This window comes from Pituophis catenifer, unplaced genomic scaffold (assembly GCF_029215685.1).
Source record: "Pituophis catenifer annectens isolate HBS135680 unplaced genomic scaffold, rPitCat1.0.hap2 SCAF_6, whole genome shotgun sequence".
In the NCBI taxonomy this organism is placed as follows: Eukaryota; Metazoa; Chordata; class Lepidosauria; order Squamata; family Colubridae; genus Pituophis; species Pituophis catenifer.
Window position 1 is genome coordinate 43,542,977 of NW_027256886.1, and position 59,005 is coordinate 43,601,981.

Here is a 59,005-nt window from a genome sequence, read left to right on the forward strand (position 1 = left end):
CCTGGTCTAGCATAAATTGATGGCTACCCATGACTTCCAAGGTGATGCCCATTCAGAGGATCCACTCCAGGCACTTTTGGATCTGGGTAGTTTGTGGTGGGTACTTGATTTTCCCAAAGATGTGATGTGTGAGTCTACCAAGTGCCTGTTTTGCTACTCTCAACATAGGCAACAAGCCCTCATGAGCCCTCAGTGAAACCGCTTCTAAGCAGCTGCTGTTGGTCTTATCTTTGGTGGCTGATGGGTTTTGGATTGCCAGCAGGAGTTGAGGCAGCAGTGCCCAGAGAGTACATGGAGGAGTATCAAGAATGAAATTGAGCACAATTATGTGCCCAGATTTGAGCCTGCCCCACAAATATAAGAGAATAAAGCATTCCTACTTCTCTCTTGTTACATTGGCATGTTGTCATCCAGAAGCTCTTTGCAGAATGGTTAATTCCCTTTGGAGAAGGAGCCAGTTGCAAGAGTGAATGTGGTGACCAGTCAGCATAACGTTTTGCCATAGGTTTGTTCAGATTCTCTTGACTGCTTTGGTATTGTCTAGCGATTTGATTGGAATGTCTTGTCAGGTTAACTGGGATTCTCTACATGCTCTCCACGATACCCTCTGTTAACTATGGTCTGTCCCTCTGTCCCTCACAGCTGCTTCAGCTATTTATTTATATCAATGTAGACTCCAATTGATTCTGGGCAATACAACAAATATGTAATGCAAAAAGAGACATAGCAATAAACAAAGTCAACAATGTGTACCATACACCTAACAAGGGGATCCAATCACCCTAGTTCAAAGCTTGGGAGCACAGCCAAGTCATTAAGGCCTGCCAGAATGCCACCAGGATGGAAGCCCTCTAGATCTCAAGAGGAACCACATTCTGGAATGCAGGTGCCATGACAGAAGACATGATCCTGAGGTTCCAATATGGTTAATGAAGGCCCCCATTGGTTGATCAAAGGAACATGTAGTACATTAACTTTGCTGGATTGAATCTGCTGGGTCGATACCTTAGTCCCTCCAGTAACAAGCACATTGAATTGCACCTAGAAACAAACGTAACCAGTGCAGCTTGGAAAGCATGGGTGCCACTGCCACATGGCCATACTGAGGATAGTTAAGAGTGCGTGGGCCTTATTCCCTGGATCTGGAAGATTACCAATGCCTCCTTACCAGAATGGGTGCCGCTGGGAGCCATAAAGAGACTCTGATATATTCCCTCCTTAAGAGGCCCTTTTTGGAATTTTGCATTTTCCAGTTGGTTTTATTTTCGGTTTTTAGATATTATTCCATTGCAAATTTTAATGTTCGTAATCTGCCAAGAGTTCTGTAGAATTGTGGCAGGGTATAAATGAAATGATGAATGAACCCCGTTCAGCACAATTATTTAATAAAAATACAGACAATGCACTTCAAAACTCTTGACTACTGTGTCTTGCAGTCTCCTTCCCCATTATTAGCAGCTTTGATCTTCTTTAGTTCTTTTTGCAGTTCCTCTTCTGCAGCTAGTATTTCTGTTGGCTTTTGATACTATAGGAAAGAAAATAGCCTGAATCTCTGTTAGAGCAAACAGAAATGCTATTAACAAAGTGCCTCATTTGCAAAATTGAAAAAAAGAAGCGAAATCATTGGTATGTCATGCTCTCAGATTCATCTTTTTCAGCCATTTAAGATATAAAACCTAGAACATAAGGCTGTATCACAAACATATTCACTGTAATACAAATTTTTAGTTCACACATTGAAATCTGCCTTATTGTATTTTTTTCTGCTACAGAGTGAAATGTCCAATGGCAGAGTGTGCACTTGAACTTTTCCAATTGTTCATTGGATACCTCCCTGTTCTCTGAAGAAAGTATAAGTATTACAAATAAAAAAGACAATTATTTCAGGTTAGAAAGAAAAATGCTTATTATTGATTTATTGAGTTATTTTTAAGACTTTGAAGCAGAAATAGTAGTGTGAGGTTTTTTTTTTTTTTATCATAAGCCTTATTGGTATAATTTTTAATTCTTAACTTTCATCCAAAGGCAATTTTCCTCCATGTGTGTTACCTCAACTTTTATACAGTTGGTCCTTAACTTACGACCACAATGGAACCCAAAATTTCCATTGCAAAGAAAGCCAGTTGTTAAGTGAGCTGTGTCCCATCTTATGACCTTTTCTGTCACAGTTGTTAAGCAAATCACTACAGATATTAAGTGAATTAGGTTTTCCCCTTTGACTTTGCTTGTTGGAAGCCAGCTGGGAAGGTTACAAATGGTGATCACATGACCTCGGGACAGTGCAGCTGTCATAAATACATGCCAGTTGTCAAGCCCCTGAATTTTGATCATGTGACCATGGGGATTCTGCAACCGTTGTAAGTATGAAACCCAGTCATAAGCCACTTCTTTCAGTGCTATTGTAATTTTGAGAAGTCATTAAATGAATGGTTGTAAGTTGAAGACTATCTGTAAAGGCAAAAGAGGACTGAAAACAGTAATATGCTAACGGTGTCAGATTAGCTTTATGAGAACTTACTGTGATGATCAATGTATTGTTGGCATGAGTAAAACTCAAAGCTGTGCTGTCCAAAGGAAGTTGGAATCTGTCCAAATCAGGAATAGTGAATTTCTTGTAGTATCTGAAAGTAAATATGGACATGAAATAAAGACTATTCATTTCTTCACTTGTGGAAGATAAAGAATACCAAAATTATGTTTTTATATGAAAGAAATTTCAGGATTGTTCCAAGAGTTAGAAGCTGAGTATCTTTCATTCAAGGCTACAAGATTCCACTAAGAATTATTTTTATTATAGTAAAATACATAAATAAACTAATTGAGTTATATTTAAAAATCTGACTGAACATAGGTCACTATTAATTTTGATCAGAAGGTTTTGTTTTTAAATGCAGCCATATACTAAAAACTACAGTAGCAAGGATCAATCATCCTTTCTTAGAAAAGAGAGGAAGGAAGGAAGGAAGCAGTGGCAACCATTTCCAAAAATCTTGCCAAGAAAACTAATCCAGTCATCAGGAATTAACCCTGACTTAAAGGCACAAAAAATGGGCTTCCCAAACTCTGGGATACTTACTAAACAAATCATTATCATAAGGATAAGTGTTAGATAGGCTACCTTAACAGTTTGAATGTTACTTTAGTTTTGATCACCTTGATTATGCATAGTGCCTACATTCTCATATTTATCAGGCACTTAAAGTGATCCATCTTCTGCTATTTTCAATTTAATTTAAGATGGAAGGCCAATATGCTTTCTCCCCACGAAGCATGACTGCCATTTAGTTCCTTTGTGAGCTGGAACTCATCCTTTATGAATTATACTCCATAATTGATGCATGTTTGGTGCCCCAAAATGAACAGGATGTCAAACCTATGAGCAAACCTTTTCAATTAAGTTAGTTTTGTTCAGAGGTTGATTGGTTGAACTAGTGCTACACAAACCACAAACCCTTTATTTTCCAAGTCCTGCTGAAAATGCACACAAAGACCAACCAGCCAGGGCTAACTTTGCCTGCTAAAGAAGAATGTTACCCCAGGGCTTGGAGGCTTTTGCTTATATTTGGGAAAGGTGGCAGACATGGATAATAATGGAGATGTCAAAGGTTAAACAGCAAAGATTAGATGAACACAAAGGACAAGTTAAGGAAGTGTTAAGTTCTTACTGATTGAGACAATAAAAAAGCAACTCCCCAAAGTAGTCCAGTGTTTCAAAGAGCCTATGAAGTCCACACTGAGAACACCAACTTTATCCCCCCCCCCCTCAACCAATAGGGCTGAGGCAGTGGGAAAAATACCTGGTCTGAGCTCCAAGTAAAATCTGTGAAAGATCAAAGGAAAATAGATCTGCTGTTTTGCCTCTTCCAGCATAATGTTAACTGCTACCTTGTCCTGCAATAATTGAATCTGCTGTAGCCAAGGAGGCTTTGCTTGTTTGTTTGGAAGTCTGCTTTAATGGATTTGTTTTACAGCAAGAAGACTGAATCAAATCCCACTTCAGCAGCCTTTTGCTGTGGCTAGAGGGGGCATTGTTGAATGAGTAGAAGTAGGTGGCAATATTTTCTTTTTAAGATCCTTTGGGGAGCTATCTTCTCTTCCACATTTACCATTGCAGAGGAGCCATTAAGTAATTCCAGGTTTCTTTTGTTATATCTCCTGGGAAAAGCTACATCTGCTAAAATTCTAATTGTCATAAGCATTACGCCATTGTCCTCCCTTTTCCTAAAGCCAGGGTAAACAGCTTTCTCAGGATTGTAGGCCCCATCTTGCTTTTCCTACCAGCTGAAGATGGCATCAGAGGAAGGGGCAGAGCCACATTTTCAACCTATACTTTATTTGTATCCTGAATCGCTGACTCTCACCCTAAAATCCTACTGCTTTAATATGACAGTAAATGGCTGAATTTAAGTGATACAATTTTGGATGAGTTTGAGAGGAATTTAAAAGTGGGATATTTTTGGTGATTTGTTACCTAGAATTTCCGTTCTATTTTCATCTTTATCCTTAAGGGAAAAATAGAGACAAATGTTGCTAAAAATTAGTAATTTTGATAACCATTTTAGTAATATATCTTAGGAGCTGGGGGAAGTACATGCAGCTTCCCATTCCTGCCATAAAGGACTAACTAGAATTTCTCACATGATCAAGTCACAAGCACTAATGGGAACTGAACATTATGTAATATGGGGATTGGGAACCTGTGGGCTGGTCCCAGGTGGAAGTGGGAAGAGGTTGCCTCAGATACATCAGCAGTCCCGCACAGGGAGGGAAAAAAATAATATTGTTAGACATGTCTGGAAAAAAGAGAACATGTCCAGCAGTTTAGCAATAGGTAGAAATCTCCAAGTTCTCATGTAGACTTCATAAAATCCCAGTTTCGATAAAACAATAGAATAATTTATGATATTAAAATGCAGACATACATGCACTGCTTCTGTTGTTTTAGCAAAAAGGACAAGTATCTGAATGGAAGTTATTTTATCTTCTGCCTTCCTCACAATAAAGAACATGCTACAATGAATAATGGTACCTAATAGGAAAATCACAAAAGTCTACATAATCCAAGTTCTATAAAGAACCTAGCAGTTTTGTGGTGGAGCAATTTTTGTTGTAACGCAAAATAAATGAAAAATGTGTATTCCTCTAATAGAAGCCAATTCCACTTCCTGAAGCTAATAATTGAAATGTTTTATTAAAGACCTCAAATTACTGAAAGGCATGAAATACTCTTTGAGACATTAACTTTGTTCCACATCTGGGTGCTAGGTTAGTTTTTCTTGTTACAACACTTGCATTACAAATAGAACTCGGGGGCTTGATTTTAGCTAGTAATGATTTCTTCCTCTGTTTTTGACTGGATATTTAGGTGACAATTTTCTTTCTGACTTCCAAAATGTCAGTAAACTGCACCAAAAGTAGCATTTTTAGCTACACCTTATGCAGATATCCATTGTTAATGGTTTAGCCTGTGAATTCAGCCAATTATTTAGCTTTCCAGAGTTGCCTTATCAGTAAGAGGGAAAGCATATAAATTTAATAAATATATTTCCATTTAACCAATAAATCATAGTTAAACCATGGCTAAGATAAATATGTGATTGAACAAAGTCTTTTGTTCTACCACCGACCAGCCAGAACAAATCATGTAAAAGCTGTTTGTTGCAGTATTAATCCAACTTTTCCTGGTTTCTTTGGTAGACAGAATAATTGAATTTTACTTTAGAATTTTTACTCAATCATGTCTGGAATTTCCAACAAGCAAAGCAAGCAAATGTAAAATGTCAGTGCTAATTAAGGTATCCATTCCCCACCCCCCAAAAAACTATATAATGGCTTGTATTTTATATGTTAGGAACAATAGCATCATTGCTTCTGAACGGTCCAAAACATATTGGACTGTCTAAAATACACTGGGCTACTAAACAGTAAATGATCTGTTATTGGATCTGCTAAGTGGTTAATACGGTATCTTCTTTTTAGTATTAGCTGACAGCCTCAAGGGAGATATGAAAGAAATGAGTTTATCTTATTCTTTGCCTATCAGCAACTAATTTAGAGCTACTTATTACTATACCCTGAGTTTTTATTTAAATATATCTAACATTTGTCATAAATTTGTTTAGTTCTTTTTAAAAGGCATCTTATTAGTAAACGCAGTCTATGTCATAACAGTAAAATTTATGCTTGTGTATATGCAAGAGAACTCTTAATCTACTACAAGTCAAAATCATAGATGATCCTGATTTAAAATGAGACTCTGCAGAAGGCCGAGCATATTTAAGGATTGCTCAAATCAGCAAATACTAAATAATATTCCTACCTATCAAGAGGAAATCCACTGAACTTCAGGAACCTGATTCTGTACCTGCCACTTCCAGTGAGATAAAAAGATGCTAAGTAGAATGACCCATAAGGTTAATGTAGTCTGGCCTTTATTGTGAAATGTTTGACAAGTCCTGACCATGTCTCTAGTTTTTTATTGTCATTGATTAATTATACTCTTTGCCCTCAGAAGAACTTTAGCCTAACATAAATGGTTAAATAGAAAATAGAAGTTCTTGCCAACAGCACCACCTCTGGGTAAATATTAGGGATTGCATAAAAATGGAAAGAGTAGGAAAAACAAATGCTCTTTGTTCCAGGACTATACTATAGCTTGATTCATACATAAAATTAAGACATATCAATGTTTTATTTAGCATTGCATTCAAACCTATCTATTAGGGATATGTGCAAAATACAATACAATGGCTTGTTCAAAAATAATACTCTTCATAGTGTTATGTGTGAATACTACAAAAAGCTCAGATTATGCGTTGTTGGTTTGTCAATTGAAAATGCACTGACGATGTCTCCTCAAATGATGACAAAACGTTCGCAACCAAATTGCCAAGCTCAGAGCTCAAATCAACACCCCAGCTACCAAACTGAGCTACTAATATTCAAGTACATGTCAGCTCAGATTATTTTGCTAAAACAATATAACTGTTCTAACAATACAACTGTTAGGAAAAGAAAAATTCAGAATATTACAATAGAAAACTAACATCATTTCCACATCCTACAAGCTATCCGCAAATACACCCAAATTTATCCCACCATGTTTACTGACTTCTTATTTGTGGTGTGAACCACACAGCAACGCTGATCCTTTTCTACTGAAACACTGTAGACATCCTTAGGATATGGCAGGTTTCGGATCCGCCACTGGAAACTGCTTTTGGTGTCTTTTCGCATAAAGACAGGCTAAAGAAAAGAGAAATGGAATTCAGCCCAGTGTTGTTCAGTTCAACTAGACAGCAGCTGTAATAACTGTACTACAACAATATGAATAGGAATTGCCAAAATTATGTGTGCAAGTGTTGGATTCTTACCATTTCATAAAAGACTGCAATCAAGCAAAAATCCATTCAATAAATAATTACATTCAAGACACAGAACACCCTTCATACAAATATATGGGATAATTCAGATATTCATACATACATGAAACATATATACTTCAACTGGATACTGAATGAAATGGAATTATTTTGTTCCAGATAGAAGGGAGTGTACAAGGAGAAAGAGACCAAGAACCCACAATCTATGGGTTGATATACATACACATTTGACAAAACCATGAGAATTAGGTGATGGCATAAGGGATAGCACACTTTGGCAGCAGAGTAATGGCACAAGGGAAAAAACTGCCCCTGTATCTAGGCATGCAAAACCATCCTGAGGGAAGGAGCTGAAATGGTTTGTGTCCAGGATGTAAGAGGTCTGCAGATATTTTCTCAGCCCTCCTGATCCGCGCAATATACAGGTCTTCTATAGAAAGCAGGCTGGTTGCAATTATTCTTTCTGCAGTCTTGACTATGCGTTGGACTCTGTTCCTGTCCTGTTTGGTTGCTGTACCACACCAGATAGTTATAGATTCAATAATTCCTCTGTAAAACTGCATCAGCAGCTCCCGGGCAGTCTGAATTTTCTAAGTTTATGCAGGAAGAACATTTGAAAGAGATCCTAACTTTAATGCAGAATCATAATACAGAGCATAAACCTTTTATAAAAATATTATTTAGCTCTTGGCATTTTTGGCTAAATTATAATCTGTGTCATGGAATAAATTGTCAGTGGAATTAAGCACGCCTCTTCATTACAATTTAGGAAAGAGCTGAAAACATATTTACTACCCAAGGGCTTACAATGTAACTGTTTTAGCTGATGTGTTTTATATGTGTTATGCTTTATACATGTTTTTATAAATGCTTTATTGTACTTTGGAAGCTACCCAAATTGCCCAGAGCCATAAAAAGATTGGAGAGCATTTACATTCCCTAAAGCAATCAATATACCACACTAGTGTTTCTCAAACTCAGCAACTTTAAGATGTGTGGACTTCAACTCCCAGAATTCCCCAGCCACACATTTTTAAATTGCTGAGGTTGAGAAACATGACACTACACTATATCTGGAAGCACACATGATTTAATGAATGGCTACCAATGTAGTTCTAAAGCAGAGTTATCCAACCTTTTTGGCTTTGGGGCCCAGCAGGGTGGGAGGGCATGTTCCACCCGAGCGGCAGGCAAGCGCACAGCTCCATTTGTGTGAGCAGCGGGTACGTGCGCCCGCCGCTTGTGCAAATGGAGCATGCACACGGTTGCCTGCTGCTTTTAACTAGCTCAAATACACCTAGTGACCTTCCATGACTAAGAATGGCCTTGAACATGAGGCTCTCATAAAGGAGCCATATTAAACTTTTCATATTTACAAAAATGTCTTCATGAAATGTTAATTCAGCTCTTTTTGACCATAGTGAACTTTCAATTGTAATTCCTCTATTTAAATTACACTGAAATTTAAAGTATGGTTGCTATCTCTTAGTTCAATTTTTGTCATAAGAATGTTGTGAGGAAAAATCCGAAGAAGCAAATGCTTCATAAGTTGAGTTGAACTCCTTGTAGGAATGGCATGATAACACATTTAACAAATAAACCTTTACAGATCGGAAAAAGACAGAGACAAAGTAGAAAGGAAGAGCATAATGGACATTTTTACTGTTATGGATTATTCATGCAGAAAGAAAACCTTACATACTATTTTCTAAATGAAAAAAAAATCAAGGTAGAAAAATTGGATAAAGTATATTTTCTCTAATATCAAATGCTGAGATACAAATATTGTATTTACATTGGTATTGCTCTCCTTTATGAACTCGCGATCCAGTGCTCCTGCTGCAAGCAATGTGGGTTCTCCGACTTCAACCTCCCAATTGCCATGTGCACCCAGGGCATTCTTCTCTCTCCATTTTCTTACTGCATAGAAAGGACAAGGTTAAAGAAAAAAAATGAGATCTTTATTTTTTCAGGAAAAAAGTCCCAAATAGGATATTAAGAAATTAGCAGCTGATTGCTATATAACAAATTAAGTCAAATACTTTTGAATTCCATTTATTTTTAATTATGCCTCTTTCCTTTTGCAGAAACAGAATACTGGTGGGTTCTTGGCTTGTGATCATTCATTTAGTGGCCATTCAAACTTGCAATAGTATTGAGTAAGGGGGACTTATATGACCTCAGAGTTTCAGCTGTTTGCAGCATCCTCACAGTCACATGATCACGATATGGGTATTCAGTACCCAGATCATGATTCCAATATTGCACTGAGCTGCAGTCACATGATCATACTTTCCAACACTCCCTGTTGGTTTTCCATAAGCAAAATCAATGAAGAAATTGGCAGGAAATCAGAAATTGTGGTCACATGCGATCCTTGCTTAACTTCCTAATGGTCCTCACTTATCAACAACAATGTGAACTGCTAGGGCTCTCATTGATAAGCAATGCTATCCCATGATGTCACATTTTATCACCATGTCACTTAGCAGCAGTAGTTCTGGTCCAATTGCTGTTGTAACCCAAGGACTACTTGTAGACTTTTTTTTACATATTAATAACATGAACATGTGTTAAAAGAGCATTTAAAACTGCTGGCTTTGAGCTTCAGATTATGCAATTTACTAGCTTTATCCTGATGATTGTGCAGCATTTCAGATCCAAAAGCAAAAGATTGCTTCAGAACACATAGCATCAATCACACTTCCTCAGTCCAACCCACCTCACAGAGTTGTTGTAATGGGAAAAGTAGGAGGAGGGAGGAGTATTACATAATATGTTTGCCAACTTGAGTTATTTATTTAAAAAATAACAAAGGTGGGATAAAAATAAATAAATCAGTATGCAACTTGTTAAATCACATGAAACTTTTCCCTGCGATTCTGCCATAGTTAAATGGGGCAATTGCACTATTCTGGGAAAAGACAAAGTTGTTCAGGCATCGTAGACAGGTGTTATACAAGCACACCAATGCATTCCAAAACACTTTTTTTCTTCAAATCTGAAAAATTGCATAGCTTTAGTCACATAGAGCCCAGAGAGCCAAATCATCTGGGAAGTGAGGCTAACTGATCTGGGTTTTAGTCCTATAGATACCAACACACATTGATACTTTCCAGTTCAATTCATGCTCAAGACACTGGTTTTGGAAATGCTACTGCACAGTGTCAAAAACAGTTTAAAAGCAAACAACTTGATTAGTATAACTTGTCCAAAACAAGGGGCAGTTGGAATTTCCTCTCCAACTCCTGGATAACAACAAACCTGTTATTACAGTTATATTACGGGTAACCCTAACTTAACTACCATAAGTAGACTGGAGTAGACTCCATCGTTAAGCAACATGGTCATTAAGTGAAACACCTGACTGCTCAGCTTCGCTATGGCAGTTAAAGCAATCTCAGTTGCTTTTGTTCAATGAATCGCATGCGGTCATTAGAAGAGGACCCACCCATATCCAAGCACTTCTTGGAAGAAGGTAAGGGACTGTCTCCACTTAATTTCCCCATCCCCATTCCCCTATCTTCTACCCATCTTTGCCCTGTGGGTCATTCACCTATCTGCTGCTACCAGCTGCCCTTGCCATTTGGCTTGCTTGCTGCTGCGCTGCACAGCATTACTAGCTAGGGTCTTCTTTTGTGCTAGTGCATCCATGTCCTTCTTTCACACCAGTAAGGAGGATGCCCAAATAAAGCCCTGGCCATCACACAAAAGAAAGCCCTGGCTGGTGTGAGAAAGAAAGACCTGGCCAGCATGCGAAAGAACAGTGCAAAAGAAAGACTTAGTTCGTAGTGGTGCATAGTGCCACAGCACAACGCACATCCACCTGTTCTGTTGCTCTCATCCACTGACCTGCGGGGTGTTTTCATGGCACCTCCCCTGCATGTGATGAGCCCAGCAGACGGAGGCAGAAAAAGATGATGACAAAAGTCAGCTGGGGATGGGAGTAGGGCAGCAGGAGACTGGTCATAAATGCAGGCAGGCTGAATTTTGTTCATGTGACCACAGCGGCACTGATCACCAGAACTTCAAAGACTGGTCGTAAGTCCTTTTGTTCCACGCTATTGTAACTTAGAATAGTTGCTGAACAAATGGTTGTTAAGCAAGACTACTTATATACCCCTGGGACAGAAGGGTACAAGAATTTAAAGTTTGATTTCACTATAAATAGAGCCGGCATTTGATCTATAGCAGGTGGTCAAATTCTCTTTAAAAAATCCTATCACAGCATTGTGCCCTTGACTCCCTGCTTGCATGCGTTTGTACAGTTTTGTCAAGAGAAGCATGATAAAGCCATGCAGTCACAGGAGTAATACCAATACAATGAGTGGATTAATTCTTAGTTTCACCATATACTGTAATATAACTGAGACATCAATGTTTAGGGTTAATGCTGTGGATAGGAAAACAGATAAGGACATGTAGCCTAGCCCTGTAATCTCAGAGACAAGGCCAAACATTACTTTCATTGCCCTTTCCTAGTATGGATCTCTTTCATTGTAAAGTTCATCACTTTACTGACCTGCAGAATGTGCAAGACTATTAAAGGCAAAACCTGTATTTTGAATCTACCTGGACTATTTGCATTTCTAATCTTTAACTAGAAGTAAGAAAAATTGGTTGGCTTACCATGTAACTGGTGTGTTTTCAGGTCATACTCTTCTGCCATCTCCTTTCCATCCTCAAACAAGTAATGGATTTTTCGTTTACCTAGAGAGACCACAGGATAGGTGGACCTAAAAAGGAGAAACAGGAGGAAATCCCACCCCACAGACTCAATATATGTCTCCCCATTTGGCCACAGTGACTTTTAGAGACTCACAGCTCTCCATCCATACTCCTCCTCTACTAAACGCAAGTTTTGATGGAAATAAGCACCCATGTTAACGGGTTGATTCCCGCATGTTCCCCACAGTGGTGAATGCAGTTCAGTTAGAAATAAAACAGACTCGGGAATTTTTTCCATTACTTCTTTAACAAAAGCAAACTTTAAAGAGATTTTTAAGTTGGATCTTCATGCTATCTATCCCTATTAGGTCTCCCCGGGGTTGGCGCACCCAAAAGCGAAGGCAATACGAGACTACAGCCTCCTCGCTCCTTGGAGACCGGAACTGCACGGCTTCTCCCACCTTAGAAAGCTCCCCAACTTCACCCGCTGCCCATTGGCCCGTGACCGGCGGGTCATTTCCCCAGATCGCCACTATCCCAGTTACCCCCGCCATCCCGTTACCATCGGCGAGCAGGGCGGTCTTGCGAGCCGCACGCAACCGCTCCAGCCAGCCAGTCGCAGCCATATTGCGGCTCGGCTAGGCACGTTACCAAGGCAACGCCTCCTGGACTTCCGGCCCTTCGGCCCTGACACGGAAGGAAATGCCGCGCGCGGGTCACTCTTGCGTCACAGCAATACCGTTGGTAAGGGATCGTTCCCCTCCTCGGTATCGTTCTCCTCGGCCTCTCTTTGGACGTTGCGTAAGGGCTCCCCCCCCTTCTCCAGCCAGAGGGGCAACGAAGGTGGATGGGTGGTTTTAAAGCAGGGCGGCGCGGCGTCCCTCAGTCGCCTTGGAAGAGCGGCAGTGGGCTAGAGAAGCGCCACGGTGTTTTGGCCACGGCTGTCAGGAGCCTTTGGCTCGATCTCACCCGGCCTCCCAAATTCAGAATCTCTTAAGCGGGTGGTCTCTGGACTGCGGTGAGCCGGGCTCGATTAGAGCAGCGCTCCGAAGTGATGCAAAAAAGTTGCCTCTCTTAGTCTCTCCACTCTCTCTAGGGCGGAGTCCCACAATCTGCGTTGATTTCAAGAGCTATAGTCCTTACCTGGCATCTCTTGTAAACCAAAGTTTATGGGAAGGGCATCTGAGTAACGCTAAATTGGGCAAGACTCTCCTGGGTGTACGCATGAGAGATTTACTTGTAGACACTTTTATTTTAAATCAACTTAAGGTGCAGTGCTGATACCTTTTGTTTCAGTTCCTGATCAAATTGTCCATTACTTTTAATAAAAGTCTGTGCCATTTGGTTTAAAACGTAACTATCATAATTCTTAAAAGTAACAATATCGATATTATTATTATATTTAGCTGCTATACTTTTCGTCGGCAGTTTTGTCAGAGAGTTTGATCACAGTTTCCTGGCTAGAGATTGCAGAATGCCAAAGTCCCAACAAATTCAGATTCTCCAGTAAAGTATTTTCCAACTCTTGGAGTGGTCTCTTAATAGCATCCTTTTAATGAAAGAAATTGAACATTGAATCTGGGATAGAAGAACCGTAGCTTATAGTGTTTGAGCACATGCTTTGTGTTCAGCAAATCTTAGGTTCCCTCTCTGTGGTCTTTACTTCTACCAGGGAAACTTAGCCCAACAGTGTTGATACTACTGGACTAGTGATCTGTCTCGTAGGTTCTAAATCCATAAAACATTTCCCAGCTTAATACCTATATTTATGGATCATAAGTACCATACTGTCCTTGCTCCTCCTAATTTTAGGACTCTGTTCATCTAAAGTAAGACCAGCCAGATGTTTCAAGGAAAGTTTCAATTTTTTTTTTTAATTTGATTTATATGCCGCCCTTCTCCGGAGACTCAGGGCGGCTTACAATGCGTTAAGCAATAAGAACTGTTTCATATATGATACCGTTCTGAAACCAGGAAAACAATATATAGTTTATTATTTGTAATGTGGATATGATATACATTATAATATATTTTACAATTTTACTCTCAAGTAAAAAAAAAATTCTATATGCTATACCAAGGAGATCTTGTAAAATCCCATGGTTTTCTGTAGCACTCATATGACATTCAACATTGATTTTCCATCCCAGACCTATTCTCTCTGTTTCCAATTGTCTCCCTAAACCAAATGTATCTGCTTATCTTCTCTAACCTTCAGCAAAATAACATTCCCAGTAGTGCTAAAAAATATAAACTGACAGCGGCAAATAGATATAAGGAAATAGTTATATATAGTTACCAAGTACATAAATTATGAAATGCTAATTTTACCGATCTTCAAATGTATTAGATTAGGCACGATGAAAAGGGCCATTTCTGTGACTGACTGAGTGGGATATGTACTAGAACTGTTAATCTGTTCTAAAATGATGGAACATTGACAAAAGGATACCTATTAAGAATTACCTGTCATTAGAATATATTGTTATTTTACTTTTCCTTCCTCCATTTTCAGCAAATCTGCATTCTCCTGTTAGGGAAGGAGACATCTATAGTTCATGGAACCTCAAGGAATTGTCAAAGCTTTCCGCAAACGAAAGAAGTTGAGAGATGAGGTACACACTGCACCTTTAAAGATTTGGAAAGAAGAAACCAACAATCAGCAAGGTGTATTTTTTTCTTTCTGACTTTAGTCATGTGAAGTTCTCATGGTGTGGCTTGCATTACTGTTAATTCTTTCAGAGAAATGACTTAATCCTTAAAAAGTTCAATCGCTAAGATGCAGTAATATAACAACATGAATATATGTGTTATAAAACACTAACTTTCGTTATATTTCATTAAGTGATCAGATTTTCTTCACTCTGAAAAGATTTGTAACCTAACCCTATCTTGCTGATCATCTTTCTCTGTGGTATTTTTACCAGGGTGGTTGGAGCCAATCATAGCTTATGTGTTGCAAGCAGGAATTGGCCAGGCCAGGGCTGAGATCTTCTGTAAGCAGATCATCCACAATGGAGGACACATCTGCAGCCAGTTCTCCCCAGATGTGACACATGTAATAGTAGATGAAGACATGGATTTTGATCGGGCTTTTCGGCTCCTCAAACTCAAAAAATTACCTCAGGAATTGCAACTAGTTAAGGCATCATGGCTGAGTTCTTGTATTACAGCACAGCAGATCTTGGACACTACTGACTATAGACTCATTGTCCCAGACAAGTAGGTCTCTTTCTTAAATACTTTATCCAGTTTGAATGGGGAAGGTTTATGCAAAACTGATAATCCATCTTCAAAATGTAATAGAAAAAAGAACTTCATTCGATATTTTTAGTGTAACCATTGGCCAAATATCCTATATTTTGATAAGGTGACTGAGAAAGTGGTGGCTTTGATGATTTGGATGCTGATTTTCTGAAGTGATTTTACTGGATATGTTATCTGGGAAATGACACTGAACCTATTTTGGTTACTGTAGTAGATGAGCTAAGAAAGTAGTCTCCGACTTACAGCAGTTCGTTTAGTGACAATTTGAACTTACAATGGAACTTACAATTTTTTTTTTCACATTTACAACCATTGCAGCATCCCCATGGTCACATGATCAAAATTCAGATGCCTAGCAAGTGACTCATATTTATGATAGTTGCAATATCCAGGGAAAAGGAAAGTCAATGGGGAAGCCAGATTCACTTAACAACTGCAGTGATTCATTTAATAACTGTGGCAAGAAAGGTCATAAAATGGGGAAAAACTCACTTAACAAATGTCTCACTTAGCAACAAAAAATTTGGGCTCAATTGTGGCCATAAGTCAAGAACTACCTACGTATGGGTGGAATGTAATTGCTATTTCTCTTGGACTTCTCGGTAGCTTCTATAGCATTGATCATGGCATCCTTCAGGTCAATGGGTTATATGGTAATGTTGAGCCTTGAGTGCACTGTTTTGCAGTGATTCCAATTCTTCCTCTTAGAATTATCCCAGAAGATGATGTAGGAACATTGCTTCTCAAATGTAGATCATTCACATATAGTGCTCCATGGGATTCTGTCTTCTCCTCTGTTGTTTAACATCTACACGAAAGCAGTCAGGGAGTTTAAAAAAATTAAGCTGAAGTGGATATTTCAACAAGACAGCTGTCCAAAACATGCTCTGAATCAAATATGTCTTTCTTATTAAGTACATATTTGATTTGTCTGTTGATTTGTTTGAAATGGGCTCCATATTCCACAAAGGTGAATATTATTGAATATGTGTGAGGAATCTCAAACATATACCATGTGCAAGGAGATGAAGAATATTTCTGAACTAGAAGACACTAGAATTAAAAGCAAAAATGGGAGAAAAATTCTTCAGTCTATCCTTATTAGGGCAGCTGTAATTTTTGCCAAAGGAGATGATATAAAATATTGAAAGAAAGGACACCTATTTTTTTCCCTTTGGCCATATTCACTGTTTCTTCATTTTGAATCTATAAGTAACTTCACATAAATAATAAGTAAACATTCACATTTTCAGAAAAATATGTTTGACTTCTGTTACTTTATGAATTCATTGGCATTTTTTAATTTGACAGCAATGCCTATTTTTTTTCACTGAATTGTACCAATGTATGGTTGCAATGATGAACAGTGTGACATAGTTGAAAGAGAGGCCAATGGTATGTATAGGAGGCCAAAAAATACAGCAGAAACCTTAGAATTGGTTCTGTATAATTACAAATACCTAGTGGTGTGACTAATAGAATGTAAGTACATATGATCATCTTTTCATTCCAGTATGTGCCTGTTTAATATAAAACATTTGGAAATCAGAATAGACTCTTCACTAAAGCAAGTTTTGAAAAAAAATCACGTCTTTTGGAAGAATATATGTCAAATGAATTTCCTAGCCCTTTTTCATATTGTTCTTCATCTGCCTTTAGTTGATAAGAGAAATGCCTCAAATGCAATTATTTGTTGTTTATTAATTCTTGGCAGATATCTGGATGAGACAGGCTTTTCAGTGGAACACCCACCGTTACTGAATGAGGATAAGATTCACCCCAAAGCAGAGAACACAGTTACGGAACTGAAAGAAGAAACAAACACTGAGATCATGTCTTTCTGTGATACTGTACAGGTAGTCTTTGATTTACGACCAGTTGTGTAATAATAGTTTGACGTTAGGACGGCTTTGGAAAGGGTGCTTTAAAGCACTTCTGACTCTTGTAAAATGTTGTATGCCTCCCTTGCAGTCCCACAATCCTAATCTGGGTGCTGGGCAACCTATTTATATTTATGATCGGTTACCAAGTGCGCAGCAATTTTGTGATTACCATTTGCAATCTTCTACTGGTATCAGCTCTTCAGACATGGGGCCGTAGGAAAAAATCACAGAGCTAAAATCCTTTTCTTCCTGCCCCTCTGTGCCTGCAGAGTGCCCTAGTGCTAAAATCCTTCTCTCCCTGCCTCTTCACTTGTTTCCTGGGAATCTGTTCATTTAACTATGTATTGTGCAATTGCTTAATGACTGCACTGTGAGTGCCAAGATTGCGGTCATTAAGTGAATTTGTTGTGTAGAGCATTTCACGTAACAACCACTTCATTCGGTGGCTGAAATTCTGGCCCCAATTTTGGTCATTAAATGAAGGCTTTCTGTAAATTTCTAGGATCAACAGGAAGCTGCACAGGTGAGCCTGATTATACATTTTTAGGCTAAGCCAGGGATTTTCTGTTAAAGTTAGCCAGTGCCAAACTCTAATCTAAGGTTATCTTACTATTAGTGATCATGAAAACAAATCTCTTAATTTATACTTTTTTTAAAATCCAAAAGGTTTTTTTTATTTATATATTTTAAAATTTAAATATTTAAAAAAACAAACTTAGTAAAAATCAAAGTATCCTTAGTAAACCTAGGCTCATAAAACATCTCTTTTATTTACGTTTGTTTTTCAGAAAACTTACAGGGCAATAGAGTAAAACAATATGCAGTAAATTATTTCTGTTATCATGCAACCCTCTGTTCAAAGTATGTTGATGTACATTCTGCCTTTATTTTTTTTTTCTTTACATTATTTATTTATTTATGAAATTTATTTGCCACCCATCTTGTATCCAATGACTTTGGGTAGCTTACAACATAATTTCATATATTATCTGGACTCCACTGAATAAAAAGTAAAAACTATTGTCCAATATTTTTCTATTCTGAGCTTCCTAGTAGGGGACCCAAGATATCTTATATGGAATGTTGGTGCCTTCTTATGGCTATAGAATGTAGAGATGGCAAATACCAGTAACTGTATAACTTGGAACAAAATATTCATTATTACTTTTTACCATATTTTAAACATAGAACACTTTTACTGTGACTATCAATTGTATTTTGGTCATCCCAGATATTTTGCCATCTGTACTTCCTAATTCTTGATCACCATTACTAGGAACATAAATTGTTGATATGAAACTGCTAGTTCAATTGATATTTGCTTTGACTCTGGGTTTCTGTGATTATTTCTCATGGGTCTTAATTCTGCTCTGTATTTTATTTTTATTTCTTTAATATAATTTTTATTGAAGAAATTTTAACAAGATAAAAGCAATACAAATATTACAAAAGAAACAAAGAAAATGAAGAATTGTGCCCCATACTTTACAATGTCTATATATTGTTGCAGAATGAGCTCATATTCTGTGATTGGATAAATGATCACTCAATTTCATTGCTCCCTCTTCTGCTTGTTCTGTGTATCTCAAAGAGGACATTAGATGATGAAGAAATTGAAGAGGACAAAGCTGTTGTCACTCTGGAAGAACTGAAAGCGCTAAAGTCAGGCCAAGACCTGAACATTTTGTCAGAAAGCTCGTCAGCGTGCCGTTCCCCTGGCAAGTGGGTTTGTGCTCAATCTTCTGAGAGCAAGAAAATTAATCATAATCAGTGCATTACAGAGAAGCTGGAAGTGCTGGCTAAAGCCTACTCTGTCCAAGGAGACAAGTGGAGGGGTCTAAGTTACATGAAAGCTATTAATGCACTCAAGAGTTATCATAAGCCTGTCACATCTTATCAGGTAAATGAGACAATGTACTAAGCATGTCTGTTTTTCTGTTGTATATTTACTTATTCCAAGGTATCTGTACTTTTCTGTCTTAGTATTTTTTTCTGCAGGAAAAGTTCCAATTTGTGTTCTTTTTAATGTTATATAGACAGGTAATTTCAAACAGCTGTGGCCTGCATCCTACTTACATATCCCTATTATTTCATCCTGCTGTTTGGAAAGTATTTTACTAATTCTACAATGTTTGCAGAATCTTTTATCAAGATTATGCTGAACTTCTGATCTTTTGAAAAAAGTGCAGAGAAAAGCTGAAGCTGCCTTGAGATTCAGACAAAAGATCTGTAGGCCAAAAGTAAAAGAGACAAGGGGGTGTTTGTAACACTTACATAGTTTTCTAAATGCTAATAGTGTTTTTTTTTTAGGATGGTGGACTGTATTAGAAAGTTGGGTGTGCACTTGGGATAATGAAACACAACATACCTAAAATACTCAAAGTAAATCAGTGTTTGAGCTTTGCTTTGAACTACTTGCTGTTTCATTATTCTCCTTTCAGGAAGCCTGTAAGATTACTGGAATTGGAAAACAGATGGCAGAAAAGATCGTAGAAATCCTGGAGAGTGGGCACCTTCGAAAACTAGACCACATCAGAGACAATGTCTCAGTGCTAGAACTATTTTCCAATATATGGGGAGCAGGAGTAAAGACTAGCCAGATGTGGTACCAGCAGGTAATTCTCTATCCTCTATATAGCAATAATTCTGTGGTCATTGCCTTCTGTTTGTTCATGTTATATCTTTGCTGCAAGGCATATGAGTTTATATTAGTATTGCTACTTTTTTAGTTATGATTTATTCAGTGGGGGGCTTCCTCTGGAGATTTTATACTGTCTACATAACGCTAGTATCCTCTCTTCCTACCTTATAGTGTGTATAAAGATATAATGTGTTAACTTTATTTGTATCAATCTTTTTCCTTTATTACCAATAGCAACAGTTTACGTATTAACTGTCTTACCTTGCAAAAGGGTCAAATTCATACTGAACCACTATGGTGTTTTCCAGTAGCAACTCCATGAGTGTGTGTGTGTGTGTGTGTGTGTGTGTGTGTGTGTGTGTGTGTGTTTTGAATGAATGAATGCTCACATGTTTTGAGCTTCTGTTCATGAAAAAAATGTATGTGATTTGCAGGGAGAAATCAGGACAATATTACAAACAGCACATCGTGTGTTGTCATTCCTGTTACACCACATCAGTGGTGGGTTCTCGGTTCTATGATATCACTTATTAAGGATTACTGAAAACAAAATCTGTTACGTGTTCTGCGCAGGGTTTTCGCACTCTGGATGACATCCGCACTAGGGCCTCTCTCACCAGCCAGCAAGTTATCGGCCTTAAATATTACGAGGACTTCTTGGAACGCATGCCACGGCAAGAAGCTGCTGAAATTGAACAGACTGTGAGTACCTTGTTGAAACTAGAGCAGGATGTTGACAGAAGATCATAGGCAATTTTTCACCAGATTTTAATCATAAGGCTATTCTGTCTTGGTTTTATTGATGACTCTTATTTTTTCCACTTGGCAGTTTGCCAAATAAAACATTTCCAAAGGGATATCATATTGGAGGTTTTATGTATTTAAACACTAACATATTTTCTATGTTGATTCCACCCATCTTCCAAACTTATTACTGGCATACTTATTTTTGGATGTTTGGGCATCCCCCCCCCCCTTTTACTATTTGAAATGCTAAAACTGGGAGTCACCTTGTCCTGCAAAGAGCCAAGATACAACAGCAGGTATATATGCCTTAGATCAAGGGGTGAATGAAGGGGCACTTCATTATGTAGAGTGTAGAGAGTAAGGAAGATAACTTTGATGAAAATATCAAGAACTATTACCAAGGCAAAATGAGGAGATTTTTTTTTAATCCAAAGAAACAAGATAACATTTGGAAGTGACTCAGGCAGGCACCTCATTGATTCATAGGAAAGTACAAAGGGAAAGGATGTACAACCCAGACTTTCAAGGCTCTGTTATTATAGCTAAGCTTAGTAAAAGTAGTTTTAGTCTACCTGTGGAGTTGATTTCCCAGTCTCATCTTTATGTACCATCTAAGTCTTTATGACCTCATGTTCTTCACAACTGGAAAGCACTTTTTTTTTCCTTCTCTCAAATAGCACAAGCTGAAGAAGACTGGCTTAGCTTACTTCCTTTTATATACTAGCCATCCAAGCCATGACTCTTAATGAAACCTCCTATTTGATGCAGTGTTCTCTCTCCATATTTGCTCAAAAACAAAAGAACATGGCTCTAATCACATCCAAACTTCTGCCTATCAGAAATCAATTTCCCTTTTTAGGCATATTTATTGCAAAAATTGAAGATTTCCTTTTTCCAAAGTTGGAGTTCCTTACAATTGATTGAGAAAGAAATTCAAACCTCCTTCCACATTGATATATTATTATTTCTATGCTCTGCAAACCTTTGTACCTGACTTAAAATCAATCTAGTTTACCAACATCATTTCTGCTTTAATTTTCACTAATAAAGCCTTGATAAATTCCCAATATGTTGTGCCAATCCTTCTCCAAATAAATCTCAGATAACTGGTAGGATGATTGACAAAAATATCTGTGATTTTCCCTTGTTGCTCTCTTGGTAAGGAAAGAGTGCTTTGCACCCCTCTAGCCAAATGTTTTTTCCCCTTTGTTTGTATATGTTTGGGCTGGACCATACCTCAGGTTTATATATTAATGCAGCTCTTTAAATTCAGAGATCTAAGCCACATAAAAAAAACCCTTTTCATTGTTCCTCCTGTACAGTGGAATTGCCATGGCAGCACTGGGCAGCATGACGCTGTCACTCAGTCACAGTGCCTGCCCCTAAAGAATGCATAGTTGCCAGGTAGGGCATCACCCCTTACATAGGATTAAAGTTCTTTGGGGAGCCTCCGCCCTTGGGAATGGGCCTATTGTGGATTTGATGGGAATGGGCCTATTGTGGATTTGATGGAATTACTCTTCTCTTGCCTACCTCGAGGAAGAGACAAGAGAAAGAAGGGATTAGCTGCTGTCTGTCGAAGATCCAAGGTGCAGTATGGGGTTTGCTGCTTTCAAGAAAACTTAATTGGGGATGCAGAGGGGGCAGATCTGCATTAGAAAAGCCATGAAGGTGATTCCAAATGTTGCAGGGCAAAGGTTAATGGGTTTATTCCTCACTAATGAAGGATGATCCTGGAGACTGACAAGGGGCACTCATCCTCTAAACTGATTTCCTCCCCTCCCCCCTACTCCCTATGTTCTGAACCGGTAGCTATGTCTTTGTTTGTTAAAATGGATGATTGGCATCATAATACTGATAATCCTGCATACCGAAATAGCCTTCAAATGATGCTTTAATAAAGACAGTGTAGGAAAGGGGCTGACAGGAACATATCATTGGGCATATGCTTAATGGATTGGGAGTTCCAGTTCTTGATATTTAACTGCAGTTCTGAAAGAACAGTCAGGTTCTTGTACTTAAGATCCCATACATGATACTGAAGTAAGAGGTGCAGGCCTATAGCAGGAGAATCACCCATTCTCAGGAAAGGATAAATTGAATCCTTTTCATTGTGGAGCCTTCTGTGGTTCTATATTTGAAAAAGAACATATTAAATCTAATGGGATTTCCCTTTATTTCCATGATGCTACTTTACTGTTCATTAGAAAATATTTGGGTTATGGTGACACTTACTTTTCAGTTTGTTTTATTTATCATGCATTCAAGCAAATGAGATGCTAGGTCATTGAATTACTGGTAGTCCTTGACTTACAGACAGACTTACTACTGGTCCGTGCACTTATCATCACATGTCCCCACGGTCATGTGATTAAAATTTGGGCACTTGGTGACTGGCATGTATTTTCATTGGTTGCTGTGTCCTGGGGTCACATGATTGCCATTTGTGACCTTCCCAGATAGTTTCCAACAAGCAAAGTTGGAAGAATTGGGAGAATCCAGGTTCCTTTAATACTTGCTTAATGATTGCAGCAAAATTGGCAGTGACTCCATTATTTCATTTATTGAAGCTCCTGTCCCAATTGTGATTGTAAGTTTGAGGATTGAGGCATCCTTGGTAGTCTCTGAGCTTGGTTATTTTCTAGTGATAGCTTGCGATGCTAGGTAGCATTACTATCACTGATGATGTTACCTGGTTTTGGTAATGAAATGTCTGGAAGAAAACAACCAAGCTCAGAGAGCACCAAGGACGCCTCATTTCAACCCTGAGCTACAAATGCTCTCCTTTATAAGTTGAGAATTGCCGATATTACATTAAGTGATACTTGAAAGCAGTTAATTTCTCTGATCTGTCTCTTTAAGGTTAGAGAAGCTGCTCAGTCTATTATACCTGAACTAATGTGTATAGCATGTGGCTCTTTCCGGCGCGGAAAACCCACTTGTGGAGATGTGGATGTATTGGTGACTCATCCTGATGGACACTCCCACCAAGGAGTATTTAACAAACTGCTCAACATTCTTCATAAAAGTGGTATGAGAATATCAACTGGTTCTGTGGTGGGAGTGGGAGTTCAGAATCATATTCCTGAATGTATCCGCCTTGAGAACTATTTAAAGAAAACATAAGTAGGAATACAGAAGAGGCCTAGTTTTGTTGAGTTGATTTTGGCACTTTTTCCTAAAGCTGAATACTATAGACCAGTAATTGCTGTTATACTGGGAAAAGCTTTTCTTTTTCTTTCTTGGACTTTTGGGAATTATGACTGGGCTATGTATTGTTTTCTAAGGTATTTTTTTAACTTGTCCTTCATGTTTGGGGAGCCTGTTCCTTTTCTTTTGCTTTTAGTTAATAGCAAATGATCATGAAAAGGCAGACCAGGTCACTGTGAACAGTGATGTCCTGGTGATGTCCTGTCCTCCAGGAATGTTTCTTCCAATTACATTGATCTGGCAGAACCTGAGACTGATATAAGTAAGAGGGTAGCTCCTAGTGTCAACTTACTTCTCAGTCCTTTGCATTAATATTACAGTATTTGTCTCACGTATTGTGCTTTCCACTCAGGCTTTCTCACGGATGACTTGGTGAATCAGGAAGACAATGAAAGCCAGCAGAAGTACCTTGGAGTCTGCCGTTTGCCAGGCCAAGACAGGCGCCACAGGCGCCTCGACATCATTGTGGTGCCCTACAGAGAGTTTGCCTGTGCTTTGTTGTACTTCACTGGCTCAGCCCACTTCAATCGCTCCATGCGAGCCCTGGCCAAGACTAAAGACATGAGTCTGTCAGAGCATGCCCTCTGCAGCGGTGTAGTGCGAGGATCAGATGGCCTCAAAACTGGATCTGGGATTGTCCTGTCCACACCTACAGAGAAGGATGTGTTTGCTCATCTGGGGTTGCCTTACCGAGAGCCATATGAGAGGGACTGGTAAAGACAAGAAAAGAAGTAGCCCCAGTTAGCTTCAGGGAGATACGGGAACTTGCATGAGGTTTTCAAACATATACTGTATATCCTTTGCTTGTTTTCCTTGAGGCATATTTGCAAAGCAACGGACTTGGTGAGCAGTTTATTGTTTTCTCCAATTGGCTGTGAAAATCCCAAGATTTTTAAAGTCTTTTATTAGTTTTGAAAGATTTCAGTGAGAGGAAAAAAACTATGGACAAATCAACTCATTCAGTGTTCTGCCCCAGCTCCGGATTCTCGAGGATATTCACACACACCAACGGTCCTTATCAAATTTATTAAGTAGCAAGAATAAACCAAAGTCTGGCAAAGGTTGGCAACCAGCCCAGAAAAGAAGATACGATAAGACTTTTCCAAAACTGCTCTGATGATAATTACAAGTTGTTTCTAGCAAGAAATTACTAACTGTGTGCAACTTAAATAGGCTAAGGGAGTGGCCAATTATCCTCAAGCCTTACTCTCAAGGAGACCTCCTCCTCCTGAGTAGCCACTCCTGCTTTTGGCAGCCCTGTGTGCTCGAGCATTGAGGAGAGGCTCCTCCACTTCGCTCTCTCCACTTGAAGGAGCCTCTGGAGGTTCTGAAGGCCCTGGCTGAGTCTCTGCCTCTGGCACCACATCCTCTTCAGCCTCCTTGCTGTCCGACGCAAGGCTGCTGAACCCTACACCAGCCTCCTCGTCGTCAGGATCAGCCACGATCTGCGCAGGCCGCTGGCATGCCACAACATTCAGTTATCAATTTCAAGAATGAGAGACTATGATTGTAAATCATTTTTGCACATTAAAAAAAACAATTAATGTATACTTAGGACAAATAGGAAATGTACTAACTGAAAATTAGTACTAACTAATTTTCAATACATGAATTGCAGGGTTATCCTTACAGTATTTTGGAGATCTATGGGAAATACCACTTCAGAAGACTATATGTACATTGCAGCGTTGCCTGGAGGACTTTGGGCTAATTACACACTCAACCTAATCTACCTCATAGGGCTGTTGTAAGAAAAATAGGCAGGAGCTTAATGTACATCATCTAAAATTGTACAAAATAAAGATGAGATGTAAAGCTAAACATTTTAAAAATGCTGGGGTTGAAGGACAGAGCTTCCTCTTTTTGTCACCAAGTTGCTTTCTTGCAGGCTGCTAGAAATCTGATAATTTTCAGATGCTTGAAACTAGGCAGAGGGTTGCATGAAATTGGGCCAATAATCAAATATGGTTCTGGAGCTGCATTTGATCTATGGAAAGAAAAGGTGATTCATTATTTGCACTACATAATTCATTTCTTATTAATTAACTTATGTTCTGTTTTAAGGAATATATTCAAATAGTAATAATATCATTGAAACAGATTTCTAATTTCTAAAAGAACAATGAAAGAGTATGCAATTTCGACCAAATCTGGAAAATATTATAGGGAAAATATACATGAAACAAACAGCGAAAGTAATTTTGAATGATGATATGACAGACCAATTTGACATAACAAAAGGGGTCAGACAAGGCTGCCCACTCTCCCCTCTACTGTATATCCTATCTTTAGAGATTTTGTTAAAAAAAATTAGGGAGGATCAAGAAATCGAAGGATTAAAAGTGAGACGAGAAGAATACAAGACCCAGGCTTTTGCTGACGATCTTACTTATAGCAGAAGAACCACTAGAAGTAGTACCAACACTCCTTAAGAAAATAGAAGATTATGGAGAGGTGGCTGGTTTAAAGATAAATAGAAATAAATCAAAATTACTAGTTAAAAATCTGACAAAAACACAGGAGATAGATCTGGAGAATAGTACACAAATTGAAGTGACTAATAAAATTAAATATTTAGGCATATGGCTGTCACCAAGAACCTCCTCTATAAAAGAAAATAATTATGATAAACTAATAAAGATAAAAAAAGACCTGGACAATTGGAAAAACCTACAAATCTCATTTATGGGAATAATCTCTACTATCAAAATGAATACACTACCAAAATTATTGTATTTGTTCCAGGTTGCACCAATTAAATTAGAAAAAAAATTATTTGTGAGTCTAAACAAGATTATTTCTAAATTTATATGGCAGGGGAAATGTCCACGAATAAAATTAAAATTACTCCAGGATTCCAAGGAAAGAGGAGGAACAGCACTCCCGGATTGGGAACTCTATTACCAAGCTGCAGGACTAGTATAGGTTAAAGATTGGATGGAGTTGATTAACAGCAGACTATTAACTATTGAAGGACATGACTTACAAATGGGCTGGCATTTCTTTATATGGGATGAAAAGTATAAGTCACACACTTATTTTAAAAGGCATACACTTAGAAATGCTCTATTATTAACTTGGTTAAAAATTAAAAAACAACATTATACAAAAATCCCGATTTGGCTTTTACCCTCAGAAGCACTAAAACATCCAAACCTAACAGAAACCAAAAATGTAATTAGATATAAAGACTTAATTGATCATCAAGGAAAATTGAAACCCAAACAATTGGATACAGAATTTAATAGGGAAATCGATTGGTGGACCTTCTCACAGATACAAGCAAAACATAAGGAATATATAAAAACGTATGAAATATGTAAAGAAAAACAAGAACTAGATAAAATTATATTAGATTCGGGAGAGAAATTAATTAGTAAAATTTACAAATTTTTGTTGAGATACAAGATGGAGGAGGAAATAGTTAAAAAGTACAATGATCAAATGGATGCAAAATTTTAAATACTCAATAGAATTGGAAAGATGGGAAGAATTCTGGCAAATGAATACAAAAACAACATTGGTGGTGGCATACAAGGAGAGCCAGCTAAAGATGTTTTACAGGTGGCATATGTCACCTACAAGATTGGCCAAAATAAACCCGAAAAATAGTTCGGCGTGTTGGAAGTGTAAGAATCCACAAGGCACTTTTTACCATCTATGGTGGACATGCCCGGTGGCTAAGAAATTTTGGTCCAATATTAAGAAATGGCTAGAACAAATCACCAAACTACAAATAGATAAGAAACCCGAAACTTTTCTGTTAGGAATCTTTACAAAATCCTATCCCAAAGAAATAAAATACTTGTTAATACATATTTTAACTGCAGCAAGGATAACAATATGCCAAAAATTGGAAACTAGAAAAAACCCCAATGGAAGAAGAAATAATAGACAAAATCACACAATGTGCTGAAATGGATAGGCTGACAAAAGAGCTAAAGGAAAAAGAAGACACTGAATTTTACAAAGTCTGGAATAAATGGTATCAATGGCATAGGGCTACTATGGAAGAAATGTAACTAGAAGTTAGATAGAATAGAAGTCCAAGTGTACACAAATTACTTCCTTATAGGCGAATAAAATTAGAGAAAAATATAATATACAGATCATTAAAGCAGAAGTCTTAGAAAATAGAAAAGGGAAAAAAGGCACTAAGAAATTATTAAATTAAGATTTAAGGGAATAAGTATAACTATTACTTGAAAGACCATTACGAAACAAACGCTTCAAATGATTGATTATTTATAACTGTTTATTGTATATGTATTTTTATGTCTGTCGTATGTGTTTTATATCTGTTTTAATAAACTTTATAAATTAAAAAAAAAACAGATTTCTGTGTTGCAGAGTACATATTAATCATAAAGATTGATGTGATACCAGATGTTGGAACTTTGATCTCTAGAATTTCCTTGAGGTCAAAGATAGGAGACTAAAAAGTGAAAACATTGCAGCAAGTTAGGTTTTTACTTGTCTGCTTAGGTAAATTTTTAGCATCAAGAAAAATGGCAGAAATTTACAGGTAGTCCTCTTAGCAATCACAATTGGGACTGGCAACTCAGTTGTTAAGCAGTCACCAAGTGAAATGATCTTATTTCAAATTTTCTTTGCTTTGTTGACCTGTGAGGATCGTTGCAAAGTTACTTTTTCATCACTGTCCTAACTTCAAACATTCACTGTACAAGGCAGTCACTATATGTATTTTTCTCTGATTGTTAAATAGGGATAGAAGAACTACTCTTTAGATTAGGTTTCCTAAATTCTCTGACAAATAGACACATTTGTTAATTATAGGTATGTAAATTAACTGAGTGCTGAATCCTTCTCCCAAGAAAGGCTATCCAGACAAACATAGAACTCTGGTTTTTTTAAAGGTATAACCTATAATATGTCTTAAAACTGCCTTCATTGCTTTATGGACTAGAAACTTGCCATTTCCTTTTCCTTTTTCATTTTTAATGGTATTACAGTTCTCCAATATTTCTTTCTTCTTTTCGATTAGATAGAATGGAAACAGCTACATAGATATTATCGTGAGTAAAGACAATGTCATAGTATTTAGCAAACAGCACCATAGAATCAAAGTATTTATTTATCTTGCTGAATATTGTCTATTCTGAGTAACAGTAGTGATCCAAAATCTTGTGTGGCTGTTTTTTTCATCATATGATAGTGGATGAAGGCTGACGACTATCTGAATACAAATAGGCTATTTCATTTAATTGAGACACCTCCCTAGTTTCCAGGGTGGATAAAAATCAATGATTTTTTAAAAAAAATCAAAAAAATCAGATATTTTTTTTATTTAAATCGGATTTTTTTTATTTAAATCATTTTTTTTGATTTTTATTGAATTTATTTTAATAAAAAACTTTTGTGGTAAAAATCTATCGTAAGATTCTTTTCTATTTAAGATACATAAATAATTTAGTTTATTCAGCATGAAATGGAGCTTAGTTATGTAGCACAAGGCTGTATATTCTGCAACACTGGGACTATCGGTGAGTCAACAGCGGGTCAAAGGAGTAGCAGAGATGACAGTTGCTCTTTAAAAATTATGATTTAAATCGAGTTGATTTAAATCAAGTCTTTTTACTAGTGATTTAAATCAAATCCACCCTGCTAGTTTCCATTTTAGCTTGGATTATTTTAGCATGAGCTTGGACTAATTGTCTTTTCCAGTATCTTGCCATTCTGTTTTTATGATATCCAGCCTTTTTACTTTAGAGACTCCTAGAGAATTTCTTTCTTTTTAATTTAATGTTTTGTGATAACTTGATAATTTAATGATAAATGCAGGAGGCAGGGATTATCAACTAAAAGCTGCATGTTGACTATGAGTAAAGTGTGAGGTTTTTGAAAAAAGCAGGTGCAAAGAGGGGAAAGCTTAAAGAATGAGTGTGCAACGTTTTGGCTTGCCTGAGCTGCATTGATTGAAGAGGAATTGTCTTGGGCCATGTATACAATACTAACTGAAGTGCTCTGCTACGAAACTATGTGATCGGGCTTGATAAATTGACACTTAGAGTTTGAAAATTAATGAGTAGTTATGATCGGCCTCTCCTCTCCCCTTCTCTCACTCAGGCTAGCCCCACAGAAGCCTCTCCTCTCCTCTCTTCTCCCTTTTTCTCCATCAGGCTTGCCCCACAGGAGCCTCTCCTCTCTATCCCCTTCTCTCCCTCAAGCTTGTCCCATAGATCCTCTCCTCTCCCACATATGCTGGCCACATAGAAATGTCTCCTATCTTATCCCCTTCTCTCCCTCAGGCTTTCTAGCCCATTCTCTCTATGAGGCTTGCCCCATAGAAGCCTGTCCTATGCTATTCCACTCTCTCCAGAGTTATTTTCACGTTGGGAGGGAGAATAGAATGTCTTAACTAATTAGCATCAGAGTGTTTTATAATAACAGAGGAAATACTAATGCTCTGATGGTCATTTCGAAAAATCCTTTCTTAGTGAACACCTAGAAGCCAAGAGGAACATACGTGGCAAATTTCAAGTTTGTAGGCTTTACGGTTCTGGAGATTTCGTGATTAATGCGTGAGTGGTTTTCGCTTTTATATATATAGATATAATAAATGTATATAAATCACATAATGATAAAACGTTTACAATCTTGTGGGGCCACTTTACTAGCTGTCTAGGCTAGGGCCTCATGTGGCCTGCAGGTTGTGAATTGGATACACCTGACTTAGAGACTTGACAGGTGCATGCTGCCTGGTTTGGCGAAAAGACTGAAAGGTACTTTGTGTTACTTGTAAAATACATCTTATCAAGGTTAACCAAGAAACTCTTGGAAGATGAAAAACAAGAGATTTTATGCCACAGTTGCACTAATTCCAATTACTATTTCTTTGCAACTGGATATTGTACGTGAACCAATTGAGGACTGATGGTACCGATGATAATTGGAAAGGTAGCCTGCTTTTGAAGGGTTTGTTCTCTAAGTTGTAGTGATACTTTTTAGGAGATAACCTCAGTTGAATGTGTTGGTTATTGTGTGACTTGAAAGACAATACTTGACCCACTCAAAGGTAAGACTAGATGATCTTATTGAAGGTAATGATTTTTTTCTCTCTCTACCACCCCTTCTCTCTTGATCTGAGTTCAGAAGGAATAACTCTTGTTCTACCTTTTGTGCTGGTGACAGGGAGCCACAATTCACACCCAGGTACTAACAATAGCTCTAAATCATCAAAGCTTCTAAACTCCCACAGTGAATGATTTTTACAAATAACTGGCATCAGCAGTTGGGCAACCAGGTGGTGAGTCAAATGAAGGGTTGGGGTCCGTGGCCTGCTTATAGCTTTCATAGACTTCAGTAAAGCCTCAGTCCTCAATTTTATGAGGGGTCTCAATTCAACTCTGATGGCTGCAATCCTCTTTTATAATGGATTCTTGTTGGCAAGAGATTTGACCTGGATTCTGTGAGAAAATTCACAGTGCTGGATCACACATAGTTGTCAAGCAATTAGCCACTAGTTGCATTTTCACTGTACCATCAACTTTTTCTCCTTAAGTTGTAAATTCTGCTGTAGAATAGCCCCATTAGTTTTATCCCAAGAAGTATATGTGAGGCCTAGATTTTAGGAATCAGGAGTTCAGATCTTTCACTTAACCATGAAACCCATTGAATAATTTTGGTTAATAACCACACTCTCATTCAAAACACGCAGGGTTGTTATGTGGCTCTTTTAATACTAAGGTATCCTGCCTTGGGCAAGGTAATGTGTATCAATAAAATTTTACATTTTATGTTTGACCTGTTGTGTTCCAAAAGGCTCCATTTTATTTCTTGTGCTGTTGAGTATTTATAGGAAAACCCGAGATGTTTTCCTGAGTTTTGCAGTGAGATGCCATCAGTAAAGTCTCAGCCTCACTGCTCCTTGTCATCTCACTCCAAGGATTTGGCCAATTTTCTGAATTTTTTCACTTCACTGAATCATAAACTGACCAAACAGACTAAATTGGTCCAACTCACTAAGGTTGAGAACACAGACAACCAGGGCTTGTGTAAATGCTGCCACTAGGTCTTTAACTAACCCAGTGAAACATGGCAAAAATGCATCCAAGCACTGGTGGTGAGGAGAGAACCAATGGCTCCATTGGGGAGGAAGAGAGAGGAGCATCTTTTTGTGTCTGGCAACAAGAAGGAAGTTGTTTTACCGGTAGGCTGTTCTGCCCTTGCTTTCACTTATAATCTTTAGAAAGAGAAATCCTTTGACACTTAATTTCCCTAAGCATTTTGTTGGTACAGGTTGTAGTTCAGTCTTTGGCATTGTGGCCCATTAAATTTATAAGGAGAGCCTTACGAATTTTCTTTAGCGGCTAAGCATTAGGCTGGAAACCGGGATATTATGAGTTCTAGTCTCACTTTAGTCATGAAGCCAATTGGGTGCTCTTGGCCAGTCACTCTCTTGCAGCTCTAGGAAGCAGGCAATGGAAAACCACTTCCAACATCTTGACAACAAAACTGCAGGGAGTTGCCTGCAGTTGCCAAGAGTCAACACTATTGAGGCATGTGCATACACACACAGACACACAGACACAGACACAGACACACAGACACACACACACACACACACACACACACACACACAGTGTAGTAAAACAAGATTGGTGTAAGCTGCTTTAGAACTGGAAGTCTATACACCTCAGGCAGTCACTGAAACCTTTTTTTGCAAACATTCTGGTTCCCAAGATCATATTGCTGAAATTCTGTAGCAGTGTCAAGCAAAAACAGCATCCTTTCTCATGAATTTTAAGTGGGGAAAAAAGAAAATTGGGATATTAAGTTTCAGTTGGTTTTTCAGTTAGATTAATTAAACATCCTTTAAAGTGGGAAATCTCCCATCTGTTTTGAGATTGCTTTTAATAATAAAGTAGAACAGAAATTTTATAAAAACTTCCCAAAAGAGAAAAATTGTTCCCTTTCTTTCTTACACTTATTTAGTACACTGACATTAGGTAAGCTGTGATTTAAATATTTCTGACAACAAAATAACACCTAGAAACAATATTGTTAGAATAATATCTTATTGAATAAGTGATTTGGGATTGATTGAGAACCAAGTACAGATCCAAAAATATTCCACATCCTTACCCATGAGATTCAGTTTGAACTGGGAGAATTGAAGTTCAGCACTCCAGCTCTCTAACTAGAAAAGTGTATTCTTTTAAAAATGTTACTAACACACACGAACAAAATAAGAAAAAATGCAACAACTCTTAAATTGGAGGAATGCTTTATATTCTTATCCAGTTCTGATCATGAATGTTCTCTAAAGTGAGGGTGACCTCTTGTGGTCTCTTATGGTATACCATTTTGACCAACCAAAAAAATGCAGTCCACTAATCATAAACTATTTTCTCCCAAGTGGAATCTAGTGGTTATTTTCATTAATGCAATTGTAAAGTTCTACTCTTCTGTAGCAATTTTTTTTATAAGATAATAATTCTGGTAGGAAATGGATAATATTGTTTATCAACTTACAGTAGTGGCCAAAATTGTGGAAACCTTTTGGGAAAAGTGTATTTTTGAGGTTTGGTGGCTAATAACACCACTTTTTTGGGGGAGTTTCAAGATAATCATATTCCACTGCTGGAATGGCCTGGGAATAGCCCAGACCTTAAGCCAATTGAAAATCTATGGAGCCAATGAAAGAAACTTGTTAATCAGAAGCGACCCATCAATAAAACCCAGTTAATAGAAGCAATCATTCAATCTTAGTTTCACATTATAACAGCTGCAGAACTAAAAGACTTGTTTCACTCCTTGGGAAGACGTTGTAAGGCCGTAATTCATGCTAAAGGTTACCCAACTAAGTATATAATTTTTATATGTCTCAATTTTTTCTACGTGTTTCACTTTTCTTTATACTGTAACTGCTATTTTAATAGCAAGTTCTTCATAAAAGTTATTGCATTACATTCTTGATTAAATTATCTTTCCATTGATATATAATGTTATGGTACTACTCAAAAAAAAAAAAGTGGTGTTATTAGCTAGTTTTAGAAAATACTTTTCCCAAAAGGTTTCCACAATTGTGGCCACTACTGTACCTATGTTTACCCTTATTCTCCCTGGATACTGCTTATAAATACTTTAATCAATCTTTGTTCACAATAAATAGGCCTTTCAGTTTTTTCTTGTCTTGTATTCCATTTTACCTCTGAATAATTTCTAAAACGTCTATACCTATTCACAACATAGCTATCGAAGCTCAGTGCTTCATTTCCCCCCCCCCTTTTTTTTTCTTGGTGGCAAAAGCCATGGTCCTTACTGGAGAAGCATATAAAAAATATTTCCAGTGTAGGCTCTAGTTCAGGGGTGTCAAACTCGCGTTGTCATGGCGGTGTCACGTGGCATATCGGGACTTTTTTCCCCTTTGCTAAACTGAGCGGGAGCGGAGCCAGCACATGACACATCTGGTCCGCGGGCCAGAAGTTTGACACCCGTGCTCTAGTAATATAGTTGTCCTGATATACTCACAAATTTTTAGAGGGGATACATTGCTACTTGATTAGAAACAGATGCTATCTGTTTCCACAGATTGTGAATTTTACTGCAAAGTAGGTAGCATTGCAGAAGCTGAGATTTTAAGCAATGAACTCTTGGATTATGTAAAAGGTTCCTGAGGGTCGACTTTTGAAAAGATAAAGATAGTAGGCAGATAAGAATCACAGGGTTTTATGAGGTTGGGCTCTTTGCTTCTGTTCCTCTATGGACAGATAGATATGGAGGAGGATGGCTGGGTAATGTGGCAGGCATGGGCCAATGGTAAATCCAGGAGTTGTGGATGGGTTTGGCTTATAGAGCCTTGGAAATCTCTCCAGCGTCTAGTTTCCACCTACGAGTGGCTCTGAACCATATCCTGCATATCTCAATACCATTATTAAAAGCTTTTCATTGTTAAAAAAAATCCAGTGCGGAAGAGTAGGTAGAAAATTGGGTGGAAGTTCTGCCCATGGCTCACAGATCTTTGGAGTTAACAACAGACTCAAGCTATCGTTTGTAAGGGAGGGAGAGGGGGAGAGACAGAGTGCATTCAGAAATTAAGATAGGTTAAGGAGCTCATTACAAGGACTCTGATGCTGGGCTGTTCTTTTTTTCTGGGAAGCTCCTACTCCTGCTTATAGACTGCAAGTCTGATGATCCTGAAAATTAAAATTCAGCTAAATGTTGCAACAGATTAATGGGAGAGGAAACCAAATGAAATGTGATTTGGGGCTTCCTGGGGTGGATTAACAATTCTCAGGGCTCTTAGCCCTAAAGAACACTGATGCTCTTTTTTCTTTATGTATCCATCAGTAGAATTAACAATATGCTTACGCTCTATTACTCTTACATTAACTGTGTACCTATATGTAGATATAATGTATATGTACACAAATACATATTATAAGGTTGTATCTTCTACATTATTAAGGAAGTATTTCCTCTTCCCTCTCTTTCTGTTTTCTTGCTAGTTACTTCTTCTAAAACCCAGAAGTTCAGTGGCTTCTTTGGGGAATGTTAATATGCGCAGCAGGCATCTCTTATATTATTATGGTTGATTATATAGTCACCATATGTTTAGATTGGATTTGGCATTTTTCTCCTATCAAGTCCTTCCCAAGGGATAGGCAGATGTTTTTATTTATTTAATTTTATTTATTATTTTTGGTTACACAATCAATCAGATGTTTAGATCTGATATTTTTATCCACCTATTGAGTCTTCCCAAAGACCTTGGATAAACAGATGTTTGATGGTGTTAAAGTTTCATAAGAGGATTGTAAGTAAAACTGCCCTTTTCAATTGACTAATGGTGATTTTACCTTTACCAATGGTGCTCAAGTGGTGCTCCAGATGTTTTGGGATTGCACCCAAAATGCCTCTTACTATTGGTACTATCTTTGCTTTCTTTTACTCCAGTCATTCTACTTCGATCTGTAGCTCTTTGTAGTCTGATTTTCTTCAATTCCTTCTCTTTTATTGTGCAACTGCAAATTTTACTATCCAGACTGTTTTTTGTCTTTCTTGTCAAGTCTGAGGTGTTATGAGACAAGTGCTTGTTTGATTTTTTACAGTCCCAGAGTATTTTACCTTCTTTGTTTTCTATTACTTTGTCTATTTTGTGGGCCCATCACTTCTTGCTTGCAGGCAAATAGTATTTCTTGCAGATATTCCAATAATTATTGGTTGCTTCTTTGTCATGCCTTTGTTTGTAGTCAGTCTGTATGATCATCTTGCAGCAGCTAACTAGGTGGTTCAGTGTTTCTTCAGCTTCTTGGCAGTGGTGGTATTTGCTCTCTGTTACTGTTTTATTTCTGGTTTTGTATGCATTTGTTCTAAAGGCTTGGTCTTTTGCAGCCAGAATTAACCCCTCTGCCTATTTCTTCAACCTTCCTGCGCTTAGCCATTGCCAGGTCTTGTTATTATATACTTAGCCTGTAATTTTTTTAAGGTCTGGCCATGTAATACTTTGTCTTCCCATGTCTCTTTTCTGTTCTTCATTTGGTCTTTCCTCTAGGACAATTTGGTCTCTTTGGGACTCAGTAAGCCTTCCTGGTATACTAAGGTCAGTGCATCTTCTTCACTGTCCTTCAGACATTCTTCCAATGATCTATTTTTCCCATGTTGATGGTAAAGGTGGCACATTTGTCTAGTCCAAATTCCATTGCAATATAGACCATATTGACCAACAGTTCCATTTCAAATGGTGTTTTTTTCTTACAGCTTCAGATTGTCCATATAAAGAAGGTGGAAAGCCTGGCAGATGTTTTTGATGTTTGATAACCATGGCCTGGCTTATTTAGTATTGTTGACAGAGGAATGGCAAGTAGTAGTGTGATACTGATACTGAGCCCTATTATTTATAGATACTTGATTATCCAGTCATGTGGCAGGGAATCAAATGTCTCCTTGTAATCAATCTAAATTGCATCCAGATTGGTCTTTCTTTTCTTGCAGTTGTTGATAAGTAGGTAAAGGCTTGTAGTTGTCTGGTGCCACTCCCTTTGCTGGATCAGATAGATTTTACCAGGTGTTAAGCAATCTTCAACCTCACCTTCTTGCATATGTTGTTAAGATGTTTGACAATGAGTGGTTGTAGATCAATTAAATGTTTCAATCAAAAACCATGCAGTTTATCTTCACTTGGTGCTGACCATTTCTTGATTTTCTTTGCCCCTTTCTCCACTATTTTGGCTCTTATTACAAATTGTTTCATTTCAACTTGTTTTTTTTTTAATTCTTATCTGTCTCCTTTATTCAGGCTATATTCTTGCTGTATTTCTTTGGGTTGTGCCAAAACTGTGCCAAGAACTGCACTTCTTCTTCTTTATCAGGTGTTGACTGGTTCACTGCATTGTCTCCATTGATGAATTGGTATAATACATTTCTGATTTGATTGAAATTGCAAAATGTGACACTATCTTTTTGCGATAGTGGCAAATATCTTTTTGGGTATGGCTGTTACTTGCTGCCTTATAATTTTTTTTAAAAAAAAATATTTATATGCCGCCCTTCTCCGGAGACTCAGGGCAGCTTACAAGGCGTTAAGCAATAGCCTTCATACTTTTGTATATTTTATACAAAGTCAGCTTATTTCCCCCACAAACCGGGTCCTCATTTTACCTATCTTAGAAAGGATGGAAGGCTGAGTCACCCTTGAGCCTGGTGAGAACTGAACTCGCAGTAATTGCAGGCAGCTGGCTTCCTTAATCTTCCTTGTTTTTAGGTGATATTTCTTAATCAGGTGTTTTTAGTCTTCTCGTTCTTCAATTTCTTTCCTTTCATCTGTTCTAGCTCGCTTGTACTTGATCTTAACATCCTGATCTTCTTTTCCAACCCTACCTCCCCCCCCCTTCATCCAAGATATTCAATTATAATTGCAGCTATGCTGTACATTAGTTGGTTTGATTCTTGCATTGAGCTGGTGCTTATATTTGATATTACAATATTTGCATTTTCTGCTAGCTGTTTCTTTGGAACAAGCTTCAGTGCAGGCAACTTGTTCTGATGACTTTGTGTTGTTGTTGTTGTTATTATTACCTGCCTTTTTATCTATCTATCTATCTATCTATCTATCTATCTATCTATCTATCTATCTATCTATCTCAAGGTGTATATCTAATATATATCTAATATCCCTGCTGCCTATTTTCCACACCAACAGCCCTGTGAAATGGGTTGGACTGAGAGTGCATGACTGGTCTAAAGTCATCCAATCAGCTTTCCTTACAAAGGGAGGCCTAGAATGCACAACCTCCTTATTTCTAGGCCAGCACCTTCGCCACTACACCAAATTGGCTCTCTAACATAGGCATCCCTTCTTACAACTCTTCCATGTCTTTGCTGTTGTTTGGCCATGGTATTGCCTTTTCCTATTCCTTTATTCACCCAATAAGTCCATCTTGCACTGTATTTTCAGTGGGCTGCAGTTCCCGTCCTCTTCAGCAGGCTTGGCAATTCCCTTTGAATGGAAAAGGAGAGTGGGAATCACAATCCAGGCTTTCCTCGTGTGTGTGGGAAACTGCAGTTCTCCTTCTAGCCAGCTGAAGGCCCTAGAGGGCCAGCCTATCGTTCTTCACAATGCCAAGAAGTATTGGTGGTTCTGTAGCTCTGTTCTGTGTGTGATGACAGTCAGATTTCCAGCAGCAGTAGAAGCCCAGATCATTCTATTTTCAAACAGCACTGTTCACTGTGTATCCAAAGCCAGAGCTTCCCTGTAGCTAAATCCTCTCGCCAGAGCCGGACAGCCATCAATAGTGCTTGGTTAATTAATTTGATGGGAACAGCAGGGAGCGCCGTTTGCACTTAGTGAAGTTCCCAGAAACTTCCAAGCTCATCTCTGTAATTGGCCTCATAAATTTGAGGAAAGAGAGAGCTCAGCAAAGCACACGGGTAGGAGAAGGGGGAGCAGCATGCCGTAGCGGCCTTAGTTAATTTTATTGGAGAAATCCATCTTCCCTTCCCCTGCCGCTTCTTCTCCCTCCTGATTTGCCTAATCATGATAAACTCCCGTTCATATGTGCACCTACTGCACAGCGATTCGCCACCTTAAAATATTGACTCATGAATATTAAGCACCCTCATTAACATGCAAAAACAGCGAATGCTATACCTTCTCTGTATCAGAGCACTTGTAATTAAAAACTGAGCCAGTATGGGGGCCTTTGATACAACAAACCGAGGGTAACTAGGACCACCCCTCCGGGAATAACACATTTCTCACCATGCCGCAGATATTCTCAAAGGCTTCACACAGCCAGGAGCAAAGCCTGAGTCCTTGAAACTGGGGTAATTAAAGGCTACATCCCTTGTGATATTATCGTATCACTGCAGTAGACTACGCATGTACTTTAAAAACTCTATTATGTGCATGAAAGACGTCTTTACAGGACAGTGAGAAAGTCGTTATGCTGTTGCAAGATGGTGCATACCTCACTTTGGAAAACCATGTTTCACCTAATATAACCTATTTTGTCTGGCACCAGGGTGAAACTGTACAAACCTCAGGCTGATCTCTTTCCCTTTTCCTGATAGGACTACTTATAAACATGCACTCTATGGTCATTACCCATCAATCACTGGGATGTATAGGTTTATGGGTTAAGATTAGAGTTGCCAGTTGGCCATTCACATCTTATGTTCCTTTCTCCAGCTACCTATTCCACTAACCTTTCCTTGTTTCTGGAAAAGTAGATGGGAACTAGAGAGCCAGTTATGACACCAGGCCACTTCTCATCTTAGACATAAAGCCAGCTGAGTGACTTTAGGCCAGTCATTCTCTCTCAGCCCTAAGGAGGAGGCAATAGCAAATCACTTCTGAAATACCTCGCCAACAAAACTGAAGGGACTTTTAGAGCCAGGAGTCAACAGTAGCTTGAAGAGACAAAAAACAAAAAAGAAACAAACTATGAGATGATGTTCAAATCCTTTTGCCTTAATTGTGGGATGCATATAAGCAAGTCCAAGTCTTACACAGCTTGCTTGGTCCAACAGTCAGCACAAGAATTTATGAAGAACCTTGCCAAGTTGTTCGCACTGTCTAAGAAGCAGTAACTTGGGAGCTGTGGCTGGAGATTTGTTGTCTTAACAATTAAGGGGACTTGAGATTTTACCCCTGCAACCTTTTTAGCCACTTAACCTGACTTGACCTGGCCAGCAGTGCCCAATAATTTCCCCCTCTCTTTCTTGTCTATCTGTTTTCCATTCTTGGCTCTGACAGCATGCCTACTTTATGATCAATGATTTTTCATTTCTTGGGAAAGTGGCACAATAACAGAGTTTACAGACTCGTTGCCTTGCTAGTCAAGCAAGACAATAACTCAGCATTTTGTCATCACAGGAAATGGGGCTGATGAAGGCTGCTGCAATATTTCTGATGGGTCCCCCGTCTCAAAGCAAATGTGTTACTAGGGTATCGTTCTCCTATTTAGGCCATGGCACAATAATAAAGCTCAGCAGCTTAATGCATTTGCTGACTTTTGTATGATTATGCAGGTTTGTATACGCTCATGTGTGTGAGTGTGTATGGACGCACACACCACTCATGTTTGTATATGGAAGGATAGGCTGCTAGAAACAAAGGGTCTCAATAAAACAATATTCATTTTATTAATTCATTCAAAGTTCGTGGATATCAGCTCTGTCCCATTATTCCACTTTATTTATTGCTGCTTATAAAAGTAACATCAAATCAAAGTGATTGAAAGAGAGATTATCAAACGAAATCCAGTTATTTGATTCCTTGAAACAAATCATGAGTTGAATCAAATATAACTGCTATCTGTTGATTTAGGGCATCTTTCTTAATTTCGTTTGTTCCTGGAAAAAAATAGATTTAGATTTAGGAATATTAAAGAGGAGACTAATTTCTATTGAAACGAAGGTATAATTCCTGGAACTCCAAAAGAGTATGTAGTGTAGATGTTAGTAATCTTTTTATGGTGTTTTATGGCTAGAGATTTCTTTAAGTGAAGTCAAAAAAGTTACCGTTTTTGGTAATTTTTTTTCAATTCTAGTATCATAGAAGATAGGGTATTAATAGTTGTTTAAATGGAGAGGATGGGAGCAGAATTGTCAAACTTCCTTTTTTATTGGGAAGGTTGTTTGGACTTTTTTTTTTTTTAGTAAAAGAGTATTTTAAAAATAGCTAAAAATCATATTGCTTAAAATTGCAGTGGCATTTTAAAAAATTAAAAAATAAACAGAAAGGTATAGAAAACCATGAAAGGTGAGACACTTCTTCAAGAAATTTACTAAGGATTTGAGTAGGATAGACAATTGATACTATATTACTATATATATTGGTACTATATATTTATACTCTTGCATGAAAATCAGTCATTTGAATTTATTTTCATATGACTTACTCATTAATTTTGGGATTGAAATGAGTTTGGTTATTGTTTTGGATATTGTTTTGTATTGGATTTCGGGATTTCTGAGAACCTCTAAGCAACCCTTGGCATCTTGGCAATGCGATTCTTCTAGGTCTCCATGGAATGAGGGATTCGGTTTCCAATGTGCTGGTTGTTTTTGGACAACCCCATGAAGCGGTGTTGGGCAACTGTTATTGCACCATATGGTCTTCAGCCTCAGCAATACACCAAGAGCCCCATTTGTGCTATTTAGTACAGAAATGAAATTGTTTGTTTGTTAGCTAAAGGTTTCATCTGAAATATTGTGTCTGGGTGCTTCATAAGGTAGTAAACAACCTAAATTGGTGTTTACAACTGATAAAACAAACTGAGATCTAGACAAGATAAAGTGTGTCAGTGAGCTCAATGTTCTGAATGGGCTAGACCAGAAATCCCCAGTCGTTGAGGGCATCTGGAATATTGAAAGCATGATATGAGCTGCCCTTCATTTAAAAAAAGTCTGCCATTGCAGCCTAGCCAGTCACAAACATTACTAGATGGCATGCTCTTTAGTTTTCTAGGAGGCTTGCTGTCAGGCCCAATGTACTTTTTCTTTTTGGGTACAGCCAAATACAGTCCTGAGCTGTAGCAGCTCATCATTTTTAGTTTTCAAAGAATACCAGTGGTGCTTATCTTGGGAATAAAGATGATATTTTTTTTTCACAACACTAGTTTCCTGTATCAGGTTTGCAAATGAAAAGAATCTAAAACCAGAGGAGGCAAGAAAACTGGGGTGAGGAAGGGCTGTCATCTATAAAAGCACATCACTGCTCATGAAGGTAACATTGAAGGCTGCATGTCTCATTTGCAATTTGGTAATAGCCCCACATCTCCTATGTTTTTAGACAAAGATGGAAACACATTTTTATCAGTTTTGTCTTGTTTTCTGGTAGGAGCCATTCCCAGAATTGTTGGACCTCATTTCTGACCTAATTATCAACATGTTTGTTGGAAATTGAGAATTGGAATATATGATAGCAAACTTATATCAAAGAGCATTAAAGGGAAGAGATTAAATTTAAAATGCAATGATATAATGTTATGGACTGTTTCAGTATTTCAAGTACCTTATGATCCAACTCCAGCCCTAAAGTGACTTGGGGAGTATTTACTACCTGGTTGTGTCCTAATGTGAACAACTTTTACATTAGCCACTGCAACTGCGTTTTTGTTGTTTGCAAAACTGACCCAACTGATTTCTCCTAAGAATTTTACTTCAGGGAAGTTTGATGTACACTATTTATGCCAATTTGTGAAATGTGGGGTGTACTCAGGCTTATACATATTTGACTGACTGCTAAAGTTTCTCTTCCATCCTACTCCTTTTCTTTTGAGTTCAGGAAGGGAGCAAAGCTTTAGACAAATGTTCCAGAAGCTGAGTGATTGAAGGGAGAGAAAACAAGTGTGCAATCAGTGTTGTTATATAGACACATCAGGATTTTTTTTAAAAAATGTATTTGATATTTTGGAGCAAAAACAAAATGTTCCTGGATAGATAGCAATAGCAATAGCACTTAGAGTTATATATCACTTCATACTGCTTTACAGCCCTTTCTAAGCGGTTTACGGAGTCAGCATATTGCCCCCAACATTCTGGGTCCTCATTTTACCAACCTGGGAAGGATGGAAGGCTGAGTCAACCTTGAGCCTGGTGAGAATCAATCTGCCAAACTGCTGGCAGCTGCTGATCAGCAGAAGCGGCACTCTAATTGTTATGTCCTTATAAGGACATCCGCCCTGATTGGCTGCTAGCCATCGGGCGGGAGATTTGAATCCCTGTCAAGGGGCGGTGCGTCTGCCAGGAGCGAATATAAGGAGAGCTCCGGCAGCGCGCCAGCAGTCTTGTCTTGCTACTTTTGTAACTAATAAAGTTATTAAATGTATCGAGCTGGTCACGTCTTCTGTTCCTGCGCCTGATCTAACACTGGCGACGAAGGTGGGAGAAGAGAACCTGAGAAAGACTCAAGGCACGATCGCCCACAGAGCTGAAGTCACCACACCACAGCGACTTCCAGAATGGCTACCCCGCAAGCCCCGATGACCACGCTGAACCCGTTCGACCCATCCCGGGAGAAGTGGAGGTCATACATGGTCCGATTCCGACAGTTCCTGCGAGGTAATGGCTACCAGAACCTCGACGATGAGCGGAAAAGAGCCCTCTTCCTGGCTCATTGCGGATCGGACATCCTAGAGATGGCGATTGACCTCGTGGCACCCAGGGACATTGAGGAGATGTCCTGGAATGACCTGCAGGAAGTCCTACAGGAGCACTATGCACCTACAGGCACCCCCATCGCAAACAGGTTCACCTTCCAGCAAAGAAACCAGCGGGAAGGTGAATCCATCAAGGAATTCGTGGCAGCGCTTCGCCAAATCGCTGCCAACTGCGAGTTCGACAATGTGGATAATGCCATCCGAGACCGCGTTGTTTTTGGAATGAGAGATGTGGGGCTACAGAAGAAATTCCTCAGCCGAAAGAGGATACCGCTCAAAGACGTCCTCGACGAGGCGACAGCAGCCGAAACATCCGAGCAAGCAGCCGCCGCGATGATAAAGGCAAGAGGGATCCATAAGATCCACAAGTCGGGCCTGACCTCATCAGACGAGGCAACCACTCAATCCGAGTCAGATGAGGAAATGGCCGTCCACAAGGTCTCCCGCCCCCCCAGGCGGGAAAACCCACAGCATGGCGACCGGGAAGAACGATGCGGCAGCTGCAGAGGCGACCACCCCAGGGCGACCTGCAGATGGAGGGACGCGACCTGCCACCGATGCCTGAAGAGGGGGCACATCGCAGAGGCCTGCAGAGCCACCGATCCAGCCCCGGAACCGCCCAGACCACGATTCCGGGAGAATCGCAAAGACAACCAGAGGACATCCAAACGGTCCTTAAACCAGTCCCGGCGCGGGGAGGAGGACTATCCCCGAAATAGAACGGTGCACCAGACCACCATCGCTCACACAAGCGACGAGGGGACCACCAAATTCCACGTGACGCTGCTGGCAGAGGGGTCACCGTGCAAGATGGAGGTAGACTCCGGATCCGCCTACTCCATCATGGACTGGCAGCACCTAAAGCAGCTGAAGCCATCCTACAAAAAGGCCCAGCTGAAAACCCCAAAGTCGAGGCTTGTGGACTTCAACGGAAACCCCATTGGAATCCTGGGCAGAGCCACCATCCACATCAAGTACAACGAGTTCAACGGAGAGCTGCCCATCACCATCGTGGAGCACAGCCGACCGAACCTGTTAGGTGTGGAGTGGTTTAAGCCGCTGGGGCTTTCCATCGAGGGCATCCACGAAATCCACAGGGACGAACTCGACACCATCATCGAAGAGTTCAAGGAAGTCTTCGATGGTAAGCTGGGGAAATTTGTGGGGAGGCCAATCTCTTTTAATCTGGATAAGGGAATCACCCCAATTAGGCTCAAGCCCTGCCGAGTTCCGTTTGCCCTGCGGCCTAAAGTAGACGAACAGTTGGATAAGCTGATCGCCCAGGGCGTCCTGGAACCGATCGATCATGCCTCATGGGAGACTCCCATTGTGACCCCACTGAAGCATGATGGATCTGTGCGCATCTGCGCCGACTACCGTTGTACCATCAACAAGGCGTTGGCACAGAGCGCATACCCAGTCCCAGTGGTGCAACATCTGCTGCATTCCCTGGGAACTGGCTCAATTTTTGCGAAACTGGACCTGGCCCAGGCTTACCAGCAACTGCCAGTGGATGAAAAAACGGCGGAGGCACAAACAATTGTCACGCACAGGGGGGCATTCAAATGCAACCGCTTCCAATTTGGAGTCAGCGCTGCCCCCGGCATTTTCCAATCAATGATGGAACGCCTTCTCCAAGGCGTTCCAGGGGTGGTGCCATACTTCGATGATGTGCTCATCTCCGGTGGCTCAAGAGCTCAACTCCTTGAGCGGCTCAGGCTTGTCCTGCAGCGATTCAAGGCCAAGGGCTTGAGGGTCAGACGGGACAAGTGCATCATAGGAGTACAGGAAGTCGAGTTCCTGGGCTATCTCATTGATAGCACTGGCATCCACCCCACCAAATCAAAAGTGGAAGCAATCCATGAAGCTCCAAGCCCAAAAAACAAAACGGAGCTTCAGGCTTTCCTTGGGTTGCTCAACTTCTACGCCATTTTCTTAAAACAGAAAGCCACAGTTGCTGAGCCACTCCACCGCCTGCTGGGGAAATCGGCTTCCTGGAAGTGGGGCCAGGAAGAGGAAGCAGCGTTCCGGGCCATCAAGGGACTATTGACATCCAAAAGCGTCCTCATTCAATACAGTGAGACGCTGCCCATCAAGCTGACCTGTGATGCGTCGCCGTATGGGGTGGGGGCAGTCCTCAGCCACGAACTGCCCAACGGCACGGAAGCCCCCATCGCCTACTTCTCAAAGACCATGTCCGGCGCAGAACGGAACTACAGTCAGCTGGACAAAGAAGCCCTGGTCATCGTGGCTGGAGTGAAGCGCTTCCACGAATACCTCTACGGAAGACGCTTCACCATAGTCACCGACCACAAGCCACTCCTGGGACTCCTCGCAGGCGACCAACCCACCCCGACCTTCATGTCTCCACGGATGACGAGATGGGCCATCTTCCTAGCCGGCTACTCCTACCGGCTCGTGCACCAGCCAGGCACAGCCATAGGAAACGCCGACGCGCTCAGCAGATGCCCGTCGAAAAATCCAGTCGAAGACCCAGCCCCCACGCTCCACCTATTCCATATTGATGACGACGCCAGCTGTCCGGTGTCATCCGCAGATGTGGCCGTTCACACCCAAAAGGACCCCACACTCCGCCAAGTGAAGTCCTGGATCCTCAGAGGGTGGCCATCGGAAAAGCCAGAGGAAAAGTTCAGCCCGTTTGCCAGGAAACAGAAGGAGCTGTCCACCATAAAGGGCTGTCTGCTATGGGGAGACAGGGTGCTGATCCCGAGCACTCTGCAACGGCGGACGTTAGAGACTCTGCACAAAGGGCATCCGGGCATCGTCCGCATGAAGGCCCTGGCACGGAGTTACGTCTGGTGGCCCTCCATGGACAAAGACATTGAGCAATGGGTCTCCAGATGTGACCCGTGCCAAGAAGTTCACCCAGCACCGCCGCAATCCGAAGTCGCAAAGTGGGAGACCCCCAGCAACCCCTGGTCGAGGATCCACATCGACTACGCGGGTCCGATGCAGGGGCGACACCTCCTCATCGTGGTAGATGCCTTCTCCAAGTGGCTCGAGGTGGTACCCATGGCATCTACCACAACAGAAGCGACGATCCGAGCCTTGCGCCGTCTGTTCGCCACACATGGACTACCAGACGTGCTGGTCTCGGACAATGGCCCCCAGCTCACATCCCTGGCCATGGAGTCTTTCCTGGCAGGACTGGGCATCCGCCACGCCCTGTCCGCCCCTTACAGGCCGGCCGGAAACGGACAAGCTGAACGCATGGTCAGACTGACCAAAGAAGCCCTCACCAAGATGGGCCCGGGAGACTGGCAAGAACGCATAGACAACTTCCTCCTCACCCAGCACATCACGCCACATGCCACCACCCACAAGAGCCCGGCCGAAATGCTGATGGGCAGAAGGTTGAGGTCACCCTTGGACCGGCTGCACCCCCAATACAGCCCAGAAGTGACCGCAACCGCCAGCCGCCCGCTTCGCGCCTTCAGCAACGGAGATTCAGTTTTCGCGCTGAATTTCAACGGCTCTCCTAAGTGGCTGAAGGGGAAGATTGCCAGCACAACCGGCCCCAAATCCTACACCGTCGAGTTGGAAGATGGACAGGTCTGTAGACGTCACATCGACCAACTCCGGAAAAGGTGGGGGGGAGCACACGAAAACCAGCCTGACGAGGGAGGCCTCCAACACCCAGACGAGGTAGGCCTCCAACACCCCGGCGAGGTAGACCTACCACACCCAGACGAGGTAGGCCTACAACACCCCGGCGAGGTAGGCCTACAACACCCCGACGAGGTAGGCCTACCACACCCCTGCGAGGCAGAGCAACGCCATCCCGACAAAGTCGGCCCGGCACACTACCAGGTACTGTCACGTCGGCAGTCCAGCGAGGTAGACCGGGGCCAACCGCACGGGGGATGGCAACACCAACCCAGCCAGGTGGGCACCCGGCTCTACAGGGCCAGGGACCACCAACCCAGGCCGCAAGTAGACCGGGACCTGCCCAAAGGAGGAGCGGCGCACCCCACCAGTGACAGCAGCCGACGCCAGCCCAGCCAAGGAGACCGCAGTTCCAGGCGAGTAGACCGGGACCCATCCAAGACGGGCACCCCGCAACCCATGGGCAAGGGTGGCACACGGCTCCCCGGCGAGAGGGACCCCCGCCCATCTCAAGAGGCAGCCAGAAAACAACACCCCGACCCGGATGACCCCAGGCACCACCCGACGGTAGACCAGGGACTAGGGGGAAGGGAAAGCCGACAACAACCCAGCCAGGTAGACCTGCACCACCCTGGCAGGGGAGACCTCCGCCGCCCCGCAGAGGTAGTGCCGCAACAACAGCCCGGCCAGGTCGACCACCACCAACCAGACGGGGTAGACCAACGCCACCCCTGTGAGGTCGGGCAGCACAACGACAACCAGCACCACCCACAGCCGGCGGACCGGACCCGAGGGCACCGAGCGGAACCACCACCCAACCGGCAGCAGGCCGGACCGCGACCGAACCGCAGCGCCCGGGAGACCAGGGAGGAGCAAGCAACAGACTTACCGAGACTCAGACGCTCTTCCCGGGTCGGAACCGAGCAACCGAGACGAGGCGATAGATCCACAGGCCAGGAGGAAGACCAACAGAACCAGCCATCCAAGGTCTGCGGTCAGGCCGGAGGTGCTGGGGGTGACCCCGCTCACTCGACAGCCGAACCGAGCCCGGTTCCGGAGGGGGAACCAGGAGACGAAGGAGCCCCGTCCATCCAGGCCAGAGACGGAGAAGAAGTGAAACTGCGCAGGTCAGCTAGGGTGCCGAGGCGTCCTACGTACCTGCGCGATTACGTGACTTTTGTGGACAAGATTGACAGTTCGGACTAGGGGGGAGGAGTGTTATGTCCTTATAAGGACATCCGCCCTGATTGGCTGCTAGCCATCGGGCGGGAGATTTGAATCCCTGTCAAGGGGCGGTGCGTCTGCCGGGAGCGAATATAAGGAGAGCTCCGGCAGCGCGCCAGCAGTCTTGTCTTGCTACTTTTGTAACTAATAAAGTTATTAAATGTATCGAGCTGGTCATGTCTTCTGTTCCTGCGCCTGATCTAACACTAATCACTGCGCCACCCATGGCAGATGAGAGGAGAAGGAGGAAGGCTGAGGACAACTAATTCAGTGGCTTCTTTCTTCTTCTACAAAAGATCAGCAGCACTTGGAAATTCCCACTCGGAAGGTTCCTGAAATTTCTTTGTTTCTTTATTTTCTTTTGTTCCATTCAATCATTTCTGATTCTTGGAAACTGCCTGGACAAGTCCCTGCAGTTTTCTTGGCAACGTTTTTCGGAAGTGGTTCGCTACTGCCTCCTTCCAGTTTCTATCTTGGTGCAGTAGCTACTATACCAAACTGTTCTCTTGTTTATTTACTTTTCTTTAAATAATACTTTGGCTTGCAATCATTTAGATGAAATATATGGAAAGATGAAATATAAATAACAATTAATTCGTTAAACAATTCATGGCTGACTACAATTCAGATGTGCAAGGGAGCAAAAGAATACTGAAATTCAATTCTTCAGAAATCTTTTTGTGTTTTTCTGGCTAAACAAAATGTTGCTATCGATACAGAAAACTTCAACAAAAAGGAGATAAAACTTGGTCTAATGTATAAAAGGATTGCTGGGAATCAGGTGACATAAAAATTAATATATTATTACATATTTGCAAGTCATAGTATTGCATATTTTTTCCAATTGTTTTTCCTTAATCCTAGCATCACCGAATACAGCAACATCAATGAACCAAATTTTCTTTTTTTCGGTTCAGTTATTTAAGGCATGTTATGAACAGGATACTATCTGTCTAGAGTCTAGACTGGTGGTCCGTGGACCACTGGTGGTCCGTGTGAAAATTTTGGTGGTCCGCAGAAAAATTATTTGCATTTTTTATATTGCACTAAATCAGGAGTTCTCAAACTACAACGTGCAATGAATGTTTGCGTTGCTGCAGAGAGTCTCCCCCTTTGGGGTCTTTTTCTGTGGGTCAGAGGGGGGCAAAAATTCCAACTTGGGGTCTGCTTCAGCCTCCTGGTGTGGGGATTTGGATTAAGGCTGGAGGGAAGTGCCGCTGGTGGCGAAGAGCCAGACGGCCTTGTTCCAGTGGGACTGCATCATGGCCTGGAACTGGCTGACCATCTCAGCCCGCTGACACTCCAGGCACCTTGCACTCCCGCAGGTCTTCCCTCTGCTTGGAAAGCCTATGCTCCTAGGCCTCAGTGAGGTGCTTCTGCTGAGCCTCCTTCTTAGTCAGATCCAATTTGAACTGAGCCAGCTCTTTTGCCAATTCTTTCTCATGGTAGCTGCTTAGCTCCAACAACTGCTTCTTGTTGGGGCCCTACGTAGCCCAGGCAGGCAGGAGAGGAGTGGGTGGGAGGAGCGAGTAGAGGCTGGCGAGGTGCCCCTTGATGTGAGCAACATTGAGTTGGCCACACCCACCCAGTCACATGACCACCTAGCCTCGCCTACCCAGCCAATCATTAGGCAGATCATATTAGTGGTCCGTGGAATTTAAAATTATGAATTTAGTGGTCCCTGAGGTCCAAAAGGTTGGTGATCGCTGGTCTAGACCTTCAAGTTCCATAAGATCTTAACCTACTCATTTCACAAAACCTTCTCAACTTAAAGGTCCCAGTAGTTTTTACATTGGAATCCAAACCTCTAGCAAATCCATACCATAAGTCAAAGTCTTAATTATTCTTATTGTATGGATTTTCTGTAAAATTCTAATGACAAATTTTGCATGTTACCAGATTGTATCACTATTACAAATACATGTGAATACGTGGGACAAGAACAATTTGCTGGAGGATCCCACAATCCCTTAAATATAATAAATGTTTTTGAAAGTATCCAATACTCTCTCTTTCATCCAACGTCTAGATGAATTGTAGATATATTGACAGAATGAAAAAAGAAGCAAACCACACGTAAGTTCTTAGAGTATTATTAATGTAGAGAATCTCCAAAGCACAGCCAACTTTAGTTTATTAACCTCTAGACCGCTGACTTCTTTTACTCTGTAAAAGCATAAGATCTATCACTCAGCTAAAAGGAGAATTCTGCCCCTTCACCTCTACTCAGGGATGACTCTTACTATGCTCTGTAACCTTTCTTGGGGATTAAAACCAAATCCAAGGTGATGCTAAAGAGAAATTTCTCACAATTTGGTGTCCACCAGGGGGAAATAGAGGACAAGGCAATGCCTAGTCAGCACTATATCAGCAATTGGCTTCTCTCAAGTATCGTGTTGCTTATTACAGAAGAACTGAAGCCCTTTTGATGAAAATCAGGCTGCAACAGTCATATGCAGATTTATATTATCATCAGCAACATTATTTTGAATACTCGATGTTTCAGCTCAGGAATATAAGACAAGAAAACATGAATAATTTAGCAAGCTCAAGAATGAATCTAAGGTGGGCAAAATCAATGCCTAAAATCGGAGCTGCAAAAACAACTACGTTTTGTTTTCTTCAGCCTGTTCTCATAGTAGTTTATGGGTGTTTTCCATTGCTCTTGGGCCAATTTAGGAGATATAAGTATGACTTTGACTCTTACCAAACCTGCTTCAAAGAGAACAAAAGTACCTTGCTCGTGTATGTAGCACAGTGAGCCAACAAGGAAAGGGAGGCCTCTCTCTTGTCTTTATTCAAAACAACATGTCTCTTCCTACATTGTCTCTTCCTACATGGTTCATACTCAATGCAGAGAATTGATATATGGTCATTATTTGCAGATGGTAGCAAAATTCAGTTTTGCAGATCATCTACCCGCAGCATCTATAGTACAGTGAACTGCAATTACGGCAAAACAATCACACATGATGATATCATGTCAATGCCAGAACTATATGCTTTTCTCCCACACCTGACACAAGTATATAAGTCATGGCATTTGTGTGATGATGTCCTCATACCTATTTCGTTATTCAGCTCTCTATCCCCTCTCCCTAGGTCTTGATGTCTACTTCAGCTAATTAGCTAGCGTGACCCAAGATTTAACTGCATGGGTAAATCGGTGAGTTTGCATGGGTCACTTACATCAGGCTCTGTGACAAGCTGGCTGGTAAATAAAACTCCTCTCATTTTGTATTGATAGCTTTGCTGTAAGAACCAGGCAAGAGCAATAGAAAAGAACACATGGACTGCTAAATGCCTGTTTATTTATATCTCGCCTTTATTATTTTTATAAATAACTCAAGGTGGTGAACATACTGTACCTAATACTCCCTCCTCCTACTGGCCCCACAACAACAGTCCTGTGAGGCAGGGGTGGGTTCTAAAATTTTTTACTACCAGTTCTGTGGGCATGGCTTATTTTGTGGGCGTGGCTTGATGGTCATGTGACAATTCTTTAGGATTTAGCAGAGGTACTGGTCTACCAGGCTTTTAACTGCTTGCAGAGCTGTACCGGTCTAGTCATTGGTTTTTGGAGGCACTGGTCTACCCATTTATTTTTGCAGGCACCGGTCTACTCATTTGTTTTCTTTTAACACTGATCAGCTGTAGGACAGCCCTTTGAAGCCCCACGGCAAGACTTTAAACAGTTTTTTTTCCTTCTAGCCGATCAGCTGGGACTCAGGAGGCAGCAATAGATTGGGGGTGGGGCCAAATAAAAGGTAAGAATAATGCAGGGAGGGCGGCGGGGATGGGCGGGAGGGGCAGGGGGGGAGAACCGGTTCGGTGATGTCATATCGTCACCACTACTGGCTCAGCGGAACCACGCGGAACTGGGAGGAACCCACCACTGCTGTGAGGTGAGTTGATCTGAGAGAAAGTGACTGGCCCAAAGTCACCCAGCCACCTTTCATGCCTAAAGCAGGACTAGAACTCTTTATCTCCTAGTTTCTAGCCTGGTGCCTTAACCACTAAACAAGTGTTATTACAAGTGTTGTAAGAAAAATAACAAAAATAACAAATGATCACTGAAATAATACAGAATTGGTATACTAAACCGTATCCAGGGTTCTTTCTAACTGCCCATCTGAGCAGAAGGCAGACGATCCAAGGACATTACAGGTAGTGCTCGAGTTACGACCACAATTGAGCCCAATATGTATGTTGCTAAGTGAAACATTTGTTACTTGAGTTTTGCCTCATTTTACAACTTTTCTCACCAGAGTTGTTAAGTGAATCATTGCAGTAATTAAGTTAGTAACATGGTTGTTAAGTAAATCTGGCTTCCCCATTGACTTTACTTGTCAGAAGGTCCCAAAAGCTGATTGCATGACCCCAGGAACTTGCAGCTGTCATAAATATGAACCAGTTGCCAAACACCTGAATTTTGACCATATGACCATGGAGACACTGCAATGGTTGTAAGTGTGAAAAACGTCATAAGTCACTTTTTTCAGTATCATCGTAAGTTTGAACGGTCACTAAATGAGCTGTTGTAAGTCGAGAACTATCTGTACTTGCCAATGTATTCTGCTCTATCCCCTCACTCAGCTTAGGAAATATCTATGTTACAAACATAGGTGAACATTTTGTAACTTGTTACAAAGAATTGTGGAACTTACAGTTTGACAAGAAAGCTGCAAATGATTCATTAGGGAATGGAGGTTTCACTCACAGTTCTCTTGGGAAGAAGAAATTATTGTTAAGGCAGCTTATTACTGTCTTTTAGATGCATTTGGTATTTCTTGTTTCTTGGGTTCCATCTTAGAATGATAGCAGCTCTTTGTGGAGTGACTTCAGAAACACCTTTCATTGTTTCAAGTTTTAAAATGGAGTTATGTGATCCACATAAACCTTCTTTTGAAGTTTTTCTCTCTCCACAGGACAGTTTTGAGCAATGTATCACCATCAACTTGCACATCTTTTGCACTGACAGGGAAGATGTGTCTTCAGGCATCCCCCATTTTGGCCTGCTTTACAAGTGACCTTCCTTCCCCAACCCCCAAATCTATTTCTCTGCGAACGTATCATTGATTTATGGAAGGTGCCAATCTACAGTGACCTTGTCTGTTGTGTAATAACCAAAGACAATTTGTGGGTCAATTGTATTAGGGTTAGTGAACGGGCAATGTATGAAAATAACTAAGACTCAAGCCGCCTTGAGTCTTCGGAGAAAGGCGGCATACAAGTTGAACAAACAAACAAAAAAACAAACAAATAAATAAGATAGGTACACACTATATCAGTTTTCTCCAGCTGTTGCTTTTCAGATGAGGAGTACAACCCTCCCAGGCAATATCTGGAGAGGATGGGAAAAACATCTAGAGAGCACAAGGGTACAAAAGGGTGTCCTTCAGGAAAAGCTTTCCACTCCACTGATCTCAATGGCTTTGACTTTGTGCTAACAGAGTGCTCTACAGGACTATGGAAGGAGGCAGTGGGGATGGGGAGAGAGGGGAAGATGTCAAATGATCTATTCAGTGACATATTTCCAGACATCATACAAACATGTCATAACAATTGTACATGTAGGTAATGTATTTTGGTGCATGCAATACAAGCATCAATTAGGAGAAATCTGATTTCTATTTATATGTACCTGAATAGGACAAGGACACACCACCCCGCTGTCAACACACATATACACGTGTTTATGCAATTGCCACATATCTGATGGCTGTTTGGAATCAGAAATAGGGATGTGGTTATTTCAATTTGCCTCATATTTAATATGGCACACTGATGCATGCCCACATATACTTTCTTTTTCTGTCCCAGAAAAAGAAGCTTGTTTAAGACATTGTAGATAGATGCTATGTTTGCCTCCCATGCAAAACACACAAATAACAGAGCAATAGATTCTTCTATCCTGCCCCTTCCCTCTGCCTGATCAGTGGGCACACCCTCTGGCTTGAGCTGCAGGATGAGCCAGATGTTTCATATCTGTATAATACACCTTCTGAACCATTTGCCTGGTCTGATGTGGGCTTCTCATACACTTGGATATCATGCCTTTTTGAAAGTGTACTAGACATAGCATTTTTGTTGAACAAAGTTTTAGCGTCCTTCATCCTAAACACCTTCCCACACTAGCCCAACTCAACCAGGTTGACTCAGCCTTCCATCCTTTCTAAGGTAGGTAAAATGAGGACCCAAATTATGGGGGCAATAAGCTGACTTTGTATAAATATACAAAAGTATGAAGGCTATTGCTTAACGCATTGTAAGCCGCCCTGAGTCTCCGGAGAAGGGCGGCATATAAATCAAACTAAAAAAAAAAAACTCCTTTGGAAGGACACTAAATTTGTGTTAACATTTAGCACAATTGTGTTTTTGGGTTAAGATTTGTGTTAAAACATTATTACTCTCTGGAGAGAGTGACTGTTTACAAGGTAAGTTTAAACCAGGAAAGCTAGTTTCTGCCATCTGTGTATTGCTGATTCTATCCCAGATAGGTGCATGTTAACTGTGCTTCTTCTGAAAAACAGTTTTAGGTGGCTGTGGCTGTAGTTTCTACTGAAGTGGGACATTTTGCTGTCCATTTCTGAGTGCTACGAGACACAGCCACTCCTGCTATTTCCTTGAGCATGGCGGGGAAATATATGGGAGCTGTTAAAATTGATGTAAGTTTCCTTTTGGAGCCTGAGGAACAGATCCCAGGGACTGCAGAGAGACATGGGATAAAGCAGGAAGAAGGTCTCCCGATTTCCTTGCAACTCCCCCAATCATCATTGAGTCTATTTCTGAATATGGTCTACCACACTTTTGGGAGAGCATGTCCAAATATAACCTAGCTGACTGGTCAATGGAAAGTCAAAGAAGAGTCAGTGGATGAGATAGAATAGATCACTAACACATTGGGAGAACTTCCTACTATATCCTCTACTCCATCACTACTTTGCCATCTGGGGTCTTTTTGAACATGGGTTTTTATACTATTTTATACTATTTCAGAATAGTGTTTAGATATATGATTGAAATAGTCCAATGCCAATTCTTGTGAAGCACCTCAGCACAGCCAACCTACCTGACTCTTGAGCAATTGAAAGGTGGTTTAACTCTTCCCTAAACGTCTTCCCACACTAGTCCAACTCCCTTCCAGTACACCTTAAGGAGAGCAAATGCTGATTGTTTCTCTTGCTGGTTGGTGAAGCTATGGGGATGGGGGTGGGGATGGGGGATGGAATTGCAGCTTTGAAAATCCAATAATTAACTTGTTCTGTATCAAAACTGTAAAGACATCACCACTTGCCAGCCTACTTGTTTGGGGACAGAATACAGCTCAGCTATTGGGGCAATTCAATTTGTGCTGTCATAAAATAACAGAAGGAAAAGAAATAGTTATCAAATTAGCATGGTTCAACATAAAAGAACCAAAAAGAAAGGAATAAACAAAAGAAATAAAACAATCTGGGAAGGAAGTATTAAACTTTTTAAAGCAATAGGTTGATTTCAGCTCTTCAGCCAGACTTATTTCCAAGATGGAGATTTATAGTAAGACTGTAGTTGGGGGGTCCTAGAAATTTATGATAGTTAGTAAGTATGCTGACACTTTATAAAATTGTGTTCGTTTTACATCCAAAAACTTGGACTGTACAAGGCTTTCCTTCCTTGGAGACATAATGAAGAATCCAAGTAACAATTGATGGAAAAGGGTGAGGTGATGGAACATTACAAGGCAGGGTATGAGAAAAATTCAAGAAGGAATGATCTTTTCTTACAGTTAATGAAACAAATTCATTTTTTAGAAATGAATTTAGAAAACTATCATTTATTCTGAAGCGACATACTATCAACAATACAAAGATCAATGTTTTCCTTCCTATCACTATTCTATTATTATATATGTATTTTTATTGATTGTGCTTTGAAAGAACCATATACTAAGTGACTCATGTCTGTTAAAAGAGAGATAAGGGTCATCCCAACAAAGGGGCAGAATGAAAAGGAAGATGAGGAAGGTCAACTTTTTAAAGACCAGAAAAGTGTGCACGTACAATTTGCAAAGTACTATATATGCAATTTGAGCTGGATTGAAATTCTCTTTCTGGGTCTTTTGATTAATTAGCAATCTTTGATTCTTACTTCTTTGGCACTGGGGATTGGGGAGAAATGTTACAATGTTGGGGTTTTTAATTAGCAGTCTTCCAATTGGTGCGCTTGACCTAAATTTTTGTTTGAAAGAAAATTTAGAAAAGCTGGTAAGAGGCAAAGTTCCAGCATTGTATTTATTTTCAAGATTTTCAAGAGGCCCCATATGCTTTCTTAAATAAAAATTATAGGCAACTGAGGGTAGTGCTTTATTTGGGCGTGATCCCATCAGTTCAGAAAAGGTTGTCCTTCAGGAAGGTAGCTAATATTTTGATAAACTGGGAACTTTGTAACTAGTCACATTTTCTGCAGCAGCTATATAAAATGGACAAGTCCCTTATCTAGAACATGCACTCTGCATTCTCAGAGTAGCAAATATGCCCACCAGTAGGAAAAAGGGTAGAAAGATCCTGCCAGATCAGCACTCTGCTGTTTTCTAGTCCCAAGTCAGTGAGAATACAAAGCCATATATTCTCTCTGGGAGGGAAGAATTAAAGTGAGTTTTTTGCAAGCTCTCCTTCTCTGGCTGATTGTAGGAGCCAGGTGTTCCCATTCTTCTGATATTTTCCATGGGAGAACTAGGATATAAGGTCTCATTGACCATCTCCTCCTCAGTGCTAATCTTCAGCTTTCCAGGACTAAGATAACTGGACATGACTAGCAAGGCAAGAATATAAAAGGTCGATAAGGGTATCACTTGAATTTCCTCCTTAAATATTCAAAGGCCATGAATATATAATTGTTGGTATTTTGGACAGTATCATTTTCCCCTAAATGGATTAGCAAGAAGGAACTGATTGATTGATTTGTTAATCTTGAAAATTGATTTCTCATGTTCTTGACCCTTACTCCAATTGTTATTTTGCAGTATTGTTTGGAAACAAATTTGTATTAAAAACACAAAATACGTTGAAATACATTCTTTAGAAGTGAAATCACAACTCTTAGTCTTACATGGAATAATTGAGGTGGGAAACTTGTAGATTCCCCACCTTGTTCATCCCAAACCATTATCCTGGTGTCCACCATCATCCAGAAAATATATTCTTACTGGAATCAAAATATGTTCATGCAGTGTTGCAATTCTTCATTTCATTGTTTTACCTACTTATACTAGCTGTAAGAGTCTGCATTGCACAATTGGGCTGAAACTATGAAAAAGCACTATTTAATAAGCATGCCAATAATACACGCAGATTCGCAGAACTCTTGAAAATAGATGATATATTCAGTTTATTCTGTAGTGCAAAGGTAGACAAATGATGATAATAGCGAATAGGGAAACAGAGACATATGTAAAACAGCTTTTATGCATTCTTTATTTAGGGCAAAGTTAAGAAGGAAAGTGGACATGGACAATAATTGACCTCAGACAGCTCTCTTGGTGACCATTAATCTCTATCATCTTTGATTTTTTTTTAAAAAAACCAAGATTTTAAAAAATAACTAAAATGTAAAGAAGAAGCTGAGAGCTCTAACATCATATTTACTTGTAGGAATGACTTGGATCATCCACAAAATTCTCACTGGAATAGAGAGAGCATCCTGGGAGTGAGTTCACTTTCAGGTAAATAGTTGGCTAGTCTCAGGCTATGGCCATCACTGAAGTCATCTAATGGACATGGCAGCACATAACCTCACCATCCCTCAAATATATTATTGGCCCCCAAAAATTGTCTTGGCAATAAAACATAGGAAAAAGCAATTCATTCTTTTAATTCATTCTTCTTTTTGTCTCCATGGTCTCTTTGTCTTTTGTTCCTGAAGGTAGGCATGTGACGACATCTTAATAACATTATAGATTAGACCAGGGGTGTCACACTCACGTCGTCATGGCGTCATCACATGACATATCAGGACTTTTCCCCCTTTCGCTAAAATGGGTGTGGGCGTGGCAGCACATGACACATCCGGCCTGCGGTCCAGGAGTTTGACAGCCCTGGATTAGACATTGGGTTACTAATTAAGTCTACACAATACCTTCTATGATGTTTAGTATCATTCCTCATAAAGGTCCCTTAGAGTTTGGAGTAAGACAAGATAATGGTGAGACAGAAATTTGATTTCCTTAAATTCCAATTGTAATTACATTTCTTTCCTGACTTTTTACATTTTACTCATATATTGCTTTGCTTTCCAAGCCGAGCTCTTGAGCCAGTGAGGTACTGATGATGCTTATTTTGGATGAGCTGGAAGCAGACTTATCTCTTCTTAAGCAAAAACACAGTCCACACCTAAGAAGAACTGAAATCCCTAGTCTGGTTACTGTAGCTCCCTCCCTCCCTCCCTCCCTCCCTCCCTTCCTTCCTTGTATGGGGCAGAGCAAAGGACTTGTGTTTATGTCTACAATACTTTTAACCCAATACTTTTAACCAATTTATATAAATTGCTAGCAGGTATATTCATACAACCTGTAATATTATTTAGCTTGGATGTTTGTGGCTTAATAGATTTATGCCAATTAGCTCTCATGCTTGATGTGTGGTTTAATACATTGTATGAATTCCGAAAACGGGTTAATTTGCTACCTTAAGTATAATGATGACTATTTTGAATTTTTAAAGAACCAGAAACATACTTTCTCTCTATGTG

At 40.2% G+C, this 59,005-nt stretch overlaps 2 protein-coding genes across 3 annotated transcripts; one reads left to right on the forward strand and one right to left on the reverse strand.

Moving 5' to 3' along the window:
- Positions 1-1,364: 1,364 nt before the first annotated feature.
- Positions 1,365-12,697, reverse strand: DPCD (deleted in primary ciliary dyskinesia homolog (mouse)). The gene is made up of 6 exons (XM_070946259.1): positions 12,613-12,697; positions 12,012-12,092; positions 9,178-9,302; positions 7,112-7,245; positions 2,519-2,621; positions 1,365-1,525 (listed from the first exon to the last, which is right to left on the reverse strand). The coding sequence occupies exons 1-6, from the start codon at positions 12,674-12,676 to the stop codon at positions 1,421-1,423; spliced, it is 612 nt and encodes a 203-aa protein (XP_070802360.1). The 5' UTR covers positions 12,677-12,697; the 3' UTR covers positions 1,365-1,420.
- An 81-nt stretch (positions 12,698-12,778) lies between these two features.
- Positions 12,779-25,619, forward strand: POLL (DNA polymerase lambda). 2 transcript variants are annotated; one of them, XM_070944916.1, is made up of 9 exons: positions 12,779-12,794; positions 14,566-14,717; positions 14,978-15,272; positions 17,032-17,173; positions 18,792-19,100; positions 19,642-19,815; positions 20,415-20,543; positions 23,451-23,619; positions 24,151-25,619. In XM_070944916.1, the coding sequence occupies exons 2-9, from the start codon at positions 14,609-14,611 to the stop codon at positions 24,513-24,515; spliced, it is 1,692 nt and encodes a 563-aa protein (XP_070801017.1). In that variant the 5' UTR covers positions 12,779-12,794; positions 14,566-14,608; the 3' UTR covers positions 24,516-25,619. The 2 variants fall into 2 exon arrangements, with proteins under 2 accessions (XP_070801017.1, XP_070801016.1); XM_070944915.1 differs by lacking the exon at positions 12,779-12,794 and adding an exon at positions 12,799-12,851.
- Positions 25,620-59,005: the final 33,386 nt, after the last annotated feature.

Excerpts from the sequence above, each read along its gene's own strand:
- DPCD (XM_070946259.1), bottom strand. The coding sequence starts at position 12,676 with ATGGCTGCGACTGGCTGGCTGGAGCGGTTGCGTGCGGCTCGCAAGACC. Across the intron at positions 12,093-12,612 it reads GACCGCCCTGCTCGCCGATG|GTAAACGAAAAATCCATTAC; the intron begins GTAACGGGATGG and ends TGGTCTCTCTAG. Across the intron at positions 9,303-12,011 it reads GAAAACACACCAGTTACATG|TAAGAAAATGGAGAGAGAAG; the intron begins GTAAGCCAACCA and ends CTTTCTATGCAG.
- POLL (XM_070944916.1), top strand. The coding sequence starts at position 14,609 with ATGGAACCTCAAGGAATTGTCAAAGCTTTCCGCAAACGAAAGAAGTTG. Across the intron at positions 17,174-18,791 it reads CTTTCTGTGATACTGTACAG|AGGACATTAGATGATGAAGA; the intron begins GTAGTCTTTGAT and ends TGTATCTCAAAG. Across the intron at positions 19,816-20,414 it reads GCCAGATGTGGTACCAGCAG|GGTTTTCGCACTCTGGATGA; the intron begins GTAATTCTCTAT and ends TGTTCTGCGCAG.